At 56.6% G+C, this 66205-nt stretch overlaps 7 protein-coding genes across 8 annotated transcripts; 5 read left to right on the forward strand and 2 right to left on the reverse strand.

Annotated features, from left to right (window-relative positions):
- The first annotated feature begins 5126 nt into the window (after window positions 1–5126).
- Window positions 5127–7794, forward strand: TTC9C (tetratricopeptide repeat domain 9C). Its single transcript, XM_077821562.1, has 4 exons — window positions 5127–5365; window positions 5913–6168; window positions 6565–6747; window positions 7293–7794. The coding sequence occupies exons 1-4, from the start codon at window positions 5354–5356 to the stop codon at window positions 7385–7387; spliced, it is 546 nt and encodes a 181-aa protein (XP_077677688.1). The 5' UTR covers window positions 5127–5353; the 3' UTR covers window positions 7388–7794.
- Window positions 7795–11635: 3841 nt separating this feature from the next.
- LOC144267594 (uncharacterized) lies at window positions 11636–20684 on the reverse strand. The gene is made up of 4 exons (XM_077821689.1): window positions 20106–20684; window positions 15563–15860; window positions 15047–15298; window positions 11636–13574 (listed from the first exon to the last, which is right to left on the reverse strand). The coding sequence occupies exons 1-4, from the start codon at window positions 20292–20294 to the stop codon at window positions 12253–12255; spliced, it is 2061 nt and encodes a 686-aa protein (XP_077677815.1). The 5' UTR covers window positions 20295–20684; the 3' UTR covers window positions 11636–12252.
- Window positions 20685–21329: 645 nt separating this feature from the next.
- LOC144267489 (microtubule-associated protein 1 light chain 3 gamma-like) lies at window positions 21330–24663 on the forward strand. Its single transcript, XM_077821500.1, has 4 exons — window positions 21330–21991; window positions 22371–22426; window positions 22652–22758; window positions 23206–24663. Exons 1-4 carry the CDS (start codon window positions 21931–21933, stop codon window positions 23366–23368), a joined length of 387 nt encoding a protein of 128 aa, XP_077677626.1. The 5' UTR covers window positions 21330–21930; the 3' UTR covers window positions 23369–24663.
- Window positions 24664–25623: 960 nt separating this feature from the next.
- ZBTB3 (zinc finger and BTB domain containing 3) lies at window positions 25624–29870 on the reverse strand. The gene is made up of 2 exons (XM_077822562.1): window positions 29807–29870; window positions 25624–28583 (listed from the first exon to the last, which is right to left on the reverse strand). The coding sequence occupies exon 2, from the start codon at window positions 28530–28532 to the stop codon at window positions 27135–27137; it is 1398 nt and encodes a 465-aa protein (XP_077678688.1). The 5' UTR covers window positions 28533–28583; window positions 29807–29870; the 3' UTR covers window positions 25624–27134.
- Window positions 29871–30847: 977 nt separating this feature from the next.
- On the forward strand, window positions 30848–44534 carry LOC144267888 (5'-3' exonuclease PLD3-like). 2 transcript variants are annotated; one of them, XM_077822272.1, is made up of 13 exons: window positions 30848–30990; window positions 33968–34300; window positions 34551–34649; window positions 35441–35875; window positions 36540–36730; window positions 37041–37224; window positions 37324–37438; window positions 37619–37746; window positions 38098–38298; window positions 38663–38802; window positions 39294–39459; window positions 41895–41994; window positions 42263–44534. In XM_077822272.1, exons 1-13 carry the CDS (start codon window positions 30850–30852, stop codon window positions 42454–42456), a joined length of 2427 nt encoding a protein of 808 aa, XP_077678398.1. In that variant the 5' UTR covers window positions 30848–30849; the 3' UTR covers window positions 42457–44534. The 2 variants fall into 2 exon arrangements, with proteins under 2 accessions (XP_077678398.1, XP_077678399.1); XM_077822273.1 differs by having other exon boundaries at window positions 30860–30990; window positions 33884–34300.
- A 214-nt stretch (window positions 44535–44748) lies between these two features.
- POLR2G (RNA polymerase II subunit G) lies at window positions 44749–48403 on the forward strand. Its single transcript, XM_077821398.1, has 8 exons — window positions 44749–44850; window positions 45431–45540; window positions 45894–46053; window positions 46968–47018; window positions 47117–47182; window positions 47456–47527; window positions 47865–47898; window positions 48181–48403. Exons 1-8 carry the CDS (start codon window positions 44839–44841, stop codon window positions 48192–48194), a joined length of 519 nt encoding a protein of 172 aa, XP_077677524.1. The 5' UTR covers window positions 44749–44838; the 3' UTR covers window positions 48195–48403.
- A 1239-nt stretch (window positions 48404–49642) lies between these two features.
- Window positions 49643–57509, forward strand: EEF1G (eukaryotic translation elongation factor 1 gamma). The gene is made up of 10 exons (XM_077821298.1): window positions 49643–49769; window positions 51153–51311; window positions 52026–52089; window positions 52565–52707; window positions 54016–54159; window positions 54453–54582; window positions 55076–55262; window positions 56162–56334; window positions 56476–56600; window positions 57184–57509. Exons 1-10 carry the CDS (start codon window positions 49755–49757, stop codon window positions 57340–57342), a joined length of 1299 nt encoding a protein of 432 aa, XP_077677424.1. The 5' UTR covers window positions 49643–49754; the 3' UTR covers window positions 57343–57509.
- Window positions 57510–66205: the final 8696 nt, after the last annotated feature.

A 66205-nucleotide genomic window follows, 5' to 3' on the forward strand; every position in this document is an offset into this window, starting at 1 on the left:
CACTTTGGATGAGCTATTACCAGCAGGAGAGTGAGTTTGTGTGTGTGATTTTTGGAGGGGGGTGAGGGGGTGAGAGAACCTGGATTTGTGCAGGAAATGGCCCACCTTGATTATCATACACATTGTGAAGAGAGTGGTCACTTTGGATGGGCTATTACCAGCAGGAGAATGAGTTTGTGTGTGGGGGGGGCGGAGGGTGAGAAAACCTGGATTTGTGCTGGAAATGGCCCAACTTGATGATCACTTTAGATAAGCTATTACCAGCAGGACAGTGGGGTGGGAGGAGGTATTGTTTCATGGTCTCTGTGTGTATATAATGTCTTCTGCAGTTTCCACGGTATGCATCCGATGAAGTGAGCTGTAGCTCACGAAAGCTCATGCTCAAATAAATTGGTTAGTCTCTAAGGTGCCACAAATACTCCTCATCTTTGTGATGTGACACGAATGCTTTGTTAGTTGCTAAGGTACTCCAGAGCTGAGAGTGGTGCAAGTGCTCAGTGCTTGTCTACATGGGGACACTTAGGAAAGTTAATCTGATAAATTAAAGCACAGTATTAAACCCCTGTGTTGACACTCTGATTCAGAATTGAAGAGGCCTTAATTCCCATCCAAAACAGACTGAACTCAATGGGAGATGCATCTGGTCCCAAGGAGAGTTTGTTTTTTTCTCAGGACAGAGTCTGTTTCTTGCAGTACTGGCAGCTATTGTTTGGCTCACACATTACAGCCTTATGAATTGTGGAGGACTTCTCCCACACAGTGACAGCAATTTCTCCAGCCAAGCTTTTAGCATCCTTCTGCTGATGCAAAGACATTCTTGGATGTAAACCATAGCTCTGTCGGGGAGAAGGAAGGGTAAGGTGAATCTACAGCTGCTGACCTTGATGAGAATGTTTTTTTTCTGAGACAAACTATATTTGAAGGTTCAAAACTGATAAAAACACACAGCACATCATTAGTTTGTGGGGTTCTCTGACACAGAAAGTCGCTAGGGCCATGAATTTAACAAGATCCAAAAAAGGACTGGACATTTGTATGGATAACAAGAATTATAATTAAAGACGACAACAAAAAATCTGGCAGGGATATTAAACTTCCTGCTTAAGGGTTTGAGCCAACCTAGAACTATTAGAGACCAGGAGACCTAGTGTTTGGGGGACAGATTATCTCACATCTGCTACTGCAGGATTCTTGCATTTTCCTCTAAAGCACATGATACAGGCCACTGTCACGGATACTGCACTAAATGGGCCTCAGTTCTGATCCGGTCTGGGAGTTCCTGTGTTTAGAGACTGTATCGTGTTATTGTTACTACTGCACATTAATAATTCTTGGAATTGGTGGTTAATCTCTTTGAACTAAGAAATGACTAAGGGACCTGCAGCTATGTACAAAACTTGGGGGTGGGGATTGTGTTTGACATCTGTCAGTGCAATCTATGTGCTAATTGCCTTTCTATTATTTAAGCAACCCTACCATAATAATAATGACATGCAATACAATAGAGCCAATGCAGTAGGATGGCAAAACAAAACAAAGGATCCAAAAGTTAGAACATTTCAAAAGAGATATGCTTTCCTGAAACACGAAGTTGTCCAGTTGCTGGGTGAAACCCTCATCCCATTGAGGATTTCCCCTTTGGCATTTGAATTATGGCTTTCAGTAGTAACAGATGACTTCATTTAACAAGGAGAACTGTAATAGAAAATTCTATTTTAGTGCTACATAACTGAGTTCATGTCAGGGCAGATCCTGCACTTTTGGAATGTTCTGATGATGATCCTGTCTTGTGGTAGCACCTGGAGGCCTAGCTCTTGTACAAATTTATACTTTAGATTGCGAGCTCTTTGGGGTAGGGACTGTCTCTTTGTTCTGTGTTTGCACAGTGCCTAGTACAATGGGATCCTAGTCCACAGAAGCCCTGAGCATGGTGGCAGGGAGTTTGGGGGAGCCTGGTATGGGAGAAGGTGGACACAGAGTCCCTGGCATGAGGGGAAAGTTTGGAATGGGAGGAAAAGGGGCACATAGAAAACCGCTTATATGAGAGGGAGAATGGGGACCCTGCTATGGGAGGAAAAGGGGCACAGAGAGAACCCCTTACATGAGAGGGAGAATAGGGGACCCTGCTAAGGGAGGAGGGGGGAATGGAGACCACGCAGAACCCATGGCAGGGGGGAAATTGGGTGAGTTGCACAGGGTTCTTGCAACTGAGGGATATACAAAGGTGTCACAAAAGGAGATTGGGGGGGAATGGAGGGGTGCAAGAAGCCCCTGGTGTGTGCAATGAGGTTGGCCTAAGCAACTATGGATGGGGTGATCCCCGGTACATAATGGGGTAACATATAGACTGTCCCTGCCCCCCAGGTTTACAATCTAAATGAACCCTTGGCTGCTGAACTGTAACGTTGAATTAATAACATTAGTCCAGTGTTTCTCAAACTTCATTGCACTACGACCCCCTTCTGACAACAAAACTATACATGCCTCCATGCCCTGTGTTACTCTAGAATCAGGGCCGGCATTAGGGGGTGGCAAGCAGGGCAATTGCCTAGGGCCCCACAAAGCTAAGTTGCTCTGGCTTCGGCTTCAGCCCCAGGCAGCAGGGATTGGGCTTGGGCTTTCTGCCTTGGGCCCCAGCAAGTCTAACGCCCGGCCCCAGTGACCCCAATTAAAACAAACTCATGACCCACTTTGGGGTCACGACCCACAGTTTGAGAACTGCTGCACTAGTCTTTTCAGGAAGCTTGTAAATTCCTCAAACATACCCTTTGGGCTTCCACGCCTCCCAGCATACATAGCAATGGCCACCCTGGGTCTGTTGAGTTCACCGTGCTGTCTCCACCAGAGCTTAGTAGCTTTAGAGAAAGGTGTAAAAATCCTACAGATGACTGTGCAGTAAAAGGCACAGGAGAGTGATTTCTTTCCAGTCCCCGTCACTTTGGCTCGATCTATACTTAAAACTTATATTGGCACAGCTATGTCTGTCTGGATGTGAACAGCCCCCTGCTAAGCTGACGCAGCTATGCTGACAACCCCCCAGTGTAGGTGCAGCTATGTTGAGAACAGAGGGCTTCCGCTGGCATAGCTAACATCATTGCAGGTGAGGGTCCTACTACGCCAATGGAAAAACTCTTCTGTCAGCGTAGGCTGCGTCCACACTGACATAGCTATTCCCACATAGGCTCTGTCCTTCATGTCTGCTCTCTGTCCTGAAATAAGAGACTTTATCTCTTTTTTTGATGTTGATCCTAGCTAATAAAACCTCCTATGCTCTTATTCATACAAGTATATCTTTCTCACAATAATACTTAGCACTTTTCATCAGTAGTCCTCAAAGCACATTTCAAAAGAGATCAGTTTCACTATCCCCATTTTGCAGCTACAGGAACTGAGGCACAGAGAAGGGAAGTGGCTTACCTAAGGTAACCCACACCGGCCAATGGCAGAGCCAGGAATAAAACCCAGATGGTTCAAGTCCCAGGCCAGTGCTCTATCCACTAGGCCACACCACTAATGTAGCATGGAGTTCCTTAGGTTAACTATACATTGCATTAAAAAAGAAATCTCCCTTTGTATCATCTATAAATGTCAGGTTTCAGAGTAACAGCCGTGTTAGTCTGTATTCGCAAAAAGAAAAGGAGTCCTTGTGGCACCTTAGAGACTAACCAATTTATTTGAAGTGAGCTGTAGCTCACGAAAGCTCATGCTCAAATAAATTGGTTAGTCTCTAAGGTGCCACAAGGACTCCTTTTCTTTTATCTATAAATGTGTTGCCTTTTAATTTCATAAGGCAACTCCCTGTCTTTGGATCACACACAAAGGTAAAGGAATCTTATCTGTGTCATTATTGTCTGTACCTCGAGCAGTTCACTCTGGGTTGTCTTCACCCACACCTCTACAGCAGCTGCACCACTGTAGACACTAGGGTAGCGCTTCAGTGAAGACACTAGTACGCTGATGGGAGAAGTGGGTGTAGTTAATCCACCTCCCCGAGAGGCGGTCGCTGGGGGAAGCTCTCCTGTTGATGTAGTGCTGTCTACACCAGGGGTTAGGATGGTATGGAGTTTTCACATACCCCGAGCGACATGATTATACTCATATAGGTCTGTAGCGTAGACCTGGCCTTATTCGTCTCCTCTCTAAACGTCCCTAAGGAAATTTCTCCACATTCCTAATAATTAGTGTTTCATTTCCATTCTCTGGACATTTTCTGTTTGTGTTCTCTTTAGGGATGATCAGAACTGAGCACACTATTCCAGAGAAGTTCCTGCCAGTCATTACAATACAGTATTATTCTCTATTTATTTAGATTTACAAAGACCTCTGTTTGGACAATCTTCTTAGGTGGAGTCAGCATACCATAGAAGAGAAGACAGCTGTTCCTACCTCCACACATCATTAACTAACTGAAGTTTTACCCCCAAAACGGAGAATGTCAAAGATACCATGAAGCCCATTAGAGACTTTGCTACTGCTTCTGATTTTACCTGGAAGGTGCTCAGATACCAGGGTGATTGGTCACTGTATAAAACAGACAGATGGCTGGATAGAAAGACAGATACGTATGGGGATGGAGCATGGATCATTTAACCCAAAACTTCTCCAACCCACAGCCCTCCCCAAACACCTGGGGTGGAAACGGTCTTTGTTGCATCCCCAGAAGGTCACTTGGTGCTGGTGGAGGGGGACCAGGGACAGGGAAGAGCACTCTAGGTTGGGGTGCCCTGGTGGAGAATGCCCTGCCAGCAGCCCCCCGCCACTTCCTAGTCAGGGGGCCCCAGTCCGAGCGCCTCCCCCTACATCCCGGCCAGAGATCCCAGAGAACCCTCCTTGGAGGGCTGCAGTAGGGGGTGCACCGAGAGTCACAGCCCTTCTGCAGGCTCCCCGCTGGGATGAGGGTTCCCCCCAGGTGCCTGCTAGTGGCGCAGGAGTCCTGCAGCCCTTGCACCAGGGGGTCTGTCCCGGAATGTGGGGCGGCGGCTCCCCCCAGGCAAAGGCTGCCATCTGCCCGACTCCCCGCTGCGGGATGTGAGCGCCCCCGAGCGGCGGAGACCGGACAGCCCCAGTGCGCAGGAGCGGGAGAGAGTGCGGGGTGGGCTGGCCCCAGCACGTCCAAGGAAGCCCCCGGCCATGGCACCAGCCGGCCCCGCCCGGCTCCTGGGGCAGGGGAGGCTGCTGCCGCGGGCCTGGCTCCCCGGCCCGAGCCAGTCACATGGTGCCTGATCTCCCTGCCCAGCGCGGCCGGTCGCGCTTCCTGGGCCGGGCAGGAAGCAGCATGGAGCTCGGCCGCGGCTGCTGAGCGAGGCGGCATCGGATCGGCCTCTGCGCGCGGGGCCCCGGAGCGGCTGCCCGGATGGCTGCTCAGGTACCAGCCGCAGCGCGGCCCCTGCCCCGAGACAGGACGCGGAGCGCCGCAGCCCTTCCATAGCCCCGCGCCCCCGCGCCTCCCAAACGGTGCTGCTCCATGCGCCCCCCTCTAGCACCGAGCCCTTCTCCAACAGCCCCCTTCTGCAGCTCTGAGCCCCACACCATGCACCCGCCCTAGAGCTCTGAGCCCCATAGCCCCAACAGCGCTGCGCCCTGCATCCCCCTATCTGGCAGCAAACCCTGTGCCCTGCCTATAGAGCTGAGTCGTGCACTGAGGAGGAGAGGAGAGGGCCCCTCCCTATAGTGCTGATCCCTGCTTATTACCTGTGATCATTAAACACCCCAGGGCGCTGGACACTTGGCCCTGCTTTCCCAGGAGGCCCTGCCCCATGCACACCTCCTCCGTGCCGTGTAGGGTGCTGGCTGCTCCCCCTCCCCAGAGCCGGGTGCACGGGGAGGACGTGGTGTGTGGGCAAGCGAGCCAGTTTGGAAGGACTCGATGTCTCCTGGGAAGAGTCTGTTTACACCTGCACCTCTCTGTGCAGGGCTCTTCAGTGGAGGCCATGGACCAGCGACTCCAGCAGGCCCAGAGGTTCAAAGAAGACGGGAACCGGTGGTACAAGGAGGGGCGCTTCAGGGATGCCGTGAGCCGCTACCACCGGGCACTGCTGCAGTTGCGAGGGTTGGACCCCAGTGTACCCTCTCCCCTGCAGGCCTTCGGGCGCGAGCAGCCGCCAGTGACGCCTGAGCAGGAGAGGGCACTGCACGGCACCCAGACTGACTGCTACAACAACCTAGCTGGTGAGGGAGGGGTGGGGGCAGCTACCTACTTGTGACATCACCACTGTGTCCCCCAGGGGTGTCCTAGCTCCCCAGTAACATCGCAGTGCACCCTGCTTCTTTGTGACACCCTGCCATGCACCCTCCCCCGCTATGCCTTGCTTGTGGGCTCCTTCATCCTCTGGTTGGCACTGCCACCATCCTCCCCCCACCCTCTATGGGCTATTCGGCCCCTGGGGTACCACAGCCACCGCCATCTCCCTCCACCTCATGAGCCCCTTGAGCCCTGGATCTGCCACCACCATTTCCATCTGTGCGTGCCAGTCTCATGGTAGTGATGCCACTGTGCTGTTACAGCAGTGACCCTCCCTGCCCCCTTGCACCGTCTCACTGGTGCTGTTCCTCCCACCCCCCCAGCCTGCTTGCTCCACATGGAGCCAGTGAACTACGAGCGGGTGAAGGAGTACAGCCTCAAGGTGCTGGAGAGGCAGCCTGAGAATCCCAAAGCCCTGTACCGTGCCGGCGTGGCCGCTTACCACCTCCGGGACTACGACCAGGCCCGGCAGTATCTCATGGCGGCCTCGTGCAGCCAGCCCCGAGGTGAGATCTGGGGCAGGATTGCTCATGGAGCAGGGGGGATTAGGAGTCACCCTTGATTGGGAAGAATCAGGGCCTTGTCTCCACGCAGCAGGGGAGTTGTCCTGCTGCACCCCATCCCTAGAGGGTGACCCCAAGCTGAAGGGCAGTGGCGGCAGGGGCGGCAGGACGGCTGCCCAGTTACAACAGCACTGGTGGCAGACACCTCTCGGGGGCAGGCAGCAGAGACGTTTCTTGGGGGCAGGGGACAGCTATCCGTCTGCAGTAGCGTGGGCAGCAGGTAAATATCTGGGGGTGAGAGGAGGGTAGTGGTGATATCTCTGGGTGGGCGGGGAGGACAGGGGCAGGGAGCAGCTCTTCAGCTGCATGGGCATTAGCAGCAAGTGCATGGCTTTGTGCTGGCGGAGGATGCTGGGGTAGGGAGTGCTGGGAGCTAGATCAGGGCACAGGAGGAGGCTGAGTTAACACTTCAACCCAGGGGAGGGGATGAGTTTGGCCATTCAGCTCACACCGTGTCCTGTCCTGTCTTTCCCCTTTGCTCCATGGAGACGCCAACGTCAAGCGGTACCTGCAGCTGACAGAGTCCCAGCTCACCACCTATCACCAGAAGGAGAAGCAACTCTACATGGGGATGTTCAGCTAGCGAAATCATGGCTCCCCCCACCAGATACCACCAGGGCCACATGGATGCACCCCCCTTTCCTGGACAGACTGCCAGGCCACAGGGACACTCCCACTGACATAACACCAGGGTAATGGGGACATGTCTGGCTTTCCATTGATGGCATAGGACCCATGAGGTCACTTGGGACCTGGGTTGCTAGAGAGGAAGCCCGAGGCTGGTGGCTAGGAACTGCTTGGACTGCTCCCTTTCCTCTTGTCTGCGGAGCAGTGTCCTCTGTTGTTCCCAAGGGCCTGGGCATTCCCAGAGTCACAACTGCACAGGCTCAACCACCCCATGGTTGTGGTGCCAGAGACAGGGAGTGTGGGCTGGATCATTAGTTTTGTCACCACACTGGCCCTCTTCATAAAGTGACCTGTCTCCCTGCACTGTGTGTGTGTGTCCGTCCCTTCCCTGCCTGGCCTCTTCTTCACATGGAGCACTTGGGGAGCAGGGGGCTGTTTCAGGGAAGTTAACCCCCTGCTCTGCTGCTATTGGTCTCCTCATTCCCATAGTGATTGGAGCTGGGTCATTTCCATCCTAAGGCCTCTGAGCTGAGCCTGGCATCCTGAGCCACATGACCTCACCCCACCTGGCCCTCTCTGGCCCTTACAAACAAGTAATTTCCACTCTCCTCACCCTGTCTGCAGCCAGCTGCCTGCAGCACTGGGGCTCCTGCAGTGACTGCATGCTTCACGTTGGGCCTCACCTCACGCTGCAGAGGGGACTGGATTAGACTGGGACTGTGCAGGGAGGTGACTTATCCCATGGACAGGGCGCATACTGCACTGGTGCCTGCACTATGCCCCACGCTGCACACCCCTGAGGCCCCAACAACAGCTGTTCAGATAGAAATGAGGGGTGGGGGCAGCTGCATTTCAGTTCTGACATTTTGGCTGCTCATATCAGAGCTGGGCCTGGAGCCCATGTCTGGCTCATTCCAAGCAGCCAGGTGGGAGATCCGCTCGGGGGTGGGGCTCATATCTCCTTTCCCAAGGGCCTGCAGCAAGTCTGACTCCTCCTCCCCCAGCCCTCCCATCCTAGCAAACATCCTTCATTCCTGCCATCCACAAGCCCTGGCTCCTCCCTGCTGCTTAAGCAAACTGCTCCCCCCAGGCTGCAGACAGCTGGGAAATGGGGCTGTTGATTCTTCTTAGTTCCGGGCTTGCTCTTGTCCCTCCTCCCCCTGCAATGTGCAAACACCAAGTCACTAGCAAACTGCTGGTGCTGCCCCAGCTTCTCAGCTCCAGAGCCCAGGCTAAACAGTACTAAGGTGAGGCCAGTGCATGGGGCTGCTCCATCCCAGAGGGTGACCCCCAGCCACCTCTGTCCCAAGAGCTGGGCTCAGCCTCCTGCACTGGTGTGCATGGTGCAGCAGCGTGAACAAAGCCCCTCCGCCTGGCCTGCTGGAGTCAGCCCCAGAGGGTGGAGGGGCAGGAGGGAAGAGCCAGGGATCCACTGAAGGTAGGAAGTGCAGGTTTCTCACCACCCCTTGCCTTGGCATCTGCCCCAGAAAGATAAGAGCACTGGGGTCTGAGGCTGTGACTGGGGTCATGGCCAGGTAACGTGACGCCAGGGCCGCAGGCTCCCAGGGGCTAGATAATGCTGTGGGATTGCCTGACAAAGATGGCTAGGGTCTACAGGAAGATTTTTTTGTTTTTGTTTTGTTTTTAAACAAGGCCTGGGTCAGGATTAGGAGACAGGAGCGGGGTTAGGAGCTGGGGTGGGAGCGGGGGCAGAATGGGTCCAAGGTCCCCGGCTGCCAAGCTACCGGGGTGTGGTGCCTCTCGACCAGGGTTTGGGGCCGAGGGGATGGGTCCTCACTGACACCAGGCACGGGTGCCGCAGCGGGTGCATCACCTGCAGCCACGGCGTCAGGCATGGTGGAATCTTCAGCGGGGCCTCCGTCCGGAGGGGAGGGCAACCGCTCTGCCTGGGAGGTGGAGGGTGTGCCCACAGGCTCAGGGTCCGGCTGCACAGCATCAGCCATCGCCCCAAGGGGCTCGGTGGTCAAGACTGGGGTGCCATCCACAGCCAGGCAGATGGCTTGGGTCGGGGCGCCCCGAGGACTAGAGCAGGGGTGGCAGCCTGGGATATGGGGGAGGAAGGAAAAGGGGGTGGCGGGACTAAGCCGTCACCCAGATCAAGGCCCTCTGGCAGGGGGTCATTGCAGCTGGGCCAGGAGTCTCATTATAAACTACGCCACAGGGGTACAGAGTCCCAGGCCAGCTGGGCCCATTGATCTGCCAGGCTTGTGGGCCACCGCTGAGGAGGGCTCCCAGGGGGCCTGTCTGCACAGAGTGTGACACCAGCAAAGGAAGACTGATTCACTTGAACAGCTGCAGAGCCCCATGTGGACACTCCAGTTTCAGTGCAGCTGAAGCAGATTAGGAGCTGCCAAGAGCACTCCATCCAGGGTCTTGCTGCAGTTTAATTCAACCAGTTTGTGTGTAGCCAAGGCCTCTGCATTGTAGCTCAGCCATTGCACAGCCCAGTCCCTGCATTCATTGTGCTCAGTCTGCCCTGGCCAAATCCAAGCCTGGGACGTTCCTAGCTCCCTCCCTGAGCAGGTAAGCAACTCTCCTGCCCTTGCTGGCTGTGCCACTGTGAAGCAAGTGCCATGGCTTGTGCCAGGGCCAAGTTCTCTCCGTTCTCTGTGTGGTGTGCAGAACAGGACAAGCCTCATGCAGGAGAAATAAACAACTGACTGGAGAAGTGGATGCCTCTTTCCAGCATCCTGCAGCCCTATGAAATGGGGGAGAAGGTATTGCAGCTGTAGCAGAGCCCAGCAGGTCATCACACAATCTCTCAGAAAGGCCATGCTCCTCCCCTCTATATGCCCAACAAGCTGCCTGGCTGTGGCCTTGGGGAGACTGATCCCAGAATGCTGCATCCAGTTTTGAGATGCACATTTTAAGCAGGGCCCTGGCCAGCATGCAGGGAAGAGCCACAGACCCTACCTGAGGGTGGGAGAACTACCTAATAACCCAGAGAAACTGACGGAGCTTGTTCTGTTTCATAAAGAGACAGGTGACTTGATTAAGGGCCACATTTTCCCCAGGGAGGGTGATTTACCATTGGAACAACTCCCAAGGAGGGGGTGGATTCCCCCATCTCCTGAGGTTTCCAAACTCTCAGCCAGCCTGTCTGGAAGATGCTTTAGTCAAACCTAAGAGGTATTGGATTCAATGCAGGGGGAACTGAGTGAACTGCTCTAGCTGGTGCCTCATGCCTGATGATCCAGTTGACCACTGTGGCCTTAAACAGTCTGTGACTCTACCTCCTGCAGTAATGGGGCCAACCCTTTACTATCCCCCTTGCTTATTCCCTTTTCTCCAAGGGCAACAGCCAACCCCTCCCCAAGCAGGGGATGTACAGGTGAGAGGTTCAGGGAGAGCAGCACTACTGTTGGTGGGTCTTTCTCCTCCCCCTCCTAGGCCCAGAGAATTAACGCACAAGCTGACAGGGCACCAGCAGGAGTGATGGAAGCAAAGGCCAGGAAGGCCAAGCCACGGGGTGCAAGGAGCCTGTGAGAAAGCAGTGGAAGGTCTCTCCTGTGCAGGCCAGTCCCTGGGCCCATGCACCTGGTAAGCTTCACGTGATGCACAGGCTGAGGCTAATGAATGTCACCTAGAGAAGCACCTTTCAGCTGGGGTTTTCTCCCAGCTCCAGGGATAAGTCCTGGGCTCTGAGGGAGAGTTATTAGCATGGAGGCAGCTGGCATGGGGTTAATACAAGCAGCATCTGACCAGCAGCAGCAGCATGAAACAGAGCAGGGGGTCCAGTTCACAGCCCCCAGCTGCAATTACACAGGTGCTGCCTGGACTTACCCTAATGGCAGCATTTAGAATAAGTCCTCCCAAGAACAGGAAGGATCCTCTCCCCCTGGTAAGCTAGGGGCATCAAGGTAGGGAATGCACAGGGATTTTGCCAGCAGCCGACTGAGTTGCACCCCCAGCCAAGGCTAAGGGCACAGCAACTAATGAAAAGCAGGGCTTGGTTCTAACAGCCAGGGAAGGGTTGCATGTTAGCACCCATGCTCACAAAACAGCCTGTGCATGGAGAGAGAGAGAGTGCCCACTGCCTTCCTGGCCAGCATTTAAACACTGGAGTGGGGCGCTGCAGGGGGGAGTGGGGCGCTGCAGGGGGGAGTGGGGCGCTGCAGGGGGGAGTGGGGCGCTGCCCTTCCCAAGCCAGCAGACCGCCCAGGTCTAAAACACCCTCCAAATCCTTAACATTCAATTTTTATTTTTTTCCACTTAGAATTGACACCAGCAATGAGGCTCCTTGGTGCAGCCAGAGCCAGGCAGCTCTGCCCACACAGAGCGCCTACCCGCTGCAGCTAGTCAGACAGCAGCACCCAGACATACCTAGGTTATGGGAGATGCAGAGGGCCCGTGGTACCTGTTGAACATTTGATTTCAAGCCCAGACACAGTCCCTAGATAGTGTGGCTCCTGCCCCTTCCCGCTCTTAGAAGTTGGAGGGCCATTTCAAGCTCCCTGCCTCTCAGGGAGAGGGCTGCTCTGGCTTGCCCATGCTGTAGGGAGAGGGTGCCCCGTGCCAGCCTTGTCAGTGCAGTTCTGCCAGCGTTGGGGCAGGGGGCTGATTCTAAATCCCCTCCCCAAGTTGTCGGTGATCGGGGTGGGTGAAGCACCAGGCCCTGCCAATTCCAGTCACTTGTCTACCACAGAGAAGAGACATGAATAGGGGACGGTGAAGACTCCATGGGGAGGAGGCAGGCAGAGCTTACAGTCCCAGTAAATGGGGTCCCATCCCCCCGAAAGGATGGGGCTAGGTGGTGGCTTTGCCACATGGCTTTCGGGAGCAGCCTGCAGCTAGAGGAAGTCACTTGGAGGCTCCGCTGGCCTTGGGAGCCAGAGGCCTGAGGGAACGGGTCACCATCCTCTTCAGCTCCTTGAAGGAGCGGGTCCTGTGTAGTTTGTAGCTGGCCATGGCCAGGTTGCTGGAATCCAGTGTGGCGGAGGCATGAAGCGGGTGGGCCCCGGGTGGCCCCAGCTGCCGCAGTCGCCAATCCCCATTCAGGCTGACAGCATCCACCTCACTGAGGCTGGAGGCACTGCTGCCCTCAGCTCGCTGTGGTTGCAGCTCCAGCTGGCTGCCATCAGGGAAGCAGGAGTCTGTGGAGAAGGCCAGCTGGCGGCTTGGTGGGGGGAAGGGCTCAGCTTTCGGCCTCCCCAGAGCCTGGCTGGAGATCTCCAGGACGGATGCCCACTTGTGTCTGCCTGGGGGCTCCAGGCACTGCTGGGAGCTGCAGCGATACACAGGCCTTGGCGTGCGGACGTTCACCTCTGAGCTGCAGCGGCTCCCCACGTCTGCCCGGAGAGCTGGCCTGCGCCGGAGACTAATCCTGCGAAGCAGCTCCCGCGGGCTGAGCCAGCTGCGCTCCACACCCTCGCCTGCCTTCACCAACTCCCGCGAGGCATGCTTGCCCTTGTAGAGCCGCTCCCGCTCAGTGCCATGGGTCTTCCTGGAGGAGGCCTTGACCCTGACCACATGGGGATGACAGGATGAGGCCTCAGCCCAGCCGGCTCCCTCCGGCTGCTCCTGGCACAGCGAGAGCTGCTCCAGGAGCAACCCCATTGAGCGTTCGCTGGATCCCACAGAGGAGGCGGTGGAGCCTCGGCCCCCTGGGCCGTCCAGTGCCTGGGAGCTGTCAGGCCCCTCTGGAGAGCGGAGGTGGGAGCAGGTAGAAATGCGCCTGCGGATTTTCCAGCCAGGGAGCGGCCCAGCTGCCAGTGGGGAGCCGCAGACCGATGACATGGATTGGCTCTTCTGGTGCCCTGCCAGGTAGCTAGGCTCCGTGCGACTAGCTGCCGACCGACACCTGTACCTCAACACCAGCTTGGCGATGTAACGGTCCAGCTGGGCCCGGCGCTGCTCCTCTGAGGGGGCTGGCCCACTCTGGGGAGAGCCCTCCTGCACAGTGGGGATGGCTGCCCGCTCGCTGAGGTCCTCCTGGGATGGGCCCCGGGACAGGCCGCTGGTAAAGAGTGGACTTTGCAAGGCCACGGCATGCAGTGGGCTGGGGTAGTGGTAGATCTCGCTGGTGCTGCGGGACACCAGGTCACACTTGTACCGCAGGAGCTGCAAGCTCTGGGGGAACGCTGGCGAAAGCTCACCCAGGCTCAGCAAGAACTCCAGGTCCCCTGTGGAGAAAGTAGAGAGCAGGCATCCTGGATCAGAGACAGGCTCTGGCCTGGCAGGAGAAACCAGGTGCTTGGGCCAGTATTCCCTGCATGACATGGGGCTTGGCTGTACCAAACTGGACCCAGTATCTTGGCTAAGTGGTGACCTAGGGGCTAGGTGCCCACGGGAACTGGCAGGGATCCCGGCAACAACGCGGGTTCAGAGGAGAGCTAGGAGAACAAATCAAGGGCTGGAAACCTGCCTCTGAGACCAGGGCCTTGTCCCCACTAGGAGGGGTCAGCTGGTACAGATATACAGGCATAGCTACCCCAGCAATCCCTCTTAGTGGCGGTGCAGCTTAAACCAGTTTCCCCAGCAAAATCAGCTCCCCCAGAAAGAGGCCTTTTTAGCTGGTATAACTGTGTCTACACTAGGGCTTTTGCCAGCACAGCTCTGTCAGGGAGAAGGGTGGAAAAAAAAAATCCCCCACTCAACATAGCTGTGCCAGCAAAAGCTCAAACATAGCTGCAGTTTTGACACCCAAAAAGGCCTTTTGCCAGTAGAGCTGCATATGCTCGGTGGGGCTGGAATAAACTATGCTGGCACAAGAGCCGTTTTGCCAGTCTAAGCTGCAGCCACGCTCAGAGTGTTTTGCTGGTGTAGTACACAAGGATAGCCTATGGGGATAGCTACACCAGCAACGTGCTCCCAGCACAGACCTGTCCTCAGATCAGATGGAAAGCACGTTGTTAAAAGGGAGAGTGATTAGCCATTTAACAGACTCAGGGAGATGGTTGATTCCCCATCACAAGGGAGAGTAGGGCACGGGGTTGGGGGTCTGTAAATCGAGCCCAGGATTCTAAGGCCTTGTTCACTGTAGCCACCCTGGTGTAGTGAAAGCATAGAGCCTCCCTTCCCCAGTGGGGATGTGGTTACATGGACCTGGTCTAGCTGTTCCTGTATAGGAAATGGAATAAACTCTCCTGGGGTATGGCACCTTTATGCTGGTATAACTGCAGCCACACTGGGGCGAACTACACTGGTTAGGGGGTGGGATTCTAGTGCAAACCAGGCCTTGAATGCATGCTCTAGCTCAGCCATGAATGGCAAGCTACATACAGGAGTCCCTGGGTCAGGTTGTCCAGCCTGGCCCATCAGAATGGACTTTCCTGGTCTTGAGATCTGTGACAACTCAGAGCAATGCTCCTGGAGTATCTGTGAGGCAGTGGGGAGCAGGCTGGCTCCACCTCTGCCTGGGATGCAGAAATCAGAGAACAGACAGTATGGGACAAGTCCTGCACTGACTCTGCCGTGGGTCTGGGGGCATCAATGGCACCTGGCAGGGTGTCCAGAGCCCCTGTGGAAATGGGTAAGTTGGAATGAGTCAGCTCCCCCCTGCCAGGTTCAGGGTCATGCCCCAACCCTGTTGCTACCTGGATCCTACTGGCTGACAGCAGGGCTCCACATCCTGAGCTGGCCGTTTCCTGCTTACCTGTTGAGACTGGTCTCCTGGCAGCGGCATGGGGGCTTCTGGGAGCATTGGGTATCATTACCCGCTGCAGCCGGAGGTCGAGAAGCCGGATGGTGGTCTCGTCAGTGGAGTGCGGCCGTGAACAGCCACTGTCCCGTAGGCCTGGGAGGTAGGAGAGGGAACCAACGCTGCAATGTGAGCCCCCTGGGCACTCGCTGTGCATGGATGTGGAGGAGTCGGACAGGGAGCCCATCTCGCTGGTCTCGTAGAACCCTGGGGCAAGAGGAAAGGTTCACTGCAGGGGTCCGGTCGTCCTTATCTCTCCCCCAACTCCCTCAACCCCTAACGGGATGGGTCTCTCCTCCCCCTGAGTCCCCAACTAACAAGTCCCAGGGACTCTGGGTTGTGGAGGATGATCCCGACAGGCTACATGGCCCAGCTCGGAGCCTCTGCCTGCATCACACACCACCCAGGACGAGCAGGCCTTGGTGCCTTATTGCTCCTGGTTGCCAGGGCCCAAATCCCGGCTGGACATACCCGAGCTGGGCCTGGAGTCGGCCTCTGAGGTCTCTGGTGCAGTGAAGTTAGGCTCTGCCTGTGCCCTGGGCCTCTTGGGGAGCAGCAGCTGCTCGCTGGATCCAGCGGTTCTCAATGCCAGGCTTGTTGCCGGCGTTCTGCTGTCCCTATTCCCGGCCTGGCGTCCCACGTTGATGCTCTCGGAGGAGCAGTAGGAGACACATGGCTTCTCAGGGATGCCCAGCAGGTCCTCAGACTTGCTCCGGTCCAGCTTAGCTGCGGGCAGCGGTTCCTTAGCCCCCAGGCTGCCCCATCCCTGCTGTGGCAGAAGCATGAACAGGGTTAGTCAGAGATGCTAGCAGCCACCAAACCCACCAGCCACCTGGGGCCCTGGCATCCAGGGCCAGACCCAGCCCTGGGTCTCTGCAAGGAGCTGGGCAGAGCACACCCCCAACTACGACTGGGCCTCCTCCATGGCAAGGACACTGCACAGGCCCCCAACTCTGCCCCAGACTCCCTCCTCCCGGCCCGCTGGGCACTGAATAGAACCCGCTACCTGAGCAAGATCACACAGAGAATCCTCCCTCATTGAGGGGGCTCCCTCCAATCACTGTTCTGGGCACCACAATGTCTCCCGGATACCTTCCAAGATCAGGACCTCCCATCACTGCTGAGGACCCTCCCTCCCCTCTGGAGAGCAGGCCCCTTTCCCCCTTTGTGCTGGCACTGCACTCCAGTAAGCTCTGGTCCACATGGAGTTGCACAGGTTGAACTCAGGCGATGCGGTACCGATCGCTGCTGCAGGCATAGCCTCCCACTGATTCAAACCTGGCTCAGTGCGGTGTCACTGCTGGAGGCTGAAGGGACAGAACCAGTTTCCTGCCTCTGCACACACGTGCAGGGCCGGTTTAGCCCGCTCAGGTTTTAAACCAATTCTAAGCTGCAGCTTGTGTGGCATGTCTAGGCTCCAGTGCCCCAATGAGCCAAAAACCCGGCCCTGTACCAAAGAGCAGCCATCCAAGGGAGAAGGGATATGTCCACTGCTGAGTGAGCTCTGCAAAGATACTGTTGGCACTTCCCAGGCTCAGAGCACCCTACCCATTAGCCCCCAAAGCTCCCAGGGGTGTCAGGCAGCATCAGCTCCTCTTACAGCGACAGACAAGAGACAGAACCTGCTCCGGGTGGCACAGATTAAGCAGCAGTGCTGAGAAGGGAACCCAGGAGTCCTGCACACAGCTGTGCGCTCAACCCACTAGGCAAGACTTCCTCCACCTATCCAGATGTTCCCCCCGCAGCAGCTTCACATAGCTCTAGCTGGGAAACAGCTTGGAGGCACCTCCAGTGGATGGGAGGCTAAGGGAGGGCAAGCTGCTCCCAATCTCCCCCCAGGTGTGAGGGTGGTGTACAGCTTGGCCGCTGCACCCCCCCCCAGCACAGAGTGTCTTAGCCCAGCCCCTTCCCCACATATCATTGCTCTCTCCCAGCTGTACGGGACTTGACGGGCAGGGGCCTCCCTGCCCACCCCAAGAACTGGGAAGCAGCAGCAGCCACAGCCAGGTGAGGAGTTCAGGAGGCCAAGGGATGATGCACCTTGACCCCACGCTGGTGATTAGAAGTACTGATAAGATCACAATCTTCCCCAGCTCCCTGCACTTTACCTCAACCTCTCCTCCATCCCCCTTCCTCCATGGGCTGGGGAGGGAGCTGTCTCTGTCATTCTTACCCCAGAGATGTTTGCAGATCTGTATCCTGGCTGACGTGGAGCTGGGGGGCCCCATGGCTTCCCCCCAAGAGGCGGGGCTGGCTTAGGTTTTATTTGACTCTGGGTTCAAGAGGGTAAAAAAACAGTGAGGTAATATGGTGGTGGTCGGGGGAAATCAGAGTGGAAAACAGATGCTGCTCCCTCCAACTCACCCCAGCCCAGGGCCCGAGACACACCCAGGCCTCGCCCCAGGGGCCCCAGCACCAGCCACGGTGACTTGTTCCATTAGGAAGCATGCTCTGTAGCATCATCCCTACTGTCCCAGATGCCTCGCCTCTCCTGCAAGGCCTAGAGTCGGAGGTGGGGATGGGAAGGGGACTGGGACTTCCCCCAAGCCCCACTAACAGCCAGGCTAGGGTGAGGAAGAGCGGGGAGGGCCCCAGAGCCAAGCTGGCGGCAGGAGTGAAACATGAGCCCGGAGGCCCCTTTCTGCCTTTGAGCTCAGCTCCATCCCTCCTAGGCCAGGCAGCTGTTGCCTTTGTGTGAGCCCCCCGCCTCCATCTTACCTACTGAAGCAAAGAGACACACGCTCCACACAGGCAGAGTGGCGGGTGCATGTACAAGATTTCAAGGTTCGGGGGGGAGAGGGGGTGCGCAGGCAGGGGCTTGCTGGGGTGCCCAGGGAGTGCATGGGGGGTCCACACATGCACCATTCACCTTGGAGAACAGCCAGACCACACTGATATTTCTGCCACCTGCCCCTGACTCAATGCCTCCACCCAACCCATTTGGTTATTCAAAGCCTCTGCTGGCCTTAAGCCAGGCTGGTCCTGAAAGCCAGATCTGGCCTCACTGCTATCCCTGGGAGGGGGCAGGTCGCAGGCTCCCAACTCCCAGACACCCTCTTTCCCCCAGCACAAGCACAGCTGTGTGCATTACTGTGCATGAGCAGGCATGCACCAGCCGGGCTGCCCTGGGGCAGCTCCCCCGATTTCCCCTCCCCCTGCATGCCAGATGTGCAGTGCAGGGATGGAGCGAGCAGCCTGCTGCCTGTCCCAGGGTTAGTTTACACTGGAGCTGGCTAGTCAGCGTTTCCCCCGTTTCTTGTTAGGAGAAGACTCCGGTTCTGCTATTTGCTCTTGAACGACACCAGGAAGGGGATGGAGAAACTGGCACTGTCCACGCCAGCGCAGAGCTGGGCTGGGAGGACAGCCAGACAGGAAGCAAATGAGCACTGTAAACAACAGGTGGTTTGTTTCCTCTAATACACACAGAGCCTGACCAGCCAACGCCCACCTCCCTGCAAGCCAAATCCACAGAGGCCAACCTGCCAAGGCCAGGTCAGCAGCCTAGGTCTGAATCCCGCTCCCTGCAGCTCAGCTCCCAGCCTCAGGACAAGCAGAGTCAGAAGAGATGCCAAGAATTCCCCTGAAGCCCCACAAGCTCCCCCGTCCTGGGGCTTTGACTGTACAAAGGAGGGTACATCCATTCCAAACAAAGCAGGCTGAGAAACGCAAACAGCGCAGCCCCAGGATGGCAGAGCACACACCACCCCTTAGTTACATCCTGTGGCACAGGGCAGATGAGGGAGGCACAGAATGCTGCCTCCTATCTGATAAGAGACAAGATGGGTGAGGTAATATCTTCTATTGGACCAACTTCTACTGAGGAGAGAGACACGCTTTCAAGCTACACTGAGCTATCCCTTGGGTCTGGGAAACATACCCAGGTCTGGTCTGCATTACAGAGCTAAGTTGAGGCAAGGCAGCTTATGTCAGCCTAACTATGGAAGTGTCTATACTTAAATTCAACTCCCGCCAATGTAACTGCCCCGCTACGCCAAATTAATAACTCCACCTCTACGAGTGGCATGGAGTTACGGTTGATGTAGTCGGTCGACGCAGTGTCAGCGTAGACACTGTGCTGCTCAGCTGCCCGAGGCTGACAGTATAATCGATACAAGCGCTCCTGGGGAGAACATTCACCACAGACACAAGGCGCAAAGTGTAGACACACACAAGCGAAGTAATTACTTGTGGTAGCTCTATAATTCTGTAGTGTAGACATGGCCTCAGGCTAAATACAAGACTGAATAGATTGTTTAGCATAAGTCGTTAACAGGCCACTTCAACTTGAATGATGCCTTGAAATATGTAACTACTTATGCTAAACAATCTGCTCCACCTTGTACTTAGCAGTGACACTCTGAGTATGTTTCCCAGAAGAAGAGCTCTGTGTAAGCTCAAAAGCTTGTCTCTCTCACCAAGAGAAGTTGGTCCAATAACAGATATTACCTCCCCCACCTTGTCTCTCAAATATCCTAGGACCAACATGACTACAACACTGCATACATCCTATATGATGAGACAGTCTAAGAGGGATAATGGATTCTCTTTCCCTTCCTCTCCTAAGCTGCTGAGCAGCATTGCAATGTGCTGACACCAGACGTGGCCGCATTCAAGCAGTGGCTAAGGAGAATTTATAAGAAACAACTCACAAAACAGGCTGTCCAGCATCAGGATATGAACTTACCAACTCCTCCACATGCCAGATAGCTGCTACACAAACTTTATGCACAAAAAGGAGGAAGTGGAATTGGGAGGGGGGCAAACAGCTCAGTATCCCACACCCTCCCTCTGCCCCCATCCCATGCACCTAGCTCAAGTTCCCCTACCCCAGCCCCCATGCTCCCCTCCCTTGGCCCCCTATACTCCCCCCCACCCCACATAACCAGCCCAACAGAGTTTAAGGCCAGATCATGTAATCTCCTGCATATCACAGGCCACCAGCACCACCCCACCCATCACACTAAAGGCAACCATCCCTCCCCTGGCCCATGCATTCCCCCCACCCCGCTCTCACCTGTCGCTGCCCCCCTGGGATAGCCCCCGCCGGCTCCCGGACGCCCAGGGCGCTCTCCACGGTTCCCTTCTGCGTCTCTCTCAGCAGCTCGAGCTCCAGGATCCCGGCCAGGCTGGCCTGTAGCCGCTCCCCGAACCGCACTCGGTCGCTCCCGGACCAGAGGGAGGGGGGCACAGCTCTGCGGGCCATGAGGATCGCTAGGGCAAGCGGCACCGCTCAGCGGGGTGGGGATGGGGACGCAGCTCCTGGGGAGGTACATACGCCGGGGGCAGAACGATAGAACTGGGGGCAGTGTATGCACCAGGGGCAGGATCGGCTGGGCGAGGAAGGAAGTGCATGCAGCCAGGACTCACCAGGTACAGCAGCTGCAGAGGGAAGTGTGCACCCCAAGCAAGGACCAGGATGCCGAGAGGGGCGTAAATTGCATGCACGGGGGCAGGATGGGTGAGAGAGTAAATTACATCCACCGGCAGCAGGAGTGCTGGTAAATCGCATGCAGCAGGAGCAGGCTAAGAGGAGGATAAGTTGCACGCACTATGGGGGAAGCTGGACCCACAGAGGCAGCCCCCAGAAGCCGCCACCGGCTCCAGTTGTCCCTTGCCAGGGACTTTCAGCACACACAGCAGCTCAAACAAAGGGGCTGGTTTTGAAAGAGTCACGTGGGGGCGGGGCCAAAGCTCCCGGGCTCCTGATTGGGTCCGACCCGGGCAAAACATTTCGTAGAGCGAAGTTAAGATCAGGGGCAGTAGACGGTAAATATCCCCTCGTCCCCCCACCCAGTGCACCAGGGGGGTAAAAACCCATTGGACCCACCCGAAAATGCACTATGGGGCAAATACCCCCAGACACACCCCGAGGGGTAAAATAATCCCACTGCACCCCCCAGAATACAGCCTGGGGGGACAGGCCCCCATTACCCCATGGGAGGGGTGAAATGCCACCCAAATCTCAAGAGGGGCCAATGTCCCCAAATCCTTCCCCCAGTGAGGAGCGGATTCTCCCCCAAATATAGCCGCAGCTCCCCTGGGGGCAGGTCACTGCCCCATGCCAGGGACCAGCGACACCTCCCATACCACCCGCGGGCCTGGCCCTCACCTTGGAGGGGTCGATGCCTGGGCTTGTTTGTACATTCTCGCTCCCCCTATTCCACCCCGGGGCCCACCCATCAGCCATGTCATGCGGGCTCCTGCTTGACGGCTCTGAACGGAGCCAGGCGAAGGGATTCAATAACCATGAGGCCTAATTCCCCTCTGCCCGCTGGACGTGCACTGGGTGTCGGGGGTGGGGGCACCACAGGGGGCAGGGGCAACTAATAGACCCCCCTCTCTATCCCCCATCCAGGGGCCCCTCTACCCCCCAGCACAGGGGGCATTTAACAGACCCCTCTTCCATTCCTCTACCATAGAGAGCGGGGGCAATTAACAGACTCCTCTCTATCCCCAATCCATGGGGGGCAGGGGCAATTAACAAGGCCCGTCGGCCCCTCTGTCTCCCCATCATAGAGAACAGGGGCAATTAACAACCGCTTCCATCCCCATTATGGGGGAGGTACAATTAACAGACCCTCCTTTCTCTTAGTCCGAGGAGAAGCAAAATCAGCCCATAGAGAAGAAAAACCCTTCCCCCGCCTCAGTGTCTTGCTCCCCACCCGAAGCCGGGCGCCCCCAGTCCCGTCAGGGCCCGAGCGCTCCCCAGCAGCAGCAGCAGGGCCCTGGCCCCAGGGCGGGGCAGAGTCGCCGCGGGATCCTGCTGCAGCTGGGGCGGCGCAAGCGGCGCTATTTAAAGGGCTCCGGGGGCAGGCGAGCCCCGCTCAGTGCCCTGCAGGATGCTGCCAGTTACCGGCAACCGGGAGCCCCGCGCTCCCTTCAAGCAGCGGAAATGCTTCGGTGAGAGGGGAGCCCTGGGCTGGTCCGTGCAGACAGAGCCCAGTGAACTCGAGGGCAGGGCGTCCTCTGCAAGGAAGCCCCTGGGCGGACTTCGGGGTGCCCTGCCCTCTTCCCCTCTGTGGGCTCTAAGCGGAGACCAGGGGCTGAACAAGGGGGCTGGAGCTCCCCCTGCAGCTGGGGTGCGGAGAGCACTGCTCCGGGCTGGCTGCCCCTCCGTGGGGAGGCCCGGATGCTTCCTCTGAGTATCCAGAGCTCTGTGGGCGCGGCCCGCGCGGGGTCTCCCCCCATTTCCCTCGGGTTCCGGGGGGCTCTGCTGGGGAAGCCCTGGCTCGGCCCCTCTGGCTGTGACCCTCCTCCCCGGATCCGCTTCTCATTCCAGCTACCAGGAAACGTGAAGTGTCCGCGGTCCGCTCTAAATTCCCCAGCAAACTCCCGGTGAGTGGGCGGGGCGGCCGCTTGGCGGGAGGAGGTGGGACGTGGGGGGGCGCTCAGCGTGTACCCCGGGGCCAAGGACACCAGACGCTCCGTGGGGAATGGGCCCTCACCTCTTCTCCCCACCTCCGCAGGGGCAGGGAAGGGGAAGGGGCTATGCTTATCTCAGCAGCTTCATCTCTGGGAGGGGTGCTGCCTTCTTCCCTTTCCCACGTGTCTGTTTTCCAGGTGATCCTGGAGCGGTACCCCAAGGAGAAGGTGCTGCCAGCTTTGGATAGGACCAAGTTCCTGGTCCCCCAGGAGCTGACCATGGGGCAGTTTGTGACCATTATCCGGTAAGAGAAGAGGAGGTGTGTGATTGGAAGCGGGGGTCTGTCTTGGTATTGTACCCCTGGTGTCTGTGTCCCAGGTACTGCTGGGTCCTGTTGCCCTCTCTTGCCTGAGACAACAAAGGGGGGGTGCTGTAACCTGGGCAGTCATTAGCCCTCTTAGGATGCCCCTGGCTGTGTTTCAGGGTGCCACACAGCTTTGGGAGAGGTGCTACCAAAGGCTAATGCAGAGACTGCAGCTCTCTGAACAGCCCCTTGTTCCAGGGTGCCCCGGGGAAGGGACCCCTGGTCTCCATTAGCTGCTGTTGTGGGTTAGATGCAGGGGTGGCTGTGAGCAAGTGCGATCAATGCCCAGGTAGTGCAGTTCCTTCTTACCCTCAGAGGAGACCAGTCAGTGCTTTTCCTTTTTACCCTCAGATGGGACTCAGCTCTCTTGCCTTCTTGCTTCCCCAGGAACAGGATGTCCCTCAGCTCCACCCAGTCGTTCTACTTGCTGGTGGATGGTAGCCGGAGCCTGGTCAGCATGTCGCTCACCATGGCTGAAGTATATACACTGAACCAAGATGAAGATGGGTTCCTCTACATGACCTACGCCTCCCAGGAGATGTTTGGCTAGGGCTGCTGGTTGCCTCGGACTCCTGCTTCTCTGAAAGGAGCCATCGTTGCCCATTCTAATGTTGCTGCTTAGTAAATGGTGTCATCCCACCCCCTCCAGTCAGAGTAGGAATGACATTCCTGCCTGGTCAGTGGGGCATCTACCCTGGTGTGCTGAGACACCAAGGAACCTGCCCATTTCCTCCCTTCCCCAAGTGGGTGCCTGAATAGACTTGCTCCAAAGGGAAAGATCTGACTTCAGAGTGAGCATGCCTTTAGCCTAGAGCAGATGCCTTTACCCTGCGGTGCCTGTGGGATGGCCCTTTCTGTGTTGTGGGGATAGTCACACCTGCCAGCCTCTTGCACTTGTGCCAGTGTGATTCACCCTACTGTGAGACCAATAGGTCCCCACTGCTTAAGGGTGGTGTTGGAGGACACTGCTTGGTGCTGGCTCCAAGCTCCTGCTGCACCACCTGGGGCTGGTAAAGGCCATCCTGTTCCCTCTGACCTTGGGGAAAGAGCTCACATGCTGGTGGTTAACTTTTGGAAGAAGTAATCTTCCAGTAATTTTCCTAGCCCCAATGCTGACCACTGGAGACCCTTGTCCTCCCAGAGCAGGGGTGAACCTCCTCCTCAAGGGCAGCCCTACTGTGGGGTAGACTGGTTCTCTTGCAAGGGAGGTTGAGTTGCGCAGGAAGGAAGGTAACCCTGCACATGGAATAAGCACAGTCTGGCCTTTAGACTGCATGTGTCTTCCCTTTAGAAGCACACCCTGTAGCCACCAGTTAACCCTGTTAAATAATTTGTTTCTGTAAATGCTTGTCTGTGTGAAATGGGACTGCAGTTGCTGAGACTAATGGCTGCACTGGGCGGGCACTGAGAACCCCCTGCCAGGTGCAAGCAGCTCATGATGCTACCAATCAGTAGAGAGAGGCCTCAGGGGAGTGCACCAGTTACAGCTATATTTAGAGTACATGGTCCCTTGGGCCTGTTAACTTTGTACAAATAATCCACTATCCTGGGTGGGGGGGTTCTGTGCTGTGGTGACACTGTCCTGGACCCACAACTGCTTAGCAGGCCCCAGTCTGAGGGTTGTTTAGCTTTCCTCTCCAGTGCTGCTGGGTTAGTAAAAGCTCCTGGAGGCCCTGCTGGAAGCCTGTCTTCATTTCAGACCGATCATAGGCTGCTTTCTTCTTCCGGCGGCTGTCCCTGATTCAGAAGCGGGCAAAGGAAAGCGGGGTTAGAAAGGCCTGTGTTACCTAAGCACCCAAGGCTTCTAATGGTGTAGAGCAGGAGGGGGCTGAGATAGCAGCTAGTATCTTTCCTGTTCCCTACAACATGTGTGAACGTACTAGGGCATCTCCTTCCATTGCTGCTGGGAAGACTGATTTATTGGAGGGAGGGGAAGCATCTGTTCTCATGTTCTGGGAACATGCCTGAGGCAGTTAGAGCATCCACTAAATAGGCAGTTCCTGCTCTGCAGGCATACGCCTTGCAATCCTGTACCCCCCTCTGGAGTCCCAGTCTTTTGAGCCCAGGGACTCCTGCACTAGACCAATGTGAAGAGGCACTTGGAACTGTGTGTGTGAGAATTTTTCCTCCTTACGGAGTTGAGAGCAGTCGTAAACTTTTTTCCTAATTGTCACTTTCCTATCAATTAATTCTCATCTGGGTGGGAGTTCTGCCCCTAGCACAAAGCACCTTGGAGGCCCCCTTTCCATGGCACAGGGTGATATTCCTGTGCTTCTTCTGGAGCCTGGCTAAGGCAGGTAGGTGCACAGCAGTTTGAAGCTGGAAATCCCATCAGAAGGGGGCTTTGGGGGTCTCCCCTCTGGAGTTGGCCAGAAGCTTGGATTTGTCTCCTCCCTATGCCCAACTGACCCATACACACCCAGCCCCACCTCATTCTTCTCCTGCTCATGCCATTCTTAGCAGGGTTGAGTAAACTGGGGGATCTCACCTCACTCAGCCCTTCTGAGTGGGACTTGGTGCTGTTCACCTCTAAGGCCCTGCTCTCACCCCACTCCAGACTGACAGTGGCTAAATGACCATATCACCCCACCAAGGGGGTTGCCTCAGGCCAACTGCCTGTGTAATAATGGTAGGAGCCATAAAGACTGAACTCCCTCCTCCACGGTAGGCGTGAGTCATGCAAGTTGCACTGCTGCAGCCTGTCCTGTGGATAAATGGACTTATTTGTTGGCCTGAGCCTTAGAGGCTAGAGCTGCAGGGGAGCTGACCCCTCAAAACGTGCTGGAGAGAAGAGACCACAGCACAGACAGTGGAAGCACTTGGTGCTAGTTTTACTATTGAAATTTTGTTCTTAGCAGCGACCCCAACTCCCGGCTTTGAACAGAAATGAGTCCTAGAAGCACTTTTGCTCTGGGCTTTATATTTAGACAATCAAATGATGAGTCGGATAAAAGGTGGCTGCTCTGGGCTATTGGGTTTGGTAAGTGAAGGAGAGGGGCTGATATGAGGACAGTTTAACAGCACAGCAGCTTGTGGAGTCTGTCCCTCCCCCCGGAGTGAGCAGGAAGCCTGCTGCATTCACTGCTGGGGCAGTGTGTGGGGACAAAGATGTAGTGATTGACAGAGGCAACTTGAGCTTAAAGAGCAGCTGGCTAGAGCCAGGGGGTGGTCTGGAGCAGCATTTGGGCTCCCAACTGCCATGACACTAAAAACAATGGGAGTCAGAAACTCTTGGCCTGGACCCCTAGGAGGGTTTTTGCTTTAGGTGTTTCCTACCAATCTGCTCTTGCACCCAAAGGCTCCACAGTAAGCAGCACAGACAAGACTGGTATAAACCATCCCATGCAAATAACCCTACCTTTCACCTTTTTGTCCCTTCCTGGGTGGTTTGCAGAAGGGCTAGTTGGCCCTAAAGCCCATAGCTGCTGGGAACTTATCCTCTGGGATGTTGGGCTACTCCCCCCATTCCCTGGGAGCTCATTCCAGGGGGCTGGAAGGGCCACCCCCAGTGGTGGGAAACCATTTTCTAAAACTCACTTTATATCCTCTTGAAAAGAGAGCCATGATTTGCTTAAAAATAAAACCCTAAAAACAGGGAGCCTCTGTCTAAGGGGGATTAAAATGAATGAGAGTAACCTTCAAGGAGAGGGTGTCTGGCATAAGTAGCCCTGCCAAGATTAAAAACAACCAAGAGAAGGGGCAGCACTGGGAGTGGAGGGTGGGGGAAGTGAAGGTTGTGTGTCTGCTCAAACTTACTCTGAAGCAATCACTCTAAACCCCGCTCTGTGCAGAGCTCCTGCCCAGGGTAATAACCCCTGATAGTCAGATGCTGTCCTGGGCCTGAACTCCCAGCTGCTGTGACCCACTCTGAGCATAAATATATGTGAAAGTATTCCCTGGTTAGAGTTTAAATTATCCTGATCAATGCAGCTGTCTCCAAACTATTTACAAAGCTGGCAGCAGTCCAACGGGGAAACGCCAGTGTAGTGTGCCCAGCACAGGTCTACCCTGTATAAGAAATGACAGCAACTCCTTCTGGCAGGCAGGGAGGTGGTACATGTGGCTTGGGCAGGAAGACGACTGATCAAGGGCACGAACCAGAGCAGCTGCTGGTTTGGAGTGAGGCCCCTTTGCTCTGTGCCTATGGTTGCTGTGGCTCCTGATTAGAGTTCAAAGTTCCCTGCTAGCATCCTGGGGGGGGGGGCCTCACCACACCCCCAACCCGTCTCTACAGGAGAGAATCCAAAGGCTTCCCCTCTACTGTTGAGGAGCGTCCGGCTTGTCCTATATCCCTGGGTGGGGAAGATGTGGGTTCACTACGAGGGGTTCTCCACGTCCTGTTTACAGCGCTTGGCTGCCAGGTCTTCATTGTGGGCCTTGCGGATGTGCCTGTACAGGTCCCCAGACTGGGTGTAGCTGCGCATGCAGTAGCGACATTCATAGGGGCGCTCGCGTGTGTGCACAGTGGCATGGCGCCGCAGCGTGTAGGAGCAGGAGAAGGTCTTGCCACATGTCTTGCAGGTGGGGACGTCCTCAGTGAAGATACCAAAGTTGGGGTGTGCCTCGTACTCTGGCAGGTACATCTGCTCATGCAGCGGTGGTGTCACCATGTTGGAGTAGCCCTGTCCACCCGGCACCGGGATCATGTGGTAGGGGAGATGCTCCTGTGGAAGAAAGCCACCCTCTGATGACACCTCCTCAATGCCACTGGGCTCCTCAAAGCCATCGGGGTGGCGATTGCAGCCCCCAGCAGGCCCCACCTCCACTGTGGGCCTCTGGAAGATGCTCTCCATCCTCATTTCCATGCTCCGCCTCTCCAGCTGCTCCACTGTGTCTGGCTCCTCATCAGAGATCACAATGGCTTCCACCTTCACTTTGATGGGGCCCCTGTCTAGCTCCTTGGAGTAGAAGCCATCTAAGCTGCCCACCCGGGGCTCCACAGCTAAGTTCTCAGGGATGGTTTCCAGGCCGGATGGTGCCTCTGCCACGTTGCCCGGAGGAAAATAGCTGTGGGAGATGGTTTCAGTGGAGCTGCTGGGGCTAGACAGAGAAACATCTGCAGTGGCTGGGGGGAGAGGCCTACCCAAGACGGGGCCACGGGGGGAGTCGCCGTCCATGCCCGGCTGTGTAGTATCTGCCATGTCCCCAGTTGGTGCTAGAGGCTGCTGGGGGCCTGCTTTCTCCAAGAGGTTATTCTTCCACTCCTCCTTCTTGTTCTTTCCTGCTTCACACAGATGCACAGGTGGTGGCAGGACCTCAGGGCTTTGCAACTGGCACTTGGAGGTGCTGGGCAGGAACTCAGAGCTGGCTGGAGAGTCCTCCTCCTTCTTAGTGCTGTCAGCCTCTGCCAGTGCCCGTGCCTGCAGCTTCTTCTTGCAGACCTTGACAATGTCATTCATGTGCAGGTAGCTTGCAGCAGCCAGCACATCCTCCACTGGAGTGTCGTTGAAGGCCAGCATGCCCTGGTACATGAACTCCAGCAGCAGCCCAAAGGCCGGTGCTGTAACAATCTCGTTGTTGATACAGACCAGGTCCCGCTTGTCCAGCCGCTCCTTATAGAACATGTGGAAGAAGGTGCTGCAGGAGGCCAGCACAGCCCTGTGTGCTAGGAACTGGGTGTTGCCCACCATGATGGTGCAGTCGCAAAGGAAGCCCTGGTGTCGTTGCTCTCGCAAGCTCTGCAACAAGTGCTTACTGTGGTCAGGGAACTCCATGCTGAAGGGTAGTTAGGAGGATGGAGCAGCAGTTGGCATAGCCTTGAGCCCCTGGGAGTTGCGGGGAGAGAGAGAATCAGAGTTACCTTGGAGATGGAGGGGCTGAGGAAACATCCCCTCCCCACCAGACTGCCCCTTAATGAAGCATGAGGGACTGGGACCCATTATTTGTCCCCTTGCTGCCTCAGCCTGAGCTCTGATCTCTCTTGGGCTTGATTGGGGCCCCACTTGCCCTGCATCTTTCATTATCTGCCCCCAGTCCACCCCCATCCCTTCCCACTTCAGCCTTCCCCAGTGTGGGCCCTCACACCTCATGTTGAGCCTCTCTATCCCCCCCCCGCCACTGCAAAGTGCCCTATCCAGAATCTCCTCTTTCTGTGGGCCACTGTAGCCAGAAGCTCCTGCTCCCATCATCCCCCTATGAAGACCCCCCCCAGGTTAGGGCTGAAAGCTGGTGCCCCCCATTATTCCCCAGCACTGGCTGTTGCCTAGGGCAGGCATCCCCCATTCTAGCACGGGAGGCATATGTTAACATGGCCCTGTATCACCTTCCCCTATGTGATCCACAGAAAGGGGAGGAGCCTGCAAGGGGGTGAACCTGGGAGGGGAGACTGCTGGCACAGGGGTCCCATCTCTAGGGATGGGGCCTGAATGGGGACAGGGAAGCCTGGGCAGGAAGGAGGTGGTTGCCCCCCACATTACAGCCCAAACTAGGTGAGGGGTACTTAGGGATCCCAGGGGAGGGAGGTCACGCCAGGGCTGCTGGTGGGGGGAGACAAGCAGGGGGCTGATTGGGGGGTATCAAGGGTGGGAGGAGCCAAGCTCAGGGGAATCCTGGTTTAGGGGGCTAGGGCTCCTGTCTCAGTTCGGGGTAGCTGGGCTGGCAGGTCCCGGTTCGGGGGGAGGGGGCCTGTTCTGGTCCTGCGTGAGAGGAGCGGGGCCGGGGGGGTCCCGGTGCGGGGGGAGGGGGCCGGTTCTGGTCCTGCGTGAGGGGAGCGGGGCCGGGGGGGTCCCGGTGCGGGTGGGAGGGGGCCGGTTCTGGTCCTGCGTGAGGGGAGCGGGTCCGGGGGGGTCCCGGTGCAGGGGGAGGGGGCCGGTTCTGGTCCTGCGTGAGGGGAGCGGGTCCGGGGGGGTCCCGGTGCGGGGGGGAGGGGGCCGGTTCTGGTCCTGCATGAGGGGAGCGGGGCTGGGGGGTCCCGGTGCGGGGAGAGGCGAAGGCGGCTAATCCCGGCTCATGGGGTTCTTTGCCCCCTAGTCCCCCCATCCCCACTCACCACAAAGCCGCGGCCTGAAGGGATCCACCTACTCCCGCCCCCTGCTGCCTGCGCTTGCCACTTCTCCAACCTCTGCTGCTTGATTGGCTCGGGATCACTGTCACTCACCGGTTCCCCCCGAAGATTGGATATCGGCCGCTGTCATTCAATCTCCATTCCCGTCGATTAGTTTGAAGCGCCCGTCACTCAACTCGACTCATCCATTGATTGGTTTAGTTCACGCTCTGCTCGCTGACTGGCCGTAGAAATGTATTCCTCAGCCCTCAAGTCATCTCAACGGGCACTGGTCAGACTCGCTTCCTCTCTCTGATTGGTCAACGCCTGGTGATTGGTGAATAATCTTGCCCACCATTTGGTGTAGGGGGGGGACTTCGGTCTCCATAGTAGCCGATGAGGGAGGGGTGTGCGTGAGGGAGAGGAGGGGTGCCTGAGGCAGAGATCATAGAATCATAGAATATCAGGGTTGGAAGGGACCGCAGGAGGTCACCTAGCCAAGCCCCTGCTCAAAGCAGGACCAATCCCCAATTTTTGCCCCAGATCCCTAAATGGCCCCCTCAAGGATTGAACTCACAATCCTGGGTTTAGCAGGCCAATGCTCAAACCACTGAGCTATCCCTCCCCCCAATATATATTCCCTTGAGGTTGCGGGGCAGCGCAGGAATAGTCTGTTTTTTTAAGTGGTCCTTGCGCTCCCTCAGCCGTGTCCCCCTCCCCGCCATGCGCTGCTGGCCCCGGTGCGGCGGAGTCTGCTGCCCCCTCGGGCTGCCCCTGAAAGTCCCCTGGGGCACCAGGCAGCCGATACCCGACGGTGTGTCCCGGCCCCTCCTTAGGGGTCCCTGCTCCCCTCCCGGGGGCTGCAGCGGCTGATGGGCGCCTCCTGTTGTGGCTGGGCTCCCTGTGGCTCGGGTGGGGGTCGTTTCCCCTGCGGGTGGGGGTGGCGCCTGTCCCGGGAGGGCGGGGATTGGGCCGCCAGGGGGAGCCGCGCCGCGGGCGCAGGCCGGCGCGTTGCCAGCTGTCATTTCAAACCAGCCCCCGGGGTTTGAATGTCAACGGGCGCGGGAGCCGGGCCCGCCCCTTCCGTCCCCGCCACTTGCCCGCCCGGCATGAGGAGACGGGGGTCGCTGCGCGCGGGGACTCCCGTGAGGCGCTCTATGCGCCTGGCGCACTGGAGCGCGGAGGAGCCGGTGAGAGCAGGGGGCGCCTCCGCCGGGGGCTTCGAGGGGGCGGGGATCGGGGAGCCCCGCGGCTCCGGCAGGGCGGCCCCGGCTCCGAGCGCGGCCGTTGCCGCCCTGGCCCGGCCCCAGGCTGTTTTGCCCCAGGTCCTCAGCGGGTTGCAGGGGCTGCGGGGAGGCCCCCGACCCAGCTAGCACCACGGCCCCCCGGGGCGCTCGGCTGAGGCCTCTGGAGCAACCTGGCACTCGGAGCTCGGCCTGTCACCTGCGGGGCCAGGAATGCCGGGGCTCGGCGCGGGGCAGCGAGAGACCCGGTCTCCACTCCCCCGCCCCCGGCCGCTGCCGCTCGGTGGGTGAGGCGCGCGGTCCGCGGGTTTGTCATAGCGCCAGGACCCCCCTGCCCTGGGCGAGTGCAGACCCGGGAGAGGGGCCCGGACCGGAAAGATTCAAGCTGTGGAAAAGCTGCGCTGCTCTCGGCTGTGCCTGCCCTACAGCCCGGCGGCCCCGGGACATGCCGCTCCCCGGCGGTGACCTCCCCGCTTGCTGCAGCGCTGCGTGGGCTCCCACCGAATGGCTGGGTCTGTCGCCGTAGCAAATCCCCCTTCCAGCAGCCTAGGGGTGTCACTCCCAAGGTTTAGGTTAGTTTAACTGTCTCCAGGGTGTGACTTTTTCACAACCCGGAGGCAGGCAGCTAGATCAAGCCAAGTTTTAGGTGTAGCCCAGGCCTGACTCTCATGCTCCTAGGCGCTTTATTTTTTTAATCCAAGAGAAAACTCCAGTGAGTTGATGACAATCTAACTGCGTGCATGGGGGGGGAGTTTTCTAACCCCAGAGGGCTCTTGAATCTAGCTGTCAAAGGCAGAATGCAATCCAGTAATTGGGAGTTGAATACTTGGACTAGAAGAAAGGCACTTTTAACAGTTGGTGTAATTAGCCATTAGAACAATTTACGCAGCCTCATGGTGGATCGCTCATCACCTGCAGCCTTTTCCTTATGACTGGATGATTTTTCTAGGAGTTCTGCTTTTGCTCAACCAGCCATTATGGGGTACAGTTGAGTGGGAAATGATCTAGAGAATTTTCAGTTTTGAAGAGTAAAAAACCCTCCTGCATCAGGCCAAAGTTATATGAATTTTTTTGCTTTGCGTTAATCAAACTATTTCCTTCTGAGAACCGTGACTTTTCTTCCTCCACCTTTTTTCATTGTAAATGAAATTAATTTCAAAACAAAAACCAGAACTTTGTTTTGAGAGGGGGATAGTTCAGCAACTTCCCAATTTGTTTTTCCTCCTTGACATTTCTTTTCCTCCAAAGCAGGAAATTCATTAAACCCAATACCTTTTCAGGAACAGTTGGCGTTCTGACATTGTTTGGCTGAAGTGTTTTGTCAAAAAATCTCCAGCCAGTGCTAGTTCTGGACTTGAGGCAGAAACTACTGTACAAGGGTCTCAGGTCTGTGCTATGCAGGAGGTCAGAATGGTCCCTTGTGGCTCTAAAATCTGTGACACTGTATTGCCTAGACTCCAGCCAAGATCAGGACTCTGCAGAGATAGGTGCTTTATAAACACACAGCAAGAGCCACTCCCTGCCCTGGAAAGCTCACACTGTAACTTGACAAAGGCTGGGAGGGGAAACAGAGATTTACCCAAGATCATGTTTTTGGCAGACCCAGGACTAGACCCTAATCCAGTGACCTATCCACTAAAACATGCTGCCTCCCTATGCCTTAGAGCTCCCCTCTCCATAGTGTTAGGGTGAAAGAAGTGTCAGCAATCCACCAAGGGTTTTAAACAGCCTGAATAAAAACCTTCTCCCTGCTCAGAGTTGGGTTTCACTTCCTTATCCCTTGTGGTGTCACAAACCCACCAGCTCTTCCGTTGCCTGCAGAGCCACTGCAGGTGGGCTAGGACTGAAGGTTTTTTTTTTTCTTTTAATCTTAAAAGGCAAAGTGACCAAAGTTCATCTTACAAAGAAAACACCCCTCTGTGCCAAGAACAAGCTTTCAGCCAAGGGGCAATTTCTTACCTGGGATTTGGAGTTACCTTGGGGGAAGTCTCTCACCCAGCACCATTAGGGAACTATACTGGAGAGAGGTTTGTCCTCTCCTTCCTGATGGTTTGTTACCCTGAGGCACAGGGTCTGGCTGTTCTAAATCCAGTATTGCCAACCCCAAAAACACTAGCCAATCAAGAGGCAGGCCAGGTAGCAGGGTTACACAGTCTGGCTTCAGACCCTCCCACTGTCTCAGTTTTTCTTCCATCTCACAGCAAACCACCCACCACAGCTGGTGTTTTCACAGTATTGCTCTTCTTCTGGGGGTGGTTCAGTACTATAAAACCTCCCCCGACGTCTTTCAGTTTATCAGGGCTTCTGCTTGCTTATAGTGCTTCAGCCCTCTTAATAGGCTTCTATTCCCTGCAACTTAGACTTATTCCTCAACAAATACATATGCCCTCCCCAACCACGCTGTGGCTGCCCCTTATGTTCCCCAGCAGGCCTGGTTTCTAGTTACATGCCATCATCATGGTCCCCTGGTCTCAGTCCCTTCACCTGAGGAAGTGGACTAAATTTAGCACAGGTGAGGCTGAGCCCCTCCTCCCCCTTAAAGGACCAGTTCACCTCTGACCAGCCCCAAGAAACAATAAAACTTAAAAACAAGAATAAATGTATGTTCCTTTTCATTTGAGCCCTTAGGGTCATGCCCAGGTCACATCTAGGGACCGTTAGGAGCATAACTGGGTTAGGTTTTCAGGCTTTTCTCTAATCACGAGGGCTAGAAACTTACTCTTTTAATTCTTACAGGAGCTGAGGCTTTAGGTAAAGTGCCAAATGTAATGAGGATTAACAGCACTGTACATTACAATCCCTTGTTAATTTGTAATCTCTGATGAAATTGAGCCTGCAGATGTGGGCAGCTCCCACCATCAGTGTCCAGCTCCTATTCTACCTGGGAGAGGAATATTAACCAGAGCCCCACACTCCTCTACAGGTCCTAAGAGAGGTTCCTAGTGCTGAGGGAGGGAGCTTTCCTCTCGTCCTGCAGCCCCGGGCCAGCATCAAGGCCCACAAACTGCATCTCACTCCGGCCCGGGATCCATCGCCCACTCCAGCCAGTGACCCTACCTCCATGCCAGCCATGGAGCCCTCAGCTGGGCCAGCCATGGAGCCCTTGCCAATATTAACCAGGGAGCCTCCACTGCCCCAGCTCAAGGATGAACCCACTAGGACCGTGATGAAGAGAGGCCTCTCCCGGAAGCCAGCAGCGAGGCTGGAGCCTTCCAGGAGCAATAGATGGGCAGCACTGGACCAAGATGCCCACTTGGTGAGTCATTCTGTCTTGTCTGTGCTGGTTTGCATGTCTGGGTCTGGAGTGATCCGCTCCCCCATTCTCTCTCACCCCTAGCGGTTACTGGTGGGTTAGCCCCTCCCAGTGCTCCACAGGGATAGGAGGTTTGGTGCTGTGCAGACCTACACAGATGGGCCGCTGTCTCCATTAGTCCCATGCAGCATCTCTCAGGAACCGTGCAGCCTCTGGCAGAGCTGATATCTGGCTATTTCTGTTTCCCTTCCAGTCACCCTATGTGAGGCTGAAGAGGCTGCAGATCTCAGAGGAGGATGAAGAAAAAGAGGAGCTTTTCCCCACCCAAAGTGAGAGCTCAGGGGAGAAAGAGGTAATGTGGTCCCTCCCTTCTCTAGCCCCTATGCCTCAGCCATCTTGGTTTTCCCCCTAGAGGTGAGAGGGGTGTTCTGTCTCCACAGTCCCTTCTGCTGAGGCTGCCCACAGTGAGACCAGTCAGGAACAGTTGTGCTGGGGACATCTGCCTGACGGGCTGGGGTCAGCAAACAGCTATCAGATTAGAATGGGTTTCAGTCACTACTGATCTGGGGCTGGATTGGAGCTAGCTCCCCCTAGAGAGAAAAGGCCCCATGTCCCATTCCTCAGCCTCCTGAGCCAACCAGTCCTCCCTGATGCTAAGGCTGGATCGAAGCTGATGTCCCTAGCAGCAAAAGGCCACTTCTCCCACACCCAACCTGACTGAGCCAGCCAGTCCCTCCATGCTGGGGCTGGATCAGAGCTGGGGCGCTTTATCAGTGAAAGCCCTGTATCCCATTCCCTGCGCCCCCGAGGCCTGTAGCCCCAGGGACAGTCTGGCCCTCCAATGTGTAATAGGGGTCTTGGGTTGTGGCTCTTGCTGATGCCACCCAGCTCACTCTAGGTGGGATGTGGAGCAGCCTCACTGTGGCTGGCTAGCAGACCCTCACATTAGGCACAGGTAGTGGCTGATCCCAGGTCTCAGGCTCTGCAGCTCCCACTCCCCCAGCTTGTACCCCTCTATTGCTCAGTGCTGTTTTAGGCCATTCTTATCCTTGTACCAGAGAGACAATGCTTGGGGGACCGGGGGCTTCCTCTCTCTCAGCCAGACTAAGGACCACCCTTTGGATTGGCTGTCTCCCACTGCAGAAGCTGAACCTGGACTGGCAAGAGTTCAGAGATGAGAGAGCCCAACTGCAGGTGCTGGAGACTGCACTGCCTGACTCAGAGACAGCCACTGTCATGGAGATCACGGCCCCCAGGCTGCAGGGCAAAGCGGCCAGCAACACCCCCAGGCTGCAGGGCACAGCCCTCTGGCTGCAAGGCGGGGCATCCAGCAGTCTCCCTCGGCTACAGGGTGGGGCGCCCAGGTTGCAGGACGGGGCACAGATCATCACCCCCAGTAGGCAGAGTGCAGCTCCCAGACTGCGGAGTGTGGCACCTGGGATGTCGCGCCTGACAGAGACAGATACTCCCAGGGTGCGGCGCGTTGCCCATGGAACACCAGGCTTGGCGATGTGGACAGAAACTGCAGCACTCAGACCACCAGCCCCCAGACCCAAGAGCACAGGGAACCCGAGCAAGGTAAGGGAGAGATTCACATCTCTGCACTGGAGTATCTGGGCACTCCATTTGCTGAGCTCCCTGCTCCATGTCCAGTTGTAGCACCAGGCTCCCTTCCTTGTCCCTGTGCCTCTTTGCACTGGGTGCTTAGCAGAGTCTCCCTTTAAACAGCTGACCCATTTCCTGACAGCCATGGCAGTTCCCCTCAGAGCCATACCCTAATGCCACAGTCAGGGAAGTAAGTACTCAGTTGCCTTCTCACACTGGCTGGGGGGCAGTCTCGGCCTGCGAGAGGGCATCATTGGCTCAACCGCTGCTGGATGGAGCATTCCCTGCCATGGAGAGCACTGTGCTCAGCAACCTTTCCCTGCAGCATTGGGTTCTGAACACTGCTACTTGGAAGAAAGCAGACCTGGTCCAACCGGCCCCTGTCCTGTCCCGTCCCTGAAAGGGTTGGGTGGACACAGATATGGGTCCTTGTCCATGGACTGAGTGCTCACAGGGACTGGGGTTCACTGTCCTGGGTCCCTGTGGGCAGGTTAGGACTGGAGCTGGGACTCATGTTCGAGTTGGGCATTGGGCGGTGAGGCTGGTTGCCATGGGGCTCCTGGAGAGTTGTCCCTTTGTTATGTTGGTTCCTGCCCCAGGCAGGGCTCCCCACTAAGCGCTATTCTCTTTCTTGTAGCATTTTCTTTTCTCCTCCACCTGCTGCATCCTTCTTCCCTTCCTGCTCATCTTGGGCTTCTCTGGTTGGCTCCTGTGGGAGCACAGCAGCCCTGTTTCTGTCCTGGGATTGATGGGGCAGTGGCAGCTGGGCTGGAGCCATGTCGCCAGCCTGTGGAAAGAGCCAGAGGAGGAGTGCAGCCCGCAGTGCAGGTAAGGGATCCTGCAGGGGCAGGATGTCACACGGAGGTGGTGGTCATTAGCAGGGGCGTAGTGACTGCACAGATCTGCAGGTGTCACATGGAGGTGGTGGGCTGTAGCACATAGTGACAGCACAGACTCTGCAGGCAGTGGCAGATGGCTCTGCTTGCCCTTGGACTAAGCAGATGCTTGGAGTAGAAGGGAGCTGGATTTTGCTCTGGTCTCTGCTTGTCCTGGCAAGTACTGATGCCCTCGCTACCCCTGTTCAGGTGTCTGTTTCCTAACCCTGCCCATCTCTCCTCTCTCTCTGTGGCTGCTGCAGTTTGGTGTTGGTGGAAAGCATCCCTGTGGGCTTGGATTACAGCCGCTCCAGCCCCCGCCACCTCCCCATTTTCCAGGCCTGGATGGACCTGTTGGATGCAGCCAACCACTCTGTGGACATCGCAGCTTTCTACTTCACTCTCCGGGACTCAAACATGCAGGAGGAAGAACCCTCATCCTGGCAGGTGGGGCTCGGTGCAGGCAGAAGGAGCCCTTGTCTGCTCCTGTTCTGGGGTGAGAGGGAAGGGGTTGCTAAGCCATAACACTCATGCTACTCCCTGCAGGGCAGGCAGGTGTTGGAGAAGCTGCGGGACCTTCCCTCTCGGGGGGTGAAGCTGAACATTGCTGTGAACAGCCCCCAGAAGTCTGACTGGGACACCGAGGAGTTGGCCAGCAAAGGTAATATAGGGGTTGGGACAGCCCCTGAGCCTGCATGGCGATAGGGGCATGAGGGGAAGTGTCAGCTCTAGGAAAGGGGCAGACAAGACCCTACGCAGCTGAGCTGGGGTAGCCAGGCTGAGAGAAGCGGGAAAGGATGTCTCTGTGTGATGGCCACTGTTCTGCTGGTGCCCCCTGCAGGTGCAGACGTAAAGTATGTGGATTTGGAGCACCTGACTGGAGGGATTGTGCACACCAAGTTCTGGGTGGTGGATGGCAAGCACGTCTACATTGGCAGTGCCAACATGGACTGGCGCTCGCTGACACAGGTACCACAGCGGGTAAAGGGCAGACAGAGGGGACATGTACTCACAGGGACTGGCACTCAGGGGAGGGTGTGGGAAGAGGGGAGGTTTATTCACAGGGACTGTTGCTCACTGACACAGGTACTGCGAGGGGGACTGAGTGCTCACAGGGACTGGGGTTCACTGTCCTGGGTCCCTGTGAGGCAGGGTTAGGACTGGAGCTGGGACTCATGTTGGAGTTGGGCAGTGAGGCTGGTTGCCCACTGGGGCTGCATTCACTCTCCTGGGGTTTAGAGTTCAGCCTGGGGCCCCTGTTGGAGCTGGGGCAAGGTCACGTTTGCTGTGTGGCTGATCCCAAACACCCCTGCCTTGCAGGTGAAGGAGCTGGGTGCTGTGCTCTACAACTGCAGCTGTGTGGCTGGTGACCTGCACCGGATCTTCGCCATGTACCGTGCACTCGGAGGGCAGGGGGCCGCACTCCCGACGGTGTGGCCGGCTTATGTCTCCGCGCAGTCCAGCCGCAGCCGCCCCCTGAAGCTGCAGCTCAACGGCAGCAGTGCAGAACTGTACCTCTCTGTAAGTGTCCATGTAGGCTCTGTCGGGACGGGCAGATCATCGTAGCTGCTTCCGGGACTCTGTGTGTCCCGATACCTCCTCTGCCATCCTGGGGCCCACTGCTCAGCCACTGCCTGCTGGCACTGCTGGGGGTTGCACAGGGACTGGATGGCTCTCCAGTGCATGGGGAGCAGCCACCTAGGACTCCCTGCCAGAGGCCTCTCCCTGTCCCAGGAGGCCCTGTTACTCGCTCCACAGAGTCTGTGCTGTGACACATAATGACCCTGTGGGATTCTGGCCCCCAGAAGGCCCCGTCATTTGCTCCTGGATTCTGTGCTGTGACACGTCCTACCTGTCTCTGCATCTGTGTTTGTTTGGATTGCAGAGCTCCCCTCCTGCCCTCTGCTCCATGGGCCGTACTCCAGACCTCACAGCCATTGTCAGCACCATTCAGGATGCCCAGGCCTTTGTCTACATCTCGGTGATGGACTATGTGCCCCAGTGCACCTTCTGCCAGCCCAAGAGGTGGGGGCCAGAGGATGTGCAGGCTGGAGGTGGGGTTCAGGCAGCCAGCTCCCCTCACACTGTCCCTTCTAGACACATCTGGGAGTCCCATGCTATCCTCCCCCATGAGGCTGGTGGCAGGGACAACCTGAGCTCTGCAGACAGCGAGGGTGGGGAGGAGAGACGAAGAGTCAGACACAGGCTGGCACTAGTGAACGTCAGATAAATGGCTAGGGGGAGGGCAAGGTGGGGAGCTGTTACTGGGGGGCTGGGTCCTAAGGGCTGGGCTATGACCTAGGGACTGGGCTCGTTGGGAAGAGGGGAGGGCAGTTGAGGGGCTCTGACCCAGAGGGTGGGCAGTTGGGGGACTGTGGCCTGAGGACTGGGGCCTGGGGGCTGAGCAGTTGTGAGGCTGTGGCCCAGGGTCGGGGCATTTGGGGAGCTATGGGTGGGGGGCTGTTGGATGTGAGGTGTCCTGTCCCCTGACCTGGTCTTCTCGGGCTGCCCTCCAGGTTCTGGCCGGTCATTGATGATGCACTGCGTGCTGCAGCCTGCAACAGGCACGTGAAGGTGAGGTTGCTCATCAGCTGCTGGCAGCACTCGGACCAGTCCATGTTCCTGTTCCTGGAGTCGCTCAGTGTCCTCAGCCAGGAACCCCTGGGCTGCCCGATCGAAGTGGTGAGTCCTGGAGTGGTGCAGGAATAGGAACCTGAAGTGCCCAGGGCTGGGGCTGGCTGGGACCTGAGGGGACCTTTCTGCTCCATGACTCAGCCCAGGGGCCAGCTGGTAGGAAGCTCCCTCTCTGTCAGTGCCCTGCATTGGCCAGAGGTCAGATATTACCTGTGTAATCTTCTGCAACCTTTGTGTTGAAAAGTTTTCAATTAATATTAAGTTGGTAAAGCTAAAGTGCAATAAAACCCATCTTAGTTTTCAGTTTTGAGCCTCTAGTCAGTTACAGAAAATGTATTTAGTAGAGGACCACTAGGTGAAACTTTGAATGCTACAACCAAACTTTATTAAAAAGAAAAATCCTTAGATAAGCAAACAGGCATGTGGTTATCATTTACACAATACTACAATCTTAGGCCAGGTCTACATTATAAACTTACATTGGAATAATTACATTGCTCAGTGGTATGAAAAATCTAAACCCCTGAGCGATGCAGTTATACTGACCTAATCCCTGTGTAGACAGTGTGATGTCAACGGGAGGATTTCTCCCATCAACATAGCTGCTGCCGCTCACGGAGGTGGATTAACTATGCCGATGGGAGAAGCTGTCCCATCAGCATAGTAGCGTCTTCACTGAAACACTATAACAGTGTAGCTGCATTGGTGCAGCATTTTAAGTGTAGCCCTGACCTTACTTACACTCAGAGATGAAATAGTGTATCAGTGGGTGATCAGTCCACTGACATCAGAGCGAAGTACAACCTTATAATCCTGGAACCTAATGGTACCCTTTTGACATTAATTGGAGCTCTCAAGCAATTTAGCAAAACTACTCCTTTTGTAATCTATGGTATGTAAGCGGGGGAGTAGGCCCACTATTGTGGGGAACTTTCCTGGCTTATACACTACCCTGCTGAAATGGACTAGTGAAAGGATCTGAGTCCTCGCTCCCACTTGCTTTACCCAGAGGTCTGCCTGACCTCAAGGCCTCCCCTTCCACTCTCCTGTATGGCAGAGTCCTCATAACCCCAAGAAGACTGGGCTCAGGATTCCTGTGGGGATCAACCCCCAACCTTGTGATCACGTAGGGCAGGGGCTAGGGTGCTCAGCCACTCTGGGGTGGTCTCTCTGCACTGGACACTTCCCTGACCCACTGATCATTACATACAATTCAAAGCAAATAGAATTTATTAAACAGCAATCAATATTAAAAAAATAAGGAAAAAATGGGAAAAGTTAAAGGAAAACACATCACCCTGTGGCACAGGGACATCACAACCAGTGTCACTGGAATGTAAGGGAAGTTCAGTCTGTTCCTCACAAGTCCCAGGCCTCTTCCTCAGGTCCTGGCTGTGCTGCAGGGATGCTGTGGGTTGGACACTTGCTCTGGCGGTGGCCACACACCTTCAGGCTTCAGGTGGCAGACCCTTCACAGCGTCAGCCCCCCCATTGGGGTTACAATCCCACTCCCTGCGCTGGGCCCTCTGCCCAAGGTCTTCCTCACTCTCCCCAGCTGCTCACCGCACCCAGCTCCGGACTGTTCCAGCCCCAGCTCCACACTGCCTCAGCACTGATGCTGCTCTGGCTCCAGCCCCCTGGGATGCTTTTTCTGGCCCCTCTGGCTCTGGTTGCTGCAGCTCTCCTCTCAGCACAGGTCTGCTCTGTGGGCTGCTTCTGTGGCTCTGCTCCTAGCACTGGGCCGCTTCTCTGGCTGGCACGGCTCTGGGTGCTCCCCAGCTCACCTCTGACCCCTGCTCTCTCCTTAGCTCGCCACTCTGTCTGACCCAGACAATTCCAGCTCACACGGGGGATGGGACCCCCTCCCGCCTCTTGACGCCCTCATTAGCCTACCCGCCCTGTCAATCAGGCTGACCTGGAGCATTAGCCTCTCCTCATTGTTCCTGGGGACTTTCAGGGTTCTGATTTCCCATCGACCCTTCCCCTTCCTTTTGGTACTGGGAACTAGCCAACCAAAAAAACCCCACTGAGTTTTAGTAAAGGGATAACAGTCCCCTTACATACTGTAATATTAATTAACTTTAAACTGCTCATTACCATAATTATATTTCCACCACCTCCTTATTGGCTCTTTACATTACACATTATTTAAATTAAGATCTGCACCAATGGCCTTCCCATACTATCAATATAGATAACATTTTAATAAAATATTTACAATTCTTGAAAACATTTATTACAAACCTTGCTCAAACCAGTTATAAGCACAACATAACAGTAACATAGACCAGAGTTGTGTCCTTGCTAACTCTTACTTTCTCACACTAGCAACGTCCGTTTCTCATACTCCTCTACACTTAGGTTTTGGGCCTAAGTTAGCTTAACTTATACTTATTTATTAACCTAAAACATCCTTTGTAGGTTATACCAGGACATGCTGGGCCTGTAGGCTCAAAGGTGACTTTGTGTTTTGTCTCTTTCAGAAACTCTTCGTTGTCCCTGCATTGGTTGAGCAGAAACTCATTCCCTTCTCCCGTGTCAACCACAACAAGTACATGGTGACCGACCACCTGGCCTACATTGGTGTGTGCCTCCCCAGCCATGGGGTGGGGGATCAGCCCAGGGGCCTGGAATCATGGGCTAAGGAGTCCAAGGAAGCCATCACTGGGAACAGTTACAGCATCTCAAAGTCCAGTGATGGGTGGGAAGGTTGGGAGCCAGGACTCAAGGGGTTCTTCCCCACAACTGGGAGGGGAATGAGGTTCAATGGGTTAGAGCGGGGCGGGGTGAGGCCCCTGAATGAGTCAGTGTTGATTCCCTGCAGGCTTGACATTTGCGCCTCTCTTTACAGGCACCTCAAACTGGTCAGAGGATTACTTCACCAACACTGCAGGGGTGGGACTGATCATCAACCAGAGTGAGGCTGCCCCCGGGGTTACCCAGCTAACCCTGCGGGAGCAGCTGGAGGCCGTGTTCCATCGGGACTGGAGCTCTTCCTACTCACAGCCACTCAGCCCCAAGCCCAGCTGTGCCGCCAAGAACTGAGGGCAGGCCCAGGACCTCTCCTCAGCTGGATGTATATTTGCAGCCTCCCTTGGAAATCCAGCGCTGTGGCAGCTTGCACCAGACTGCTTTTGTTTCCCGCTGCTCCGGGAGGGATCCCACTAGCCAAAGAAGGACCAGTGCAGGCAGCAGCAATGAAATACCCGAGGGGGCCATGGATGCCAGCACGTGGCTGTCGGCACTAGTGCCTTGGTGCTTACCTCCTGGTTACACTCTGAAGCTGGGGGTGTGGGGCCCTGACGTTAGCTAAATCTCAAGCATAAGCATGAACTTGGTGGGTGCTCTGGGGATCAAGCACCCACAGAAAAAAAAATAGGGGGTGCTCAGCACCCACCAGCCACAGCTATTGGGTGAGGCCTGTGGCTGGCCACTGAACAGCTGTTCGGCAACTAACAGGAGGTGCTCCGGGGAGGGTAAAGAGGAGCAAGCAGCAGGGAAGAGGGTCTCAGGGGCAGGGGTGGAGCAGGGGAGGAGTAAGCAGCAGGAAAAATAAATCCGTGCCTATGGTCTCAGGGTCTAAAACCCTCTCCCAGAAGGGATGGGCACCTTCACGGGGAGAGGAGCTAGCCTTAAATTTTATTTGGGAACTGAAATTCTCCAGTTTCATGACCAGTATTTTTTTTTTTAGGTAGGTCCCACTCACAGGTGCTGGATTGAAACCTGGCCTCCTGCATTCAAGGCTGGGGAGGAAAATCGGTCTTGGGGAAGTGGCAGGAAGAAATAGGAACAAAAGTAGTTCATACGCTGCCAGCTAGTGCAAAGTGGTGCTGCCCCACGGCTGAATGGAGAGGCCGGTTGCAGCAGCGCCCCATGGCTAAATGTGGCTTGCTGTGTTGCAGGCGCCTGGGCCTTTGTCCTGTGGCCCTGCCAGTTGTGATGCCATTTTAGTAGTTGAACTAATGCAGATATTTCTAGATTTGGGGAATACAGTTTGGTGTGTGGAGAGAGATACAGCTAGCACTGCGAGCTGGGTGCCACAGCTGTGGCCATAGGGGCTAGAGGAACAAAGAGCCACAGCCACCTAAAGGCACTTAAATGCAAAATGTTTGAGTTTAATCTGTCCCTTGACACAGGGTCTTGGTCTCAGAGTGCCAAGGGCTGTAGACCTCCAAAGCTCTCACATCTCTGTGAGCTGATAGGGCACAGAGATGGTCTCCTCTGGAGCAGGGGGATTATGGCTCAGAGTCAGTCTCCCATGGCGTGGGGTAGGGCTCAGAGAGGGTCTCCCCCCACCCTTTCCAGGGCTGCTGATCCATTTATCGTGTTGCTTACCATAGAGGATATTGCACTAGTTTAGAGAAGTGGCTTAGGGGACTGAGTGTGTGTGTTTTAATGTGAGGCAGGGTCCATACATGCATGTGTGGATCTGAGCACTGGGTGCTCTCAAACCAAGATGCTATGTGTGAACTGGGAATGGGAAGTGGTGGTGGGGGTTCTGTATAGAGTGGGGTGTGCTGGGGGAGGGGAAGGCAACAGAAAACTGTGACATACTGTGAGGGGCAGCTCTCTGAACTTGACTCCCAGGAGCCAGGATCAGGAATTTGTTGCAGGGGTATCATGGCCCCCTTGGTGGGTGAATTTCAGGGAGTTGAAGGGGGTGGCTCCCTGTGAGTGCGGATTCAGGGGGGTGAGGTCTTGTGGGGCAGTCCTGGTTAGAAACAGATTTTGGGGGTGGGGGTCTCAGACTGGGATTTGGGGGAGGAATTACAGGGCTCCCACAGCAGGCTTGGGGGGACGGCCTGGGTGGTGCTGGGGGTAGGCAGGAGCTGCTGACTCAGGGCTAGTGTACACTGGCAATGCCAAAGAACTGTGTGGTTGTGGCACAGCCTTGGGAGAGAGCTCTTAAAAAAACCCACCTCCACAAGGGGCAGAGCTACCTGGTGCTTTACAGCGCTGAAAGTTGCTGTGCTCAGGGGGGAGTTTTTTCACACCCGTGAGCGAGAAAGTTGCTGTGCTGTAAATTGCCAGTGTAGACAAGGCCTCAGGCACGTGAGGCGGGTATGTCGCTTTCCAGAGTTTATTTTTGTACGTGACTGCCCAATAAAGGGGATTTGGTATAATTCGCTTCCTGTCAATCACTGTGCGCCCCGCCTGTCGCGATGTCAATCACGGTGTCCCTCCTACTCTCTCACCTGCCAGACCCCGAGCTCCCCCTGGCGTCCTCTGGCCAACGCGGCAGCCGCTCGCTCTGTGGCTGCCATGATACTATAGCCACCGCTGCGACTGCAAGGAGCGCATGCGCGCAGAACGCGACAGGTTTCGGTTTCGTTGCGGGGCGGGGCTCCCGTGGAGCACTGAGGAAGGCGCTCGGGGAGGGGGTTGTGGCGGGTTCCTGCCGGTCCTCACTCCTGGCCCGCTTGGAAGATGTTTTATCACGTGAGTGACGGGGCCTCCGCCGGGGTCAGCGGCCCCCCCCTTGCCGGGGCCTCGACAAGCTTCCCCCCACCCCGGGAGTCAGCTACTCCCCGCTGGGGTCTGGACAACCCTCTCCCTTCCTCGCCCCAGGGTCAGCCGCCCCCCCGCCTCCCGTTAGTTGCTTCCCCTGCCAAGGCCTGGATAACCCTCCCCCTGTAGGTCAGCCTCCCCACCTGGTGGTCAGCTGTTCCCCCAGCTCTCTTTCCAGGAATCAGTTGCTCCTCGACCCCCCCCCTCCCAGAAGCACCCCCCTAGGTGTGTTAGCTGCCTTCTCCTGCGACCCCAGGAAGCATTCTCCCCTCACCCATCCAGAGCCCCAGCATGCACCATTCCCTGTGCCTCGGGGAACCTCCCCCCAAATCCAGGGGTCTCAGCAAGCCACTGTTCCCTCTGACTGAGGGGGCACTAAGGCCCTGCCCCATCGTGCACTGTTCAGTCTGCCGTGAGGTGGGGGAGGGAGGATCTGGCTGATGGTTGCATCCCTTCCCCTCTCGGTTGCAGGTCTCTCCTTTGCACCCTCACCCTCTTCCTGCTTCCATAGATCTCCCTGGAGCATGAGATCCTGCTGCATCCCCGCTACTTCGGGCCCAATCTCCTCAACACTGTCAAGCAGAAGCTGTTCACGGAGGTGGAGGGGACCTGCACGGGCAAGTGAGTAGGGGCAAGAGAGTATGGAGAATAGGCCATTGTTTGGTTGGAGGGGGATAGGGATGGAGGTAACGAGGCTGGGGGTGATGGGAATGTGGGTTGAGGTAGTGGGAAGCAGTGCGGTGGTGGGAATGGAGGGAAGGGGTGGGAGATGCAGGGCAGGTGCAGATGCATGGAAGGAAGAAGTGGGAGTTGGAAAAGGAGGGGGGTTGCTGTTTTGGAGGGACCCTAAGACTAGCCCCTGGGGGTGAGTGTGGGAAGCCCCCTCTGTAACAGGACCCTGGAGCTCTGCTCCTTCTCTGGCCCGTTCCTTCTGCCTTGGCACTGTCTAACAGCTGGTTCCCACTCTCCCACAGATATGGCTTTGTCATTGCAGTCACCACCATTGACAACATTGGGGCAGGTGTCATCCAGCCAGGCCGTGGCTTCGTGCTCTACCCCGTCAAGTACAAGGCCATTGTTTTCCGGCCCTTCAAGGGGGAGGTGGTGGATGCCGTGGTGACGCAGGTCAACAAGGTAACACAGTGCTGTGGTTTGGGGAGTGTAAACTCAGAAGGGACCATTACATCATCTCCTCTGCCCTCCCGTATAACACAGGCCAGAGAATTTCACCTGGATACCCCTGCATTGAATCCACTCACTTGAGTCCTTCAGTGACTAAATTATTGCGAGCCCCAGGGAGAGAACAGGAGAGCCCGAGCAGCCACCAATGCCGGAAGGCCCTGCAGTGGCAGGGAATCGATTTGGCAAGATATGCCCAGATGACCCTAGCAAGCGACCCACACACCATGCTGCAAGGGAAGGCAAACAGCTCTGAAGGTCCATGCCAATCTGACTGGCTGGAGGAAATTCCTTCCTGGCCCCCAGTCTGGTGATATGAGCATGGTGCCCCGGCCAGGCATTTAGAAAGAGGATTCTCTGGACCACCTCAAAGCACTGGCCCGTTATGCCCTGTGACCCGTCTTCAGCAGTGGCTGATCTCTGATGCTTCACAGAAAGGTACAGGGGGCCCACCCCCAACTCAGTCCAACCCAGATTGTGCATTGGGAGGACAATGTTCCTTCCTGACTCCTGCAGGTGACTGGCTGAAGATGTGATGCATGAGATTAGATTATCATCATTGTCATAATGCTAAAATACAAGTGTTGTGGCCAATGCAAACAATCCTGTTCTCCTAAAGGCCCATGAAGGAAAGGGATGGACAGGGGGATTTGTGGAGCTAAGCTGGGTCCCCTGTGCTAAAGATCTAGAAGCCCCAGAGCCGATCAGGAAGGGATGTGCAAGGGCTGTTCTGCCTCTGACTGTGGTGTCTGAATGCTGGGGTGTGAGCAGTGGGTGTCTTGGGGCTGGAGGTGGGTGTGGCTATTGGTGGGAGACCGGGATAACTCCCATGTCTGTGTTAATGGAATCACTGCTTCCACTTCCTACAGGTTGGGCTCTTCACCGAGATCGGGCCCATGTCCTGCTTCATATCTCGACATGTAAGCAGGGTGCTGGGGAGGGGGAGCTTGGGGAACAGGTTAGGGGTGGGGTAATATTTGGGGAGCTCCTCCCTCACTGACTCCTGTTCTCTTCTCAGTCCATTCCCTCCGAGATGGAGTTTGACCCAAACTCCAACCCTCCCTGCTACAAGACAGTGGACGAGGTGAGTCCTAGGTGGATGGTGCTTTGCGGGTAGCTTGGGATGTAATGGGGGTGGTGGAGGTGTGTGGAGAGGGAGGGAGACCCAGCTGGGGGCAAGGGAGACCCCTGGAGCAGGCTTGTGGATGGTGGGGGAGAATTTTGCTTCTCCCATATCAGACATACTTTATTTACTGGAGTTAAGTGCAACTCTGTGTTTAGCCTTTTCTGCCTCTGTCTGTCTGAGAAGGGCAGGAAGCTGGTAAATGGGTCTCACTCTAGTGCTGCATGTCTCTAGGACATCGTGATCCAGCAGGATGATGAGATTCGGTTGAAAATCGTGGGGACCAGAGTGGATAAGAATGACATTGTGAGTCTTTGGTGGTTCCTTCAAATATGCTTTGTGCCTGTTGTGTGCGTGCATGCAGATCCCCAACTCTCAGCCATGAACTGGGCAGGAGCTCCTGGCTACTACAGTCCCAGCCTCTCCCAGCAAGGGGAGCTGTAGGGAGCAGGGCATGAGGGCTGGCTGTGGGGGAGCTCCCAACTGCTCCTAGTCTGGGCGCCGTAAGAAGTGGGGCAGGAGGGCTGGCTCATTCATTCCCAGTCTCTCCCACAAGGGGGTGCTAGAATGCTGGGGGTGAGCAGGCAGGGGTAACTCTCACAGTCTCTTTGCAGCGGCACTAATCTCTCTGTTTGGTTTGCAGTTTGCCATCGGTTCCCTTATGGACGATTATCTGGGTGAGTGTTCTATTTAGCTTGGGCGGAGTAACCAGATGGGCTGGGCTGGCTGAGTTCACATTGGGCTTGGGTGGAACTTTTACTCCAGAATGTTTCTGCAGCATTTGCTCTTGCACTAGAAGTGAGCGCTCTCAGTCTCTGCCATAGGAGCACTCCACATGTCCCTTGGGAGTGGTGTGGGCGTCTCCCCTGGGGGGAGGGAAAGGGGCTCAACTGTACCTCTTGGGGGTTAGGGCTCTGGTTGCTCTTGGTTTCAACCTCCTCTCTCTGTTTCTCACTCAGGTCTTGTGAGCTGAAATACAAATCCATCCCTCTCACTGCGTGTCTGGGCTCCAGTTGGGAAGCAATTGAGCTGCACCAAGGCCCGACCTGCTCCCTGCATCTACTGCTGTATTTATAGTGTATGGATCCACTCCCCTCCACTCACCAGCTGGGAGTTGAGGGGTGGCTGATGGACCAGAGCTTCCTCCTTCGCCTCCAATAAAAGTTCCTTTGTTTTAATAAAGTAGCATTTTGTCTCTTACCCTGCAAAGCAGGGCCAGCTGCCTTGGGTGGGGCTCATGGCTCCCTTTTCTGAGCATGAATGGGGCTGCCCTGCTCTCCAGCACTCCGGCTACTTGGCACCTCAGCCTTACATGTGGGTTACAAGGGAGGCACCACCATGCAGCTGTTCAGACTATGCCATTGGACCTGTTGCACAGCTGCCAGTCTGCCTTTCCCAGAGAGCGTTGCTGTCTGTATTCTGGCTGTGCCCCTGATATGTCTGCCCCACCAGAGCTTATACTCTAAAGGGCAAGGTGGACACTCAGATACAGGCAGACCACTGAGCAGCACTGGGGAGGGGATCTGGGCTGGGGTGTTCATAAGGCAGGGAAGCAGGGCTTCCCCCTGAGTCAGTGCAGGGATCCTGGGTTGTGCACCCCTGGCCTTGGCTGGCCTGTGAGTCCTACACGCTGCGCACACCAACCTGCCCCAAAGACCACTCTGGTTGCTCTTTGCTGCTGGCCTTGCCTGCAGGGCTGGGGGGTCTGTGTGAGAAAGACAGAGGGAGATGGACAGGGTGGGGCAAGCTCTACTTCCGAGCACAGCTGGTCAGGACCTTTGTCACTCATCCAGCAATCCCCTCTCCAGCCCCTGCTGTCTGGCACTCTGGTCCTAGCCGGGGCTGGGCTGGGGAACTGGTGCAGGAGCTCTGATGCCTGGTTATGGTGTCTGGCCTGGAAGGGAGCAAGCTACGGTAGGAGCTGGGTACCATAGACATGGTGGGGCAAGGCAGCCCTGGTGCTGGGTAAGAGCCCCCATGGTCCAAAGCACAGCTCCACAGCAAGGAGTGTATCACAGATTCAGCAACCCTGGGCCTAACTGGGTCTTCCCAACCCTGCCCCACACCCTGGGCAGCCAGGTACTGCCAGCTGCCCTCTCCTCTCTTCCCCCCCACCCCCCCGGAGCTGGCCACCATGTGGCCCTTTATTACCCCAGGCCTGTGCACAAGCAGGACCCCTGAGAATCCAGGGGCAAGTGGGGTGTTATCAATGGGGAGGGGCCCAGCGAGAAGTTTGGGGGGAGCGCTTGGGGCACGTGGATTAAATGGGAGGGAGGGGCTGGGGAGCGCCACGTGGTTGGAGTGTTAAATCCTTTCTGTTCCCTCCCGTTGCGCAGCTCCCTCTGCACGTGCCCCAGAAGCGCCACTCCTGTCGCGTCTCTAAAGCTCCGCCCCCTTGGTGACGCCCTATAAAGGCGCCAGGCAGAAGTATGCCGCGCTGTGACTGGGTGTGCGGCATCTCGCTTTGCGGCGCTTTCCCCGTTGCTTTACGGTAGTCCCGCCCCGAGCTCCTCCCTTTTTTCTGCTCGCTAAGATGGCGGCGGCCGGGGTGAGTGTGTCGTCTCTGAGGGTCCCCCGCTCCCCTCTAGGCAATCCATCCCCATCCGCTTTTGGGGGGCTGGCCGAGGCCTGGGAGAATGGCAGGGCTGGGGCGGGGATGGGCTTGTCTGCCTGCGGGTGGTATTGCAGGGGCCCTGGCCCGGGAGGGGGACCCTGCGGGGACTGACCTGGGACGGGCCCCAAGGCGGGGCTGTGGGGGCTTAGCTGCGGTAGGAGAGCTGGGGTTGGCATTAGGGGGCTAGGGTGATGGAATGGGGAATGTGCGGTTGGGGAGATGGTCCCTAGGGACTAGTAGGGATTGATGGGAGGGGAGAAGGCAGTGGTGTATTTGATTTGATTGATGGGAGGGGAGAAGGCGGGGGTATATTTGAAGGCTCCCGCAGCCGGGGAGCAGTTTGGAGGGGGTGCTGACTTCGTGTCTCTATGGTTGGAGGTATTGGGGTGGGGTCTCTGCCTTAGAGATTGTATTTCTTGGGGAGGAAGTGTCTGCCCTAGTCTTAAGGTATTTGTGGCAAGGGAGAGTGTGCTGTTGATGGGGTAGGGGAGAGGAGTCTTTCTGGGTGTACAGGGGTACCTGGAGGAGACGTCTGCTCTGGATTCTACTGTCCTTGCATGTCCCTTTGATGGAGAGGTGTAATGGCCAAGGGTGGCGGGTGTTGGCTTAGGTGTCTCGTCAGTGGGGTGGGGGCAATGGTTGGGGGTTGGCTCAGGGTGATGAATCTGCATAGAAAGACAGGGCTTTCTGGTGCATGGTAAAGCTGGCAGTGAAGATGAGTGGATGGGGGTGTGGCTCAGAGTGCTTGGGTTGCTGATGGGGTAGTGGTCTTTGTGCACGTATTGGGGACCCTGAAGCAGAGGGGCCATTTGATCTGGGGTGCTGAGGATTTCTGTAGGTGAGGGGAACTCTGGGAGGTGGGTGGAAACAGGAGAGTGGCTGTGAGGGAGGGTGATGTCTCTGAACTGGTGAGGGGACCTGGGGTGGATGAAGGGGTCTGGTGAATGGAAAAAGAGTACTCGTGAGCTGTAGCTCATGAAAGCTTATGCTCAGATAAATTGGTTAGTCTCTAAGGTGCCACAAGTACTCCTTTTCTTTTTGTGAATACAGACTAACACGGCTGTTACTCTGAAACCTGTCTGGTGAATGTGGGGAGAGGGTACCTGGGGTAACCATGGCAGATGAAGGGGCAAGAGAGAGGGAGCTTTCTGGGTGAATACTAAGGTTGGTAAAATCAGCATGGTGGGGGTTTGGTTTAAGGAGGAGGGCCTTCCTGGGGCACAGAGGAGACCAAGAAGTGCGGGGTGGACCAGAAGACAGATCTTGGTGATCTGCTCCTGCATTTTTCATATCTTGTTCCTTTTCTGTGTTCTTCAGACTCTCTACACCTACCCTGAGAACTGGCGGGCATTTAAAGCCCTCATTGCTGCCCAGTACAGTGGGGCTAAGATCAAGGTCCTCTCCACCCCACCCCAGTTCCACTTTGGGCAAACCAACAAAACACCTGAGTTCCTGAAGAAATTTCCTGTTGGGAAGGTAACAGTGCTGCATGTGCTGACTCAGACTGAGTGAGGAGCATTGCTGGGGTAGTGCCAGGTTTCCAGTAGTGAGTCATTCAGATTAGAGAAACAGGTGTCCTCTGGGGTCACTCTGTCCTTCTCTCTAGTCTCCATGTGCTGGATATACGATGGTTGGGGAGGCCTGGTCAGGCAGGGGGCAGACCAGCTGCAAACAGTGCTGCATTGCAGCTCCTGGTGTAGAAGGAAATGTTGGTAGCTAGAGTGTGGTGGAACTTCTCAGTCACTTTACCCCTTGGGCAGCTGTACACTCACTGCTCATGGTACTTGGGAGACGAGTTGTGGAGGGACAAGCCCTGAGCAGTCGTGTCTCTTTCCTTCCGTCCCGCCCCGCATGCTCCCCCTGCCTCAAGCCACTCCAGCCCTCAGGGTTGGGCGTCTAATGGGGCAGGAACCAGCAGAGGGGCTTCCTTGGTGCCTGCTGGAGGGCATGAATGCCTCCCTCCTGGCCTCCCTGTGACTCCATCTGAGAGCTGCTGCTGTGGGGTGCTGGGTGTCAGCAGGGCCGAGATGCTCTTGGGGTGACCCGTTTGCTGGCCCTTGGGGGAGGGGAAACTGGCTGTGCTCTGAGGGCTGGTGGAGTTAGCCAGTGTGGCCGAGGTGTTGGGGTGCTGCACAGGCAGGTGAAAGCCTTAGTTGCTCAGTGAGGGATGCAATGGTGCTTGCTTTCTAGGTTCCTGCGTTTGAAGGGGCTGATGGATTCTGCGTGTTTGAGAGTAACGCCATCGCACATTACGGTAATGGTCAGGGGGCTGTCCCCAGCACCGGGGGGGATGGGGACTTCATGGGAAGAGCATACCCTGTGGAGCTTGTACCTGGCAGTAAAGTTAGGGTGTCCCTGACCCCATCCAGCGGCTCCTGCCTCTGCTGCTGTCTGTGCTGGGCTCAGTGGAGTAAGCAGTGCGCTGGACAGTTCCTTACTGTGTCCAGTGCACCCGCAGTCGGGTCAGTGCCTGTGGACTTGCTAGTCCTGTAGTGGACTTGGGCTGGGCTTGGCTCTTCCCACTGCTGGCTCTGCCAGGGCAGTTCTGCTCCCCTTCCCCTGATGGTAGCCGCACTCATGGGCCAGGTGGTGCTGCTGCTGGGGGTGAGGGGAGAAGAGATGGTATGTCTGTTGATTTGGGGGATGGTGTATGTCTTGGGTGGACATGTCTTGGCTGGGTGGGGTTGGTGTCTCTCCCCATCCCAGTGACCAGCTGGCTCTGGTTCCAGTCAGTAATGACGACCTGCGGGGATCCACCAAGGAGACAGCTGCCCAGATCATCCAGTGGGTGAGCTTTGCTGACAGTGACATCGTCCCTCCCGCCAGCACCTGGGTCTTCCCTACGCTGGGCATCATGCACTACAACAAGCAGGTCAGTGGGGGCGGGGGGGGGGGCAGGTAGCTCCTGCTCTCCTCCAGTGAATGGTCACAGGACCAGGCCAGCTCCTTGCTGCCCCTGTGTACACATAGGAGAATTGGGAGTCCTGGAAGTTTCCACTCCTGATACTGCTGTTCAGTAACACCCCCTCATGGAGAGTCAAAGGTTTAGATCTTGGCTGTGAGGCAGGGTCAGGATTTTAGGGGTGCGTATCGCTGGCTGCATTACGGTAGCACTCAGTGACTGTCACATGAGGGGTGAGACAGATGCATGGGGCCATGGTCAGTGTCTGCCATCCCAGCATCTCTACAAGGGCCTGGCAGTGAGGCCTGAAATCTCTGAGGAGAGGCTGCAGCTGTTGAAGTGTCCCTGCCCCCTGCCATCCACAACTAATGGAGAATGGACACTCCTTCCAGCTTGCTGGGTACTAAGCTCGTTGGAGGCCCAGGACCTCCAAGTCTGGGCTGCCATGGTGCAGTGAAGCTCCTGGCACGGCCTCCCTGACTCATGCAGATGGGCCCATGCCAAGGAGGAACTCTCTGGGCTGTCTCTCTTCTGATAAGTGCCACTGGTGTGTCTAGAGCTGGGAAGGCAAGTAGCCTGCTCCAAGGTTGCAGTCTGTGAGGAGCTGCTGGCCCCCTCCCCTGAGGGTCAGGAGGCTGCTGCGAATACAGGGCTTCTGTGTGGTAATCCAGTGAGACATATTTCTCTCTGCCCTGTTCCTGCAGGGACTGAGATGGATGTGGAGCAGGAAGGGCAACAATGAGCTGATGGGCTTCCAGCTCCCCTACGTCCCTGCTGGGATTCTGATTAGGAAACAGCCACAGGGCCAGAGTAGGCCTGAGGCTGCATGTCTGGGACTTTCTCCTGCTTTGAGGTCCATTCCTGTCTTGGTGCCAAGCTTGGAAAGAAGCTGCAGCATCTCCTGCCAGCTGGGGGTGGAGGAAGGAGGGCGATCCCAGTCATTGCTAGCTTGTGCATCTCCTGCACCTCGGCGTGGGAGTTCACAGGCCTTGCAGGCCCCATGGGATTGGGGGAAGGGATTTGCCTCGTAGATAGAAAAGGACTTTTCTGAAATCAGTGGTCGAGCTTGGGTTAGAATCCAGATCTGGCTCCTCTGCTCTAACCACTAGAGTGCACCTGGTCTGGTTTGGTTTCCTGGGAATGCTGAGGAGGGGAGGGTGTTAGGTGGCGGCGAAGCGGTGGCACAATGTATGGCAGCTAAGTAAGCATCTGTCTCCTCTTCTTCCCCCTCCCTCCCCTAGGCCTCAGTGGGGCTCACCTGGTCTTTTTGATCTCCAGGCCACAGAATATGCCAAGGAGGAGGTGAAGCGGGTCCTGGGCATCCTGGACTCTCATCTGAAGACTCAGACCTTCCTGGTGGGGGAGCGCATCACGCTGGCTGACATCACTGTTGTGTGCACCCTCCTCTGGCTCTACAAGCAGGTGCAGGGGGCTCTACTGTCTGAGGCTCCGTGGCAGTGGCAGGAGGGTCTGGTTCTGGGCTGTAGCTTTGCTGAGAGTTCCTGCTGTCCTGGGGGCTGTAGCTGGAGTTCTGTGTGCAGGGTGGGGCTTTGAGGGGGCAAGGCTGGTCAGGGATTCCAGTGTGGCTCCAAAGGCTTGGGGAGTGGCTGCCTTGCCCCTGGGGCAGGGATAGATGCCCAGGAAACCCTCTTCTGATCTCAGTGTCCTGAGCCATGGCTGGCTCCAGCTGTGCTGATCTCTGACCTTCTCTCCAGGTGCTGGAGCCGTCCTTCCGCCAGCCCTACAGCAACACCAACCGCTGGTTTGTGACCTGCATCAATCAGCCGCAGTTCAAGGCCGTGCTGGGAGAGGTGAAGCTATGTGAGAAGATGGCTCAGTTTGATGGTGAGTAGCTCCCCAGGCAGGGAGCTGGCCCTCTGCCTCCCCTGTGAGGGGTGTGTGGCTGTCCTGGTGCCCCTTGTAATGGCAGGCCTTGTTGTTCTCTAGATTCTCTGCAGCAACTTGTAAGGGGATCCTGCTTGCTAACTCTCTGGGGTGACTCTGCTGGGATCTGTGTACCCTGATCTACTGGGCTCTTCCTTCTATTGGGTCTCCCAGGCTTCACTCTGCCCCAGATTTGGTTCTGAGGCTACTCCACCCTGGTTGGGGGAGGATGCAACCAGAGAAGCTCTAGCAGGGAGCTGTGGCTGCTGTGATCAGGGTCTCCCCAGTTCGGGGCTAACAATGGCTGGGTCAGGGCTTGAGTGGTTGGATTTGTGCCATTGCTAAGTTTCAAGGTGGTCTGCGAGGGCCACCATGGGGTGCCCCCCCCCATGAGAGGAAAGGAGGGAGGGACCTGGCTGCCCCCACCATGGGCTCCTTCCTCCCCTTGATGCAGCCAAGAAGTTTGCTGAGAACCAGCCAAAGAAAGACGTCCCCAAGAAAGAGAAGCCTGCCAAGGAGGAGAAGAAGCAGGAGAAGAAAGAGGAGAGGAAATCTGAGCCTGAAGAGGAGATGGATGAGTGTGATCAGGCCCTGGCTGCTGAGCCGAAGTCCAAGGACCCCTTTGCTCACCTGCCCAAGAGGTGCTGATCTGTTCACTGGGCTGGGCCAGCCCTGGCTGGTGGAGCTCCTGCAGGGAAAGTGGAGAGAGGGGGTCGGATCCTGGCAGCTGCACGGCACTAGTGCCCCGTAGCCGCTGCCCCAAACTAATCGCGCTCCTCTCTGTTGCTGGTGGGCTGGGCCCTAGGAAGGGCCAGTTCCCATGCTCTGCTCCCTGTCTCCTCTGGCCTCTTCTGGGCAAGCTGCCACCAGCTCTTGTTTTCACCAGACAGTGGGGACACAGCCAGCTCCCTCCTGCTGCTCCATGGGCCTCTGGATGGGAAAGGGCAGAGTGGCCTTTCCAGAGCAAACAGAGGAGTTGATTTTGGGAGCCCAGTCCTGTCCCTCCCTGCCTCTGGAAGGGATGGCATTCCCTCTCCTCCCCACCCCTTGGCCTGTAGCAGAGGAATCAGATTTCAGTCTGTGGTCCTCTTGCTCATGGCTTCTCTGCTGCCTTCCCTGGCCACCAGGGGGCGGTGGCTGCATGCTGACAGGCAGAGCCTCAGCACTGCTGAGTTGGAGTCATCCCAGTCCCACGCCCTGCTGCATGCCTGGGATAGCTTCATGGGCTGCACTGCCTGGGTCCATAATCCCTGCTGGGATGGGGAACACGTGGCTAGAGGCATGCCTAGCCCAGAACCACTGGGTAGGATGGGGCAGTGCCCTCTGTTACTCTTTGCCAGGGGCGCTCTCTCATGGACCTGGGAGGTGAGCTGTGCAGGGTCCTGACCTCCCTAGCCCCACAGCCCAAACACCCGAGTAGGAAGAGGGGCCTTGGAGTCACTGCTAGGCAGGAGCTGGGACAGAGCCAGCCTATCTGGGTGGTGGCTGAGATGAGGGCAGCTGCCCCCTGCCTGTCTCTGATGGAGCTACTCTGCCCCAGCCCCTTTGTCATGGATGAGTTCAAGCGGAAGTACTCCAACGAGGACACGCTGACGGTGGCACTGCCCTACTTCTGGGAGCACTTTGACAAGGACGGCTGGTCCATCTGGTACTCGCAGTACCGCTTCCCTGAGGAGCTGAGCCAGACCTTCATGAGCTGCAACCTCATCACAGGTGAGAGCCCAGCACCCCTTCCCTTCCTCTTCAGGGCTTGCCCCGGCTCCCTGAACAGCACCTGGGGCTGGTCTGAGTCACAGAGGGTTCCTGCTTGGGGTGGGGCACAGCAGTGACGGCTCTCCCACCTCTTCCCGCTAGGCATGTTCCAGCGCCTGGACAAACTGCGGAAGAATGCTTTTTCCAGCGTCATCCTCTTTGGCAGCAATAACGACAGCACCATCTCCGGCATCTGGGTCTTCCGCGGCCAGGAGCTGGCCTTCCCGGTGAGTCTCTGTGCGGACCGTGGGTGTGCAGGGAGTCTGGCCATACCCGCTAGGAGCAGGTACCCCTAGCTCTGCACTCCCACGCTGCAGGGTGGCTGTGTCTCAGGAGCCTGCTGGCTCCCTGGCCTGGGAACAGGTAAATGTTCTTGGGGCAGCCTGCTAATGTTCCTGGGCAAAAGGGGGCAGTCTGCTCCCTCGGGGCAGTCTGGCCATGCCCTGCTGTGAAGCTGCCCAGTGACAAGAGCAAAGGGTGGTTCTCACCCAGCTCTGCCCCCCCCCCCGTGCTGACCCACAGCCCTCCAGAGTTGGCCAGGATCTGCTTGTGCTGGTGGAGGGGGGAGGGGGAGAGGAAGGGTGGCAGCTGAGTGCAGAGGGAGCAACTGCTCCATGTGGGTAGGGAAGCATGCTGGGCTGTGAGGGAGGGGCCTGTAACTGAGCAGGCCCTGCCCTATGAGGACGACTCCATCTGCAGTGCAGGGAAAAGGGAGAGACTAGGCTCAGCTCACCCTCTGGTGGCTGGGCCTGTTGGTGCAGTGACTGGGGTGTGGGGAGGCCCTCTGCTGATCCTCCTCTCTGTTCCCAGCTGAGCCCTGACTGGCAAGTGGATTATGAGTCCTATACCTGGAGGAAGATGGATGCAGACAGTGAGGAGTGCAAGACGCTGGTCAAGGAGTATTTCACGTGGGAGGGCGAATTCAAACATGTCGGCAAAGCCTTCAACCAGGGAAAGATCTTCAAGTGAGGGCACTGCCTTCCCACCAGCTGGGACAGCACAGACTGGCCAGTGAGGGACAACAGCCTCTGGGCAGCAGCCAGTGGGAGCATGGGCTGCTGGGAACTGTTCACCAGGGGCCAAACATCAGAAGCCTGGATCAGTGACACGAAAAATAAAAACCCCACATGCTGGTATCCTGGGGTCTGTCGTTCCTGGGCAGGGGCTTGTGGGGCCAGCTGGGGGCCTGCTGGTGCTTCCTCAGGGCCCCTGGTACTGGCTGGGGGTGCAGGGACAGACACTGGGTTTCCTGCTGAGGTGGATAGGAAATCTGGGCTCTCCCTAGCAAGGGTGCAGCTGGTGTGGGGCAGATCTGGACTCTTGCTGTGGGCCGGATGGGTGTCTTGGCTGGGGTATAGGGTGGAGGGGGAGGGCTGCTGTTTCTTGGCAGGGATGGGTGCCTCTGGGAGAATCGTCTCTTTAATTGTTTGGAGAGGCTGAGTTGCCAGGCCCCAAATCAATATTTAAGCTGGGAGGCAGGGCATGGGTCACTGCAAGCCTCTGCCCTGGCCTTGCCCTCACACCCTACTGGTGATAAGCTTATCAGTGCCAGCAGGCAGGGCAGGGCTGGGCCCTGCAGCCAGGTGGGTTACAGGCTGGGTGTACCACAGGAAACAGGTCCCAGCCATCCCCATGAGTAGCTTGTTGGCAGGGTGTGGGGGGGAGCCTCACTCTGGAACCCATCAAACAACTTGCTACGCTGTTCCCTCCCCCTCTGAGTGGGTTGCCTTAGGCCTGTGCCTAGCTCCCAGGCTATGGTGTCTGGCTGACCAACCAGCCTGCTCACTCCACCCCTTTCTTAGCCTAGGATTGTGCAACCCTGGCTCATCTAGTGCCCCACCTCTGGAAATACTACATGGTGGGAAGCAAATTGTGCTCTTTAACCTTTGTGGGGGTGGGGTGGGCAGGGCAGGGCTCGAGAGGCTGTCGGCTTTCTTGTCTGTTGGTCAGTCACAACAGCTGGGGACCTGGGTGTCTTTCCCCTGCAGCTGCTTTCTGCAAGGGCCCTTCCCTCACCAGTATGGCAGGGGCTGCCAGCTGGCTCCTAGGAGTCTTCCCTAGGGGCTTGCCCTAACCTGCACTGTTCCCTGTAGCTAGACAGCCAGTATCCCTGTTCCTGGGCCTGCTCCTCCTGTGCCTCCCCCAGCTGGGAATCCCTAGCAGTTGAGTCCCCCGGTGCAGGCCTCTGTTCCTTGGGAGCAGTCTGGAGTGCCTGACTCATGCCCAGGTGCTCTGCTGGCTGCAGAGAAGTGGCTTATTCACACCCCTGGTATAACAAGCTTGTACCTGGCTGGCAATCAGTGTAACTGGCTATCCCTGGGCATGGGGGAAGGCAGGGGCTAGTCCTGCACCACCCAGGACACACTGAACTGGGTGGACTTTGGAGTTTGAGCTGGGGCTGGAACCCCTAGGCGTGTGCCTACTCACACCATGACTCGGTGAAGCTCCAAGTTAGGCGGGGAAGAGTCCAAACTGCTGCAGGGCTGGCGAATGGCAGGGAGAGGGGGTGTTGGCTGTGTCACCATCTGCCCATAGAACTGAGAATGGAGTCCCACAGTATCTGCTCATGGTGTCCAGGTGTGTGGGCAGGAGCCCCCTGCTGCTGAGGGCGGGGGCCCTGACTGCAGCTGCTAGCTAAGCTGCCCCACTTCTCCCTGCTCTGCCTTGTTGACAGCTCTGGCGCTGCGCTGTGTGCTGGTTGGAGCGGGCAGCCTGTCTTCATGGACCAGCTGCCTCTCTGGCTCTTTCTGAGCTGCTGTTGTGGTGGGAGGCAGCACTGGGTTAATCGCATCCATCTGGCTCTTCGGGGGCCCTCAGGAAGCATGAGTCACACTCAGATCCTGCTGTCGCGTTCCATGCGGGTGTGGGTTTGGCCACGCGAGGCTGTAGCTGTCCTGCCATCTGACAGCATGATGATGGCTGGGCAGCAAGCTGCTGGTGCCAGCTGGGCTAGAAGTGGGAGCAGTGTGAGAGCCTCTTGTAGTGTCTGGGGCTGAACTGCTGGGGGGGCTGTGATCTCACTGCTGGCTGCTAATGTAGCCTCCCCATTGGTTGCTGCAGGATCCCTGCAGGAAAAGTCCTTGTGCTTCAGTGGTTGCCTTGGGGGAGTCCCAGTGCCTAAACAGTGAGGCTGAAAGCCTGGCTGTGGGAGCAGGCCCCAGGGTAGCAGGGGAGTGGATGCTAAGATAGACAGTTGTGTTTAAATGGGTCAGGGTCACTGGCTTGTGGCCCATTCAGTGGCTTAAGGCCATGGGGCAGGCACAGTGTCTGGTGTAAAGGGCCATCTGCCCTGCTTGTGCTGTCTGAATAACTGGCCTCTGCTCCCCTCCAGTGCTTCTGGGTGAGCCAGCCCTACTCTGCCCCACCCTCTTTGTAAATTCCCTCAGCTTGTGCTGCAATCCTGTCTGAGACAAGAAAGGCCCTGCCCAGCTCCCGTTGTCCCCATGACAAGTGTGTGGGAGGGGGAGAATGGAGGGACTTTCACACTAGGGAGCTATTGGCTCAGTAAAAGCAGTACCCCAGCCCTGCCTGCCCCCAGTAGCAGCCAACCAGGCTCCTGTCTATAGAGGGGCAGCTGATCAGGCAGAGGCTTGTGCTCAACCACTCATAATGTGCATTGTCACAGAGCATTTCTGGCTGGGCCCTTAGGGCAGCATTCTGTCACCACTCTCTGCCACTCTTCCCCACCAAATGATCCAGGCAGCAGGGAGACCTGGGTTCTGCCTTGGCTGTGGAGAGGGAGTGGGATATGATGGGTTAGAGCAGGGTGAGGGGCTGGGAGTCAAGATTGCTGGGATCTGTTCCCCTTTCTGGGCCTCAGTTTCCCCATCTGCAAAAGCAGCCCGTGGAGCCTCGTTTGCAAAGCAGTGTGAAGTCTAGCGAGGGAGATGCCGAGAGCTTTTGTTGTACTGGAGCCGAACAGTTCTAGAAGATTTGGTGAAACTGGTCAGTGGGAGAATCTGAGCACAAAATGAGAGGGATTTTTACTAGCCTTTTGTGCTTGGATAATGTAAAACAAAATGTGTGTGTGGGGGGGAGGGGTTAAAAGCTGCCTGCACCAGCTGTTAGCCTGGGGCAGGCCGTTTAGTTTAAAAGCATGTTTCTAAAGAACCTTTGAAAAGTGCCTCCTGTATGGCAGCGGCATACAATTGTTTGCTAACCGTTTATCAGCACCATACAGTTAACAGGAGCATACATAGGGGAGCACACATACCCAGACCACCACCAATGCTGCCCAAGCCCCCAGGGTGCCTGGATGGAGGGGTCTCCCTCTGGGCAGGTGCAGGAGCGGAGCAGGGACCTATGCAACGCGCTGCTCAGGGCATCAGACTTTGCCTGCTTTGCTGGGGATTGGAGGTCATTAAAGGCTTATGGGTGTAAATACCCCAGAGCCACTTGCTGTAACCAGACCCGCCAGCACCCTAGAGCCAAATAAATCTGCTATGGGGCTACCCCAGGGGGGAGTTCCAGCCTCTGCCTGAGCTGGGACCTGCCAGACTTCATCAGTGTGTGTGGGTGTTTAGGCCAGTGTCCTGACTCTGGTGCGGGGGAGAGGCCCTGGCGCATGTTTCCTCACAAGCCCCAGTAGTTAGCCCTTGGAGCTTGTATGTGTGTTTATTGCCCCTCCCTCTTTTTCCCTTCTCTTCCCCCCCCCCCCCCCCCCCAGCAGCTGTTGAGCACATAATGCTGTCCACTAGAATACCAATGTTTGCTAGTGTCTTCCACCCATTTCCTGAAGCCATCTCCTGGGCTCCAGCCATCTCTGCCCTGGGGCTTTCCTTACTGGTTCAGCAGCAATCCCCTCTCGTAGGCACGCTGCATTAATGCAATGCCTGATGTATGCGGCATATAGCATGGTTGCCCCACTGCAGCTAGCAGCCCCACAGCTAACCCCCTAGTGTAGATAAGCCTATCTGGCTGCGCTCTCAGCTCTCCCCAGGCACTACTGCCAGCAAATGCTAGCTTACTACCAGCTGCTGCAGGGCGCTAGAGGGCAGGAGTAGTGATGCGTGCCTTGCCCCTCCTTGCGCTCGGCTGTGCGAAGCTGTGGCCCTGGCTGCTCAGTTTGTGTGTGTGTGTAGTTTCATGCTTGCTGGGAATCAACTTGTCGAACGTCACTGCACGCTTTGCTATAGGGCGTGGTGAGGGAAGGGTTAATGCCCTGCACTGCCCCGTAGCAGCGTCTACCCTGATCCTCCGCCCCCCGCCCCCCCCCCCGGGGGCACATTTCTTCCCAAACAAACTCCAATGCCTCAAGATGGCCACCAGATGTGGGGGAGCAGCTGCAGCCAAGGCTGGCGCCACTCCAAATTGCCCGTTCACACATCTGGCTTGAGTTTTGTTCTTGCTAAATCAGCCCCACCCAAGCTCTCTGGGGCGGCTCTGTGCACAGACTCACAGCTCCCCTCTGCTTTCAGTCAGCTTCTAGCCCTGTAGGAAGCAAGCTGCAGCCAGGCAACCTCAGCCCACTTCCATTTTAGCTTCTTACAGCCGCTTGTACAGGAAAGTGTGATCACTGCACTGCAGCGCGGAGGCTACCCTGGCAGGAGGCCCCAAGTTGGAGGCAACCCCTACAGCTAGGAGGAGGTCACTGCTGCAGCTTGCAGAGGTCCCATGGGCTGGCCCTGCCAGTGAGGTCTCAGTGACTGACCCAGAGCTCTGGGGTAGGGGGTGGCCAAAGCCTGGCCTGAGTTTTAAATCTCAGGAATAGTCTGGGTGGAGGAAAAGCCTCCCCCATTCTCTGCTGTCTCTCTGCCCTGCCTCCACTCCCCCAAAGTTTACCCGCCCATTCACCCCCACCTGCTATAGGGGGACACAATGTACCACAGTGGGAAAAGATATAATGGGAACAACCAGTGTATGGTGGGGAGTTATGTCAAGATGCAGAATGTATCAGATTTAATGCGGGACACAGTTTATTGGGGTGGGGAACACAAGGTCAGGGGGCCAGATGAAATGGGGATACACTATATCAGTGGTTTTCAAACTTTTGTACTGGTGACCCCTTTCACACAGCAAGCCTCTGAGTGCGACCCCCCTTGTAAATTAAAAACACTTTTTTTATACATTTAACATCCTTATAAATGCTGGAAGCAAAGCAGGGTTTAGGGTGGAGACTGATAGCTCATGACTCACTCCCCGCCCCGTGTAATAACCTCACAACCCCCTGAGGGCTACAAACCCCAGTTTGAGAGCCCCTGCACTATATTGAGGAGAAATATAATGGGGAAACAGTATATCATGGTTGGGAGAGATATAATGGGGACTCTGAGTGTATCTGGCTGGGGACAAATATAATGGGAACACACCTGTGTGGAGCTGGGGGGGAGATTTAATGGGGCACACAGTGCATGGCCAGGAGAACATAAGAACGGCCATACTGGGTCAGACCAAAGGTCCATCTAGCCCAGCATCCTGGCTACCGACAGTGGCCAATGCCAAGTGCCCCAGAGGGAATGAACAGAACAGGTCATCATCAAGTGATCCATCCCCTGTCACCCATTCCCAGCTTCTGGCACATTCTGGAGGACGTGTTTTAATGGTGGCACATCATTGTGTTGGGATGTGGGAGCAATATTATGGGGACACATCCCCTGGGGCCTGGCTAACTTGCTGGTTCAGTTTGCATTGTGTGTGCCCTACCAATGGCAGGACCAAACCTGAGAGTAACAGCCTACTATTGCCATCTGCTGATGGAGCTCCCCCTTTAGCTGATGTACAGGCCCATGCTTTCAGCAATGAGGGTCCTGGGTTAAAGCCCTGCTGGGGATCAGGGAGAGGGGGTACCTGTGCACTGGCTATGTTCCCTGTGGTGTGGGGAATGGGGGGGGACAGGACGAGATGGGACTGATTGGGCCCCTGGGCAGTAGCTTGGAGTAAGGTGTCTCTCTTGGGAGTCAGGCAGGTTGGAACAGAGCAGTATGGATGGGGTAGCTATCTAACTCAGTGTCCCACAATGTGCAGAGGAAGGGACAGGATACCTGTAGGACCCAGGCTACCTGCTGTGGGATACTGCATCCTGGGGATGTGGCTGCCCAACGCCCATTAGTTAGGAGGCATTGGCATGTGCCCCAGTGGAAGCCCTTTGTGGATGCTCCTATCTCGGTTTGGATTATCACACCCATTCCTAACTGACCCAAGTAAAGCTGATTTAAACTGAGATGAGAGTGTCCATGTGGCCTTTCCCATCACTTTAATGAAAGGGGTTGAAATTCACATCTGTGGTTAAAGTAGCATCCCTGGCAGGAGGGCCCAGATCCTGTGCTAGTCTAACTCTGGAAGAGGTGCTGGTAGGAGGAGGGCAGGGACAGTCCCAGGGTGACTCTGGCTCCCTGTGCCTGGTTCCCATGTGAGATTTTGGGTTGCTGAGCTGCATGTGGAAACACCAGGGCTAGGCCTGGAATGTGGACCTGGAATGTTATCTTGGTGACCTGTTTTCCTTTTGCTTGGAGCTTGGGAGGAGCTAGCAGGTGATCTCGGGCTGTCATCTCCCTCCTCCCCCCCCCCCCCCCCCACATTGATCTCTGGGCTGGAGTGACACAGGGCTGCCAGGCGAGGGCTTAGCAGAATGCTGCTCCTAGAAAACAAGGCTGTGCAGATTCTCGTGGGTGCTCCAGAGAACAGGCTGGACATGCACGATCTCAGGCTGACCCAGGGCTCGGAATGTGTGGAGTGCAGCATGTGGACTGGGGAGGGGGCGTTTGCTGGGGCCAGAGGCTTAGAAACAAGGTGTTTGTGCTGTTAGCTGGAGCCTTGCCATGGCAGTAGGGGGCATGGGTGTGTGCGCTGTAACTACAGCCCTGCCATGGCATTAGGGGGTGTGTGTGTGTGTGTAACTACAGCCCTGACATGGCATTAGGGGGTGTGTGTGTGTGTGTGTGTGTGTGTGTGTGTGTAACTACAGCCCTGCCATGGCGTTGGGGTGTGTGTGTGAGCTCTTTGTAACAATTCCTACTCTTCTGGTGCCTCTTTCATCTCAGGTCTCCCTGCCCTATGCCATGGGTGAGTGCAGCACGTCGGCTTCCTGAGACAGGCGGGGCAGTGGAGGCAAGTGGAAGGAAGGGGCTTTGCCCAGGCCAGTGGGTGGGAGCGCAGAGCTATCCCCTTGCCCTGCCTGCTTTCTCTCCAGTGACCTGCCTGAGCCCCGGGTTGCCTGGGGAGCGGGGTGCAGCCTAACCCCTCACAGTGTGGAGCAGGCATGATGGACCCTATGCAGGGCAGAGGTGTTTTCTGACCCGTCTCTCTGCGCTGCATCCAGCCCAGCGTGGGAGGCAGGCTGAGAGGCCGGAGAGTAACCCATGGTCCTAGGCCAAATTCCTGTTTGTTTACAGGCAGTGGGAAGAATGCAGGGAGGTTGCTCAGCTCAGCCCAGCCAGAGCCCTAGGGAGGGGAGAGGGAGGAGGAGGAGGGAGGAACTGAAACAAAGTGTAAAATTACCAGCTTGGTTTGGCTGAGAGGTGCCTGGGTGTGGAGGCCTCTCTGAGCTGGTGGCAGGGGGACGGCTGAGGGGATGGTCTTGTGAGCTGGGCCTCAGTTCTTGTGTCAGGATCAGTCCCCAGCTAGGGGACGGGGACAATCTCCGCAGCTCAGCCCCGCCCTTCTCACTCACAAGCCAGGCTCTGAACAAGGCATTCCTCAGTGCAAAGGTATTTCCCCTCTTGAGCTGGGACTCAGTATGGGTGGGGCAGGCTCCAGCTCACCTGGGAGAGGCAGGGGGCATGCTGCACCCCCGACCCCACCTTTAGGGATAGAGGTGGCCTGGCCTGCAGGCTCCAGAATATAGGTCACAAAACACAGCCACCGCCAGCTGCAGATCCTCAAGGTGGCCCCCCCCCACACCTGCCCTGACCCATTCACCCTCTATCCTCGCTGTGAGGTGGCTGGAGGCCCCTGCTCTGGGCTTTCGGCCCTGGCTGGCATGGGGCAGCCGGCAGCAGACGTGCTCTGCACAGCGTGGCTGGGGTGACTCACTACTATTGATTTGCATGGCACTCGGGGCAGGGCGCCATTGTGCAGGCATGGTACCAGGAGCTAAAGCCAGGTGCTACACATGAGTGTAAGAGGGTGTAGGAGGGTAACATAGGGCTACAGAGACTAGCCACATGCACCCCCTGCCTGGCCACCTGTCACCTTCTTGGGGGCATCGCTGAAGAATCACAGCCGGAGGAGCAATTCCGAGTGTATTAATATAACCTGCTATAACAGGCATCCTGGGAGGACCTGGCTGGAGTGGTACATTCTGCATCTGGGGTCCCCCCTCCAGCTGGGTTGGTACGTCCTCCGTAGGATCCTCCTCCCAGTTGGGCACTACATCCCTGGCTTGATGTCTCCTGCCTCCCTGGATTCTGGGTTCCTTGCAACTGGGCTGGGTCAGTTCCTGGCTTGGGGAAACCCACAACAGAGCTGGTACATCCCTGCCTTGTGGTCCGTCCCCGGCCTGGTCCAGTGCAGGATCCTGCTGTCTCCCTGGCTTTGGCATTCCCCAGCTGGGCTGGTACTACCTGCATCTGGTGTTCCCTCCCCCTCAGGTAGGATCCTGCCTCCCCAGTGGTGTCCCTGCACCGGTTTAATCAGGGACACCCCACTCCCATTCTTTGCCTGGAAGCCAGTGGGGGCCGTGATGCTGGTAACTCAGATGTGGCTCAGCGCGCTGGGGCTGGCTCACGGCCGAGCTGCCTGGGTGGCAGGTTGCTCTAGTGGAATCCCAGTGCCAGGGAGGGGCTGCCAGGCAGAAACTCTGAACCTCATTGTTTGGGAAGAAATTGCGAAGCCCTCAGGAGCCTTCTTGATCCTGTAGCCAGGGAGGCTGCGCCATGGCTGCCAGAGCCCAGGC

The sequence above is a fragment of the Eretmochelys imbricata genome, chromosome 7 (genome assembly GCF_965152235.1).
Source record: "Eretmochelys imbricata isolate rEreImb1 chromosome 7, rEreImb1.hap1, whole genome shotgun sequence".
NCBI lineage: Eukaryota > Metazoa > Chordata > Testudines > Cheloniidae > Eretmochelys > Eretmochelys imbricata.

Excerpts from the sequence above, each read along its gene's own strand:
- LOC144267489 (XM_077821500.1), top strand. The coding sequence starts at position 21,931 with ATGCTGCCAGTTACCGGCAACCGGGAGCCCCGCGCTCCCTTCAAGCAG. Across the intron at positions 21,992-22,370 it reads CAAGCAGCGGAAATGCTTCG|CTACCAGGAAACGTGAAGTG; the intron begins GTGAGAGGGGAG and ends TTCTCATTCCAG. Across the intron at positions 22,759-23,205 it reads CAGTTTGTGACCATTATCCG|GAACAGGATGTCCCTCAGCT; the intron begins GTAAGAGAAGAG and ends TTGCTTCCCCAG.
- TTC9C (XM_077821562.1), top strand. Across the intron at positions 6,169-6,564 it reads CTGCTACAACAACCTAGCTG|CCTGCTTGCTCCACATGGAG; the intron begins GTGAGGGAGGGG and ends CCACCCCCCCAG. Across the intron at positions 6,748-7,292 it reads CTCGTGCAGCCAGCCCCGAG|ACGCCAACGTCAAGCGGTAC; the intron begins GTGAGATCTGGG and ends TGCTCCATGGAG.
- LOC144267888 (XM_077822272.1), top strand. The coding sequence starts at position 30,850 with ATGTCAACGGGCGCGGGAGCCGGGCCCGCCCCTTCCGTCCCCGCCACT. Across the intron at positions 38,299-38,662 it reads GTGCAGAACTGTACCTCTCT|AGCTCCCCTCCTGCCCTCTG; the intron begins GTAAGTGTCCAT and ends TTTGGATTGCAG. Across the intron at positions 41,995-42,262 it reads CGACCACCTGGCCTACATTG|GCACCTCAAACTGGTCAGAG; the intron begins GTGTGTGCCTCC and ends CTCTCTTTACAG.
- POLR2G (XM_077821398.1), top strand. Across the intron at positions 46,054-46,967 it reads TGGTGACGCAGGTCAACAAG|GTTGGGCTCTTCACCGAGAT; the intron begins GTAACACAGTGC and ends CACTTCCTACAG. Across the intron at positions 47,019-47,116 it reads CCTGCTTCATATCTCGACAT|TCCATTCCCTCCGAGATGGA; the intron begins GTAAGCAGGGTG and ends TTCTCTTCTCAG.
- ZBTB3 (XM_077822562.1), bottom strand. The coding sequence starts at position 28,532 with ATGGAGTTCCCTGACCACAGTAAGCACTTGTTGCAGAGCTTGCGAGAG.
- LOC144267594 (XM_077821689.1), bottom strand. The coding sequence starts at position 20,294 with ATGGCCCGCAGAGCTGTGCCCCCCTCCCTCTGGTCCGGGAGCGACCGA. Across the intron at positions 15,299-15,562 it reads CGACTCCAGGCCCAGCTCGG|GGTTCTACGAGACCAGCGAG; the intron begins GTATGTCCAGCC and ends CTCTTGCCCCAG. Across the intron at positions 13,575-15,046 it reads CAGGAGACCAGTCTCAACAG|GGGACCTGGAGTTCTTGCTG; the intron begins GTAAGCAGGAAA and ends CTTTCTCCACAG.
- EEF1G (XM_077821298.1), top strand. Across the intron at positions 52,708-54,015 it reads TCATGCACTACAACAAGCAG|GCCACAGAATATGCCAAGGA; the intron begins GTCAGTGGGGGC and ends TTTGATCTCCAG. Across the intron at positions 54,583-55,075 it reads GAAGATGGCTCAGTTTGATG|CCAAGAAGTTTGCTGAGAAC; the intron begins GTGAGTAGCTCC and ends CCCTTGATGCAG.